The sequence below is a fragment of the Bactrocera latifrons genome, unplaced genomic scaffold, assembly GCF_001853355.1.
Source record: "Bactrocera latifrons isolate USDA-ARS-PBARC rearing strain unplaced genomic scaffold, ASM185335v1 scaffold_31, whole genome shotgun sequence".
Lineage (NCBI taxonomy): Eukaryota > Metazoa > Arthropoda > Insecta > Diptera > Tephritidae > Bactrocera > Bactrocera latifrons.
Window position 1 is genome coordinate 1,012,501 of NW_017536741.1, and position 72,089 is coordinate 1,084,589.

General features: G+C 37.5%; 4 protein-coding genes across 6 annotated transcripts in view; 2 read left to right on the forward strand and 2 right to left on the reverse strand.

Moving 5' to 3' along the window:
• Positions 1-11,242, reverse strand: part of LOC108970832 (UNC93-like protein) — a 29,465-nt gene extending 18,223 nt beyond the window's left edge. For both annotated transcript variants that reach the window (XM_018936482.1, XM_018936481.1), the window contains exon 1: positions 10,666-11,242. The gene's annotated coding sequence lies outside the window, so the exon portion shown is untranslated. The remainder of the gene's footprint in view (positions 1-10,665) is intronic.
• Positions 11,243-39,385: 28,143 nt separating this feature from the next.
• On the forward strand, positions 39,386-59,876 carry LOC108970833 (COP9 signalosome complex subunit 7). Of its 2 annotated transcripts, XM_018936484.1 has the most exons (5): positions 39,397-39,729; positions 39,796-40,048; positions 58,183-58,403; positions 58,562-58,706; positions 59,535-59,876. In XM_018936484.1, the coding sequence occupies exons 1-5, from the start codon at positions 39,535-39,537 to the stop codon at positions 59,618-59,620; spliced, it is 900 nt and encodes a 299-aa protein (XP_018792029.1). In that variant the 5' UTR covers positions 39,397-39,534; the 3' UTR covers positions 59,621-59,876. The 2 variants fall into 2 exon arrangements, with proteins under 2 accessions (XP_018792028.1, XP_018792029.1); XM_018936483.1 differs by lacking the exon at positions 59,535-59,876 and having other exon boundaries at positions 39,386-39,729; positions 58,562-59,528.
• Positions 59,877-60,958: 1,082 nt separating this feature from the next.
• LOC108970740 lies at positions 60,959-61,879 on the reverse strand. Its single transcript, XM_018936278.1, has 3 exons — positions 61,775-61,879; positions 61,379-61,700; positions 60,959-61,188 (listed from the first exon to the last, which is right to left on the reverse strand). The coding sequence occupies exons 1-3, from the start codon at positions 61,793-61,795 to the stop codon at positions 61,091-61,093; spliced, it is 441 nt and encodes a 146-aa protein (XP_018791823.1). The 5' UTR covers positions 61,796-61,879; the 3' UTR covers positions 60,959-61,090.
• A 6,683-nt stretch (positions 61,880-68,562) lies between these two features.
• LOC108970797 (probable cytochrome P450 4e1) overlaps positions 68,563-72,089 on the forward strand; it is a 14,580-nt gene continuing 11,053 nt past the window's right edge. Inside the window, exon 1 of the mRNA XM_018936403.1 lies at positions 68,563-68,886. Within this exon, the coding sequence (XP_018791948.1) occupies positions 68,727-68,886 (160 nt within the window). The 5' untranslated portion in view covers positions 68,563-68,726. The remainder of the gene's footprint in view (positions 68,887-72,089) is intronic.

Genomic DNA, 72,089 nt, shown 5'->3' on the forward strand with positions numbered 1-72,089 from the left:
CTATATGCTGTAGTGGTTTGATATAGGCAGTATAGTCGGTTTCGACAAATAAGTACCTTCTTGAGGAGGAAAGCACCTCTGTAAAATTTCCGATCGATATCTCAAAAACTGAGATTCTAGTTCGTTTATATACGGATAGACGGACAGAAGTACCAATGGGTTCGGAAAGGTAGTGCTTAAAGTACTCCTGACGGATGCCAGAGCTGATGGTATCCAAGTTGCAGTTGCTGTGGATAAGGCAGACGGCGATGGTGATGATGAAACCACCATGGATAACGATCCGAGTCTCTCTGATGTAGTGAGTTCTGAGGGCGATTCGTCAATAGGTGATTCCGTCTTCAGTCTCGAACAATTGTTTGAGCAGGTGCGGGTCGAGCACGACATGGGCGCTGAACCAGCTCTTCTGAAGGAGAGTCTGAAGGATGAAATTCCTCCAGATTGGACTCCGTCATTTTATTGCATCGTCTGGAGCACGACGGAGCCGATGTCGTCCTGATCTAGGAACCGTGGCTGACTAGTAACGAGATCTCTGGATTGAGAACGAAGAGCCATAAACTGCTGGCGACCAAAGATGCAGGTACAAACAGAGCCTGTACAAAGATGTGACATGTATGAACGGTGTCTCATTTACCTAATTTCAGCAACGCTGACATAGGGACAGCAAAACTAAAGTGTGACGCCGGAGATGTCTGCCTTCCTTCCCGTTGAGAAAGACCTTGACTGAAGCGTTTCGAAAAGGTACCGGCGTCCACATCGGTTCCGACGCCAACTTGCGACAGCCAATCTTGGGTAGCCCGGACACCAATAATAATTTTGATTTTATTTTTAGCGAAATTTAGACAGACGGGGGACAGAAAAATGGAAAACTCTTTATTACCTATAACATGCGGCTTTTATAGCCAATTAGTTTTAAAGAAAATGACGATATCTCAACTAATATTGACCTACAATAACCCTCATCGGTGCTCAGAAACACTTGAGAGTACAAAGTCAACACGATTTCAGCTTCAATGACATTATTAAGCTCTTAAGCTTATAAGGGAATCAACTGATAAATTACCCACACTCGGCTTAAAGCGGAGCCAAACGCTCATACATACATACACACTCACACTTACACCTGCCTCCTCGCTCGCACAACAAATATAATCGCGTCGCACAACGATTGCAGAAATCAAAAGTCTTCATTACTTTAACGACACCACATCGCAATCAATCGCAGTTTTTCACATCATTCCGCTATTGAAGCAACTATAAAAAAGTAGCGAAAATCATGGAAATTGATGCAAACAAATGGAGACACGCTTTTATGATATTTTTTATGATGCCCTCGGCGTGGGTTTGCGTAGCAAAGCAAATAAAGCAAGAAGCGAGCGAATGCATGAGAAGAATGAAAGCGAGGTAAACAAGTGAGAACAACGTGATTGAAAACTTCAATTGAAATAATATGGATATATTTTCATGAAAAGCCAACAAAGCGCTTGCAGAGAAGAAAATGCTTTCGCCTTCTCATGTTAACGATTTAAAATAGTTTAAGTAAAAGTTGTCGATTTTAAACAAATATTTATTGAGACATTATTTATTGTGACATACACTTTTGGCTATAAGCATTGGCTGCTTTTATCGTACATTGTATTTTTTTTTTTTTAATAAATATGTCTAGCATTTGTAGCACACTTACAGGCGATGTGCCATTGTATTGTAGTAAAAAGCTTTGCTAAAAATAATTTATAAAAAAGCTTCCAAACAGTTTTGTCCATTAAAACGCTTAAGCTGAACAAAATACAAACATCTACACCTTTTCTACAAAATTAAAGTATTCTTAGTAACAGCAGCAACTCGTATTTGCATTGTTTAGCTAAACTAACAAAACTTCTGCTTATTTTGGTCATACAAATTTAATGTTTCGGGGGAGAAAGAGCGCGAGCGCATACGTATATTTTGCGAGCACTGTAAAAATATCCCTGATTTACTCGCGACCAATACGCGCTGTCCAAAAATGTTATTTAAAGAGAGTTTAAAGTTTAAAGAGAATGAACAGTTAGGAGCATTCTGCTCAAACGCAACAGAATTTACTGTAAAATAATGTTAACATGATTGTATAGTATACTATAAACTAGCCCGCGGTGCAATAGTAAAACAGATTTTTTTACAAAATTTGCTTTTTTATTCTTCCTAGAGACTTTTTAGTCAACTTGAGGGAATCAAGGATGATATACTGATTATAGCGACCCTGCAACTTTTCGATACCAGTTTTGTAGTGCGATTTGTTCATTATTTCTAAGTTGCCTCTGATCTGAGAACTCGAAATAGTAGTTGGGGCCACGGTCTAGAGAATAAGGTAGATACGGAAGAAATGCGAAGTCTATTCCATGGATTTTTGCCGTCGTTTTATCTGACTTGTGGTACAGTGCATTGTTTTGGTGAAACAGTACTTAATTTTCTTCATATGCAGCCATTGTAATAGTCGTTGTTGATGTTCATATCTTTTTCAAGGTAGTCAATAAAAAGTAATCCACGCGCATCCCAAAATACCGACGGCAATACCTTACCACCAAACACTGCGTCGTTGTTTTTGGACAAAAGTGGACAGGCACTGCGCCTACCTTTCACAAAGCTATGATGGAAACGTTCAGTTGATAATTTTGCAGGTACTCTAAGGTGGGCGTTTAGTAGAAATCAAATGGAATTAATTCTAGTAGTGCCATCTATGTCAGGCCAGAGAATTTTTATTGGAACAGGAGTTAACCGTCAGAATTTAACTGAATTATTTTTTTTTTTTTTTTACCAAAGACGAAATGTTTACTTACATTATATATTTTTTCATATTTTTTAATAATAATATATTCTTTAAATAATATATTTAGATACTTTCTAAATCCAAGTTAATATTATTACGTCTCATGCTCAGAATACTTAAGTAGATGAGTAGTTAAATGAGTAATCGTTCATGACTTAAAAGTGCGAAAGACTTGAATTCCTCGACACTTTGCTGTTATTGTTGTGGACAAACTTCAGTAGCTCTTTTAGTAAAGATAAATTGCTAAGAAATTTAAGTTAATGTATGTATATAAATTATGCATGAAGCTCGCAAGTAAGTTATTTGATTAATTGTCAGACTTGCAACGCCAAATAAAGCAGAAAAATGTGGAAAGTTTTGTGTAAAATCCCATCTCTTTACAATTAGCTTCGGCTAGTGACCCACTCCATAAACTTAAAATGTGTTTTTCCTGTTTTTAAGTTAAGCAAGTCATCAACGCCCATACATTTTCAGCCTTCTTTCACTATTTCATGTGCACTGGAAACAGTGAAGCTTTTGTCAACCAACAATCCAAGCGAGAAGCATCAAACCCTTGGTCAACCAACAACTCGACCAAGTAGCATAGAACCCTGGATAAACCAACAAGACAACCGAGTGCGTGCGGTTTCTACGCTCATTCGGCTTGGATGGCATATTGGTGGATGTAAAATATTTGAATCCGTCCACCATATGACATACAAAATAGTAACACAGACAGCCAAGTGTTGAGTATACATTTGCATCTTCCTGTATACAATATAAGGAGAGCTATGCCAAAGAGGGCTTGAGGAAAAGTGACAAATCACAAAATAATAAACTGTAGCAGATGCACACCTCTTGCACCCATCACTGAAATCGATACGACCAAAGTTCATGAATGAGAGACGAAGCGCATCATTCATAATATAACGGCACATGACAAAAAGGAGGTATATAAGTAAGTGAGCACTCGAAGAAATATGCAGACGCATTTTCTTGTCATAAGCAAAAGCTGGTGCGTATGAACTTGGCGTGCATCACGGAGGTGTGGAGGAGTAGCATATATTGATAACGGCTGCATGGATGCAGAGGAAATCAGCGAATAACATTTATATTTTTAAAAGGCTGAGGGGTTTCTACTTAGGTAACTGTGTTCTCTAACAGAAGTTGGAAGTGTTAATAAGAGATGTATTGTTGAAAGAGTAGAAAAATCTGTTGATTGAGTTAATAGCGAGCTAAAGGAACGCCAAATACCAAATAGAATCAGCGTTGTCTTTCTTCGATGCATAAAAGTTAAAATGCATAAAAAAGAGGAAATGAATTAAGAAGGTCTAAAAAACTCACACTGCACCTAAAATGTCAAATTTTCCTTCCGCTGGCACTTCCATTGGAGCATATGTGCTGAGTGCAACCTTATCTGCATCTCAATACATGACGCTATCTATGCAACACCACCTGCTGCTCCCCTTGTGGTATGTAAATGCCAGCTCAGTTGGGTTCCTTTGCGCCGCAAGACTGCAGCACGTACTGCATGAGTGGAGTGTAGGTGTGTGCGGGCATAAAAGCATATTAATTTAGTAAAATTTATATATATTTACTTTGTGGCATGCAAATATAGCGCGCAACCAAATAACTGTGTATTTTTAGCTTAAACGGTTTTTCCTCTATATCTACTAGTAATAATTTTTTTAGTTTTTTAGCATTTAAGCCACACTTTGATAATTTTTTCAGCATTTATATTTGCTATTTCCGCATTTTGCTGCATTGCTGTAAATTTTTAATGCGGCAAATATTCAAATAATTTTTTTTCGAAAGGTAAATTCATTCGCGTAAATAGATTTACAGTTTCCAGTTGCATTACGGTATTAAATCCCCACTCAATGCCAGGAAATTATTTTTATTTGATTGACTTCGACGGCGCATATGCATTATTTGCGTTTAGAATTTCATTGGCTGCGCGGCAGAAAAAGAGAAATGCTTCAAATGGCAAGCGTTGGATGGATCAAACGCTGAATTAAAAACAAAAAGCTGCAAGCGTAAATGCTTAAAACATTTAATTGAATATATTCATATGAAGCATGTTGGAAAGCCAAAATAAATTTTCCTGTTAATTCGCGTGAAAGTTGTAAATTCTATACACATTGGCATATCCTTAAACGCACATAAAATATGGCGACATACGAGATGCTATGCCAAATTGAATTCATAGCGGTGCGAAAAAGCAGACAAAATTGTTGTTTGTTGAGAGTGTGTGTGGCAGAGAGATTTAACAAACAAATACACAGGCGTTATGTAAATAAGCAATTTACAGGGTGCGACAAAGGTTGTGCCGGAAGAAATGCAATCACTGCTTGAAAGTTACTAACGGTTTGAGTTGGTTAGACATGACGTTTCATATGAAGCAGACAACACAGCCCACCAGATTTGACTATAAAATTTTCGGAGCATCGGCCAGCTGCAAGTAATCTTCAAAAACAAAAAAAGCTTACTGAACAAAAGTCTACATAAATTGTACACATAACACCAAATTTAACGAAAAAAAAAGTATTTTCGTATTTTGTCAGTAGATATTAGACTTTTTTTTCAAAAACGATGACGCACCCTGTATATGCAAAATCGTCGATCAACCAGAAAAATTGGCAAAAATAAATCAATAGTTGCGCCACAATATTCTATTCTATGCGCTTGTTAACACACTTTTCCATTTTACGGTTCGCAGCGCCGAGCAAATCGAAAACATGCAATATTCATGTGCAATAAATATGTTTCTAATATGTGTGTGAGCAGTTGTGAGTGTAAGCAAGTGTGTTGTTGAAGTGTGCATGTATTGTGTCATTGATGAGGCTTAAAAATACACCCATGCGCACACACACTATTATGTAGTTTGTGTATGTGTATGTTTGTATGTGTGTATGAGTGGTATGTGCGCTGGTGTCGGTCATATTCATAAGTCGTATGCAAATGCAAGGCAAATATGTGTGTATATGTGTAGCAGTCACACCAGCTAACCTGAATGGGAATCAAATCCGCAAATAAATGTTTTTCCCACACACGTATGATTGTAAGTGTATATGTGTGCTTAAGCAACCAAAAATGTTTTCAACGAACCAATCAACGCCAGTGAGTCGAAAAATTGTTGAAATCAATGTTTTATGCACTCACTTATGTGTGAGTGTGTGTGTTTGTGAGAATATGTGCGGAGCTTAGTTGCATGAAAATGCTTAGAATTTGTGGCATTGTTGACAGAGCATTTAAGCGCCGTGCAACAAGTCACTTTTGGCGTTGCTACAATTATGCTCAGCTGTGAAAAAAAACCAAAATTGTTATACTTCGTATTTAGTGGAGGTGCACGTAGGGCCTAGTCTTGATGCTAGTTGTAGTCCGTAATCAAATAGAAGTTTTTTTAAATGAACTAAACCGCCGTTGACCTACTAGTACACTTCTGTTTTCAAAATATGAGCTGAGTGGATTTAGCTTTCCCGTGTCTTCAAAGGTCTGCCTGCCAGTACATTCATGAACTGATCCCTTAGTGTTAAAGATATCGACTTGGAAGTTTGCACACGTCCTTTTCTCTTCCACAAATTGATTATTTGTCGGGATCGCCGATATCGGATAACTATAGCATAATGCTACCGTACAAACTGAACAATGGGAATCAAGTGTTTGTATGGAAAGCGCTTTTATTTTACGAGATATCTTCTTCAAATTCGGCTTGTATTATTTGCTGAAGCAATTTTATAATATATAAGAAAATCGTTAAGATCTGACCACTATGGCATATAGCTGCTATACAAACTGAACAATTGGAATCAAGGTTTGATGAGGTATCTTCAAGAAATTTAGAATAGAATATTTTCTAAAATAATTTTACAATCTTCCAAGATTTTGTTCGGATTGAGTTACTATAGCATGTATCTGCCATAGAAACTGAACGATTGGAATCAAGTACTTGTAGTAAAAACTGTATCTGATTGACTGTATTTGACAAGGTATTGTTTTGAAATTTCTCATGGTTTAATACCGTATTCAGTAGTATAATCTCCGAAAAAGTATTTTATATCGGACCACCCCAGCATATAGCTGCCATACAAACTGAGGGATCGAAATCGAGTTCTTGTATGGAAATTTTGTGTATTTAATATTTTCAAGGAACCTGGCTTGAGTTATTACTTAGAGCAAAAGTTATAATCTCTGAGAAAATCGTACCGATCGGACCACTATAGCATATAGCTACCATACAAGCAGACTGGTCGAAATCGTGTTCTTGTATAAAATCTAATGTATTTGTGAAGGGTATTACAGCTTTTCTTGTTTTAAATTCTTCCGACATGAGCCACAAATTGCTTCGATTGGAAACTTGCATAAATATCTAGCACAATTCTAATTGTTTATGTATATAATTATATAATTTCGAATATGTTCCGGTTCGTAACCCCCTTTAATTTGACTTACAATAGCGAAATTAATCATTTCGATTTGATTTAGCAAATTTTGCAAATTTTATGGCGTCAAACAGTTAATAAATCACTGTGCAACATTTAAATGTGAAAGGCAGCTATGCAAAGCCTCCGCTGATATCTATCACGCCAGCTGTCAGTTAGTCACGAACTATGCGCAAACCTATCATTGCCCACACTCAAATGCAGCAAATGCAAATTTTTAGTGTTCCATTCAAATTATTTCACATTCACACAATGTAAGTGAGACATGCATTTAGGGTTCAGTGCTATTTGTTCAGCGCTAGCACGGATTGCTAACAATGTATGTAAGTAAAACGCACAAAATGTTATGCTTTGGCGGGCTAAGCGGCTAGGCGCTGCATACACAGCATCCGATTAGCATGCATTTGCATCAATTAGCAGCTCATTAGACAAGACAACAAGCAAACGCAATGCTGCGCGTTTAACACCAGCATTCCTCACAAACTTTCAATTGAAAAGTTGAAAAAATTTTAATTGCAATAACTCGCAGTTACATAACAACAACATAAACACAGTCAGCGCAACGCAATTACATAAGCGCCGCCATTAAATCATGTAATCAAATTATATAATTAAGTGATAAATACATCATCATAAGTGTCGCAACTGATTAGTAGTTATAACTTTAATAGTCATTGCGCCTGCCGAATCGTAGAAAAATCAAAAAAAAAAAAAAAATTACGAGTAATCTCATTAGCATATTTTCAAGCATTTTGTCAATTCAATATTTGCCTGCCTGCACTTAATTAAGCTACTATGAATATCAAGCAAACACAACTAATGATATAATGCCTATGCCACACACGCACACACATCGCCCCGCTGTCGTGTTATGCTAATGAGCGCGAAGCGAACACCTGTTAGCCACACGCGGCACTGGGCACTGGGTGCGCGTAGGCGTATGAGTAATACGGGCGCTCAAATTTAATGAATGCACTTTTCAGCACCACACACACACACTCACATGCATATAAGAGCTCATGTTTAAACTAGGTATTTTATTGAATTATAACAGCCAACTTAAGCACCGTAATAAATTCAAATCGCCAACAACGCTGAAGAGCTGTGATTAGTGCAAAGCTAGTGTTGGCAATAAAAAAGCGAATTAAATAGTGTAAACAGCAACAATTTAACAGAACTGGCTCAGTTGCCGCTGATTTATATGCGCGCCGCGTGCTAACGTGACAAGGAGTACAGTTCCGCCTGTCGGCCCGCCGACAATTACCAATGAATTGCTGAATGACAGCGTGAAAAAGCTAAAGTTTAACTCGGCCGCATATGTTATGAGCTGGCATTTGTTTTTTGTCTTGCTGGGAATGCAGCACAGCTGTTGGCCGCTTGGGTGTTGGGTGTGCTAAAGGTGCGCGGCATTTGCTCGCTGTTAGTTTAAATGCATTAATGATGTTGCGTCGATTGAGATAGTATTTTACTTCTAGCTGGGCGGTTGAATTTTGATTTAAGCTGCTGCTTCCGCTTTGTATGGCGCATTGTTAGAGAGTTGTGATTAACAAAAAAGTTAGCTTTTTGCGTATAGAATTTATCACATTTTTATACATAACTGAGTTTTTTAAATGGTAACATGATTCTTCTGAGAGCAATTCGGAGAAAATTTCAATGTGAGCTGTCTTAAGAGGCACACCTAGCGATTTTGAAGCCATATATATTTTTTCATATTTTGATAGTTTGAACATTTTAAAATTGGATTATAAAATATAAAATCGATATTTCAAAAAGTTTTTGAGTTACGACCATTTGAAATATAGCCACTCTGCCAGCTCCCTCAGCATTTTTCTTATTTGCTGCTGTGATTACTCGAAGACAAATGATGCCATCATGAGAACTTTTTTATGCCATAATTCCACCTACCATGATTTAACGATTTTTTATCCGATTAAAACATTAATTTTAGCAGGCAAAAAACGAAAAAAAATAAAATATAACTTCGTCATCTTCTGCTTTAATGAGAATGTTTAATCTTTATGTTTCATCTGCGGAGAAGGCCGAAATCACCGCAGCAGTGGATGTTAATTTTTTAGAGCTGACAAAAAATTCGAATTTTTTTAATTCCTCTATTCATTCCTGAAGCATGTAGAAATAAATTCAAAAAAATTTTCAAATTTAATTTTTTTTTTTCAAAAATTTCACTGTTTCGCTAGAAACATGTAAAAATATATTCCAAAAAAATCTCAAATTTATTTATTTTTTTTTTTTAAATATCACATTTTCACGTATTACGCTGAAAATTTCAAAACAATCAATAGGGCAGTTTTTTTTTTAATCCGAAAAATCGATGAAATGTGTAAAAATTTATTCAAAAAAATTTTCAAATTAATTTAATTTTTTTTTTTCAATTTTGACTATGTATTTTGGAAACGTGATAACCATTTTTCGAAAGTTCCAGAAGCATCACTACAGAATCAAGAGAATCCAAAATTTTTCTAGATGAATCACCAATTACTAAAGTTTATTAAATTCTGCCAAAATGCATTATTTTTACTTATTTATTGAATGTTTTTATTAAATAAAAATCCTTACGAAAAATGCTTGTTTTCTGACTTGGAGTGAAAATAAGCTCCAAAAACAAAAAATAAAATTACAACTTTTTTTATTAACCTTTTGCATTTGGTAGCTCAAAATTTCAGATATTCTACCGAGCTGATGGAAATAGAAATTAAACGGCTGAGCAATTTTTATCGTCAAAGTGAGATCTCTGGATCAGCCTTCAAACTTAACCTAACTTTGCAACGTTTTTCTAAATTATTCTTCCTTCTGCATATAACTTCCCCGAATATTTCAAATAAGGAGAAACTTTTTATAAATTTCATATTTATAAGCGCCTGTAAAGCCCACTTTCCTATGAACACTTAGTGTATTGAGAGTAAAAAAACTATAATTTTCTGCCTTTTATGTATATTTTACAATTTCTTGAAACTTCAAAACACATTCGTTTTCGCCCCTATTTCATATCAGCAACAACAATTAATCAAAAGATCGCTCTTAACTTGGCGCGAAGCTTGACAAACTTGTTCTCCTTAGTGTTTATTGTATATATTTATAACATTTGTATTTGAATTGTTGTAATATTCCCGTTAAGTTTTACAAGTATTTACGGCTATATTTATTTATATGGAATTTTATGAATCTTTTTTTCGGCATTTTGTGCTTAAATAGCTTCATATATAATCACATACATAATAGAAAATTAGTTCTATTGCAATTTGTTCAAGTATTAACTGCAATCATTGCTCGATAAAGAGGGAATCTGTATTCACTTAAGTTTCTATGCTTGACACAATTTCTTTTGATAGAAATGCTTGTGATCGCAACACTTCTTATCTAATTCCATTTGCACGTTACTTCCGTCACTATCTCCAACTCAAGTGATAACTGTTTTCACACACCCACCTGACAGACGCTTGATGAATGCAGCAATTTTACACAACAAAAGCACTTGAGCGGCAATCAAACTCACTGAGCACTGCGGGCGGCGTCGCACACTCGGAATACTCGTGTGATTATTCGTAATGCAATTCGAGGCAATAAATCACATATAATATTATGTCGTTAATTTAACGCCGCATGTAATTTAATCGCAGTGTCTTACACTCAGTTGCGTTTATTTAATAAAAATGCGCGATGTCCGATCTCGCGCTGTTTTCCCCGTAGATCAACGATTCAAAGGCAGTTGCGTTCAATCGAACCGAACTGCTCCACTGACGATCACAACTGAATTTGATGTGTTCTCGGCGACGCCGTCGAAGCATAAACAAATCTTGCGCAAATCTTGTATTGTAACTAAAGTGAATCTGAAGTGTATTAAATAACACCGAAAGAGCCGCTCTTAGTCAGCGGAGAACAATGATCGTGAAATTATGGTGAAGGTCGCCCAAACGACTCTTTGCGGCGTTACGTTGTTGTTATTATTATGTTATTTATTGATTAATTGCGGTTTTGTGTTGTGCCAACATCGGTTATTTTATCTTGATTGTGTGTTGTGTGTAAGCTGCATTGTAATTTTCGATTTAACATGTAATTACAATTATATATGATAAAATATTAAATGAGACATTAAATAGTGATTTTGCACCGTTAAGCTGCCACAACTAAAGATACTGAAGTTAAGGGCATATTCAACAAATTTTTTAGAGATTTTAAAATTTATAAATTTTCTAGAAGTGTTAAAACTTATACACCTTTTTTTTAGATGTTTTCTTGGTTGTATTCAAAAACAGCTCTCTAAGAATATTTTTCAAAATTCAAATTCTATAAATAATTTTCAAAATAATTATTCAAAAAATTTTCTACAAATTGTAAAATTTTTAAAATTTTTTTTGTAGATACTTTCTTGGTTGTATTCAAAAACAGCTTTCTAAAAGGATTTTACAAAAGTCAAATTTTATAAATAATTTTCAAAATAAGTATGCAAAAAAATTTCTAGAAATCGTAAAATTTTTAAATTTTTTTTGGAGATATTTTGTTAGTTGTATTCAAAAACAGCTTTCTAAAAGGATTTTACAAAAGTCAAATTTTATAAATAATTGTCAAATTCAAATTTTAAATTTCTAAAATTTCCAAAAAATTTTCTAAAATATTTTGTCAGCTTAAATATTCAAAAAGAACACCCTAAAAGGATTTTTCAAAAATCAAGTTTTATAAATAATTTTCAAAATTAAAACTTTATAAATTTTTAAAAATTTTGACTGAAAGATTTTAACAGTTACATATAACTCAAAACTCAACTCAAAATCTTTCAAGAAAAAATTTAGGAAATTGTAAAATTTTCGTCACAGCCGGGAACCTGGAGGGTTTAGTTTAAGGAAGTAAGTAAAATTCCAATTATAAATATAGGTCTGTTGCTGAACTGGTTCCAAACTGATTCGGCCAAAGAAAAAATATTAAAGCGTTTTTTTCGAAACTATGTTTTTCAAAAAGATATCTATGATTTCTTAGGTTCTACTCAATCGATTTACCTAAAATTTTGAGAGCGTCTTATTAATGCACTTGTCTATGTCTAACACTAGCCCCATTCCCTAATTCTTACTATTCTAAAAAAAATCGAAGCGTACATACATAAGGTAAAAAATTATATCCAACTTTTCCACAGTTCCAGATATTGGGACATTGTTCTAGGGTTTTTTGGTTTTTTTGTGTCAGATTACTAAAAGGATTGGAATTGTGGATAGGTCCCGTGTCAATTTTTTAGGCCGCCTACATCCTCAGCTGCCAGTTTTTGAAATTTAAAATTTTTTTTATATTAATTAATATTGTCTTGTAAGGAACTAATAGGTAACTGATAGAAAATGTTCAGTAAAAATACGAATTGCCTTCTTTTTAAGATACCTCAAAAATTTTCTGAAATTCATGCCGCTAGACTAAAATACGCCCTGAATGTAAGAGCTGTAAAAACAAGAAGAAAATGATACTGAAATCCAATTCATGGTAGATCTTCTTTGGTCTTCCAAAATAAACACACACGCATATATACAACTGATCATATCGTCAGCTTTCAGTAATCAAACACCTACACTTTTTTAACTTTAGTGTGTTCTCGCATAGTTTACTTGTTTACTTTGTCGCCGTCTTTCAAGTGCTGGCTGCGTATTTTTGTTATTTTTTACTACTCAAGCTTTTATCTTCTTCAAATAGATAACTTTATTGACTATGCTCGGCAAGCAAATGACATTTCTTGCTGTTGACGAAAGTCGCTTTTAATATTTGAGTGTTTGAGTATCTGTTTAGGAAGGAATTTCTCTGTTTCTAAATAGGTTTGTTAGAAAAATTGGCATTTTAATGATTTGACGTCATTTTTATAGACTTTGTTTAGTGAACGTGTCACATTAGGGGCCTCGGTAGTTGAATAACCAAACCACAAATTAGTGAACGACTTTAATTTGTTTGTCTGTGTGTATGTAAAATATTATGCAAAATATACTGCCTGTGATTCCGGTGAATTCGCCTGAAAATATCAAATAATATCATTTCAATTCTAATGAGAAATATAAATTCAATATTTAATGCGAAATGTTATAATTATAAGAAAGCGCTTAAAAAGATTACACAAGTTTAATTTGCACTTTACTACTCAATAATGATAAAAGTATCATAACAACTATTTTACGATAAATCGATGTCAGATTAGTTTACAGGTGTGGGTACACTCGGCAAAGGGCGAGGGATAGGGCAACACTTTACTTAACACCCACTGCCTTTAATAAGAATAAGCAAATACCTAAGTGTAAACTGGACAAAACACGCCTATTCAATCTGTATCTAAACTACTTTTACTAACTTAGTCAAGTGGCCTTAATGAAGGGAGTGCGAACTTACAAGTATAAATTAGATATTTTATGAATAACATGATAAAAACACAGGCGGCTAATTGGCATAACGGCTTTCCATTTTAATAAAAATCTGTTTATGAATATGCAACATGGTGAAGGCAGAAACAGTACCTTAGGAAAATACTTAGGTTGTCATTTATATTTCGGGATTGGAGAGCTTAAAAAATTTGGTTATCGAAAATTTTTTTTCCAAATATTTTCCATTAAGATCTCTACACTCTTGCATGTATTTGAAGCATTCGTTGACGCATTTTTGTCACTCTTATTGAAGTATGTCAAAAATAAGCGTTCTGAGCAAACAACCGCCAATTTAGGAGTGGAAAAGACATTGACATCTTAATATATTTTCTACTTACGGGATTGGAAAGAAGTCATTCGTCGCCAAGTCAGGACTTTACGTGGGATGACTCATCAAATCGATCTTTTAAGTACTCAAAAATCCAATTCTTTTAGTCGATGTGTGGGAGCATTGTCGTGGTGAAGAGTGAATCGTCTTTGTCGGTTTATCTTCCTAATTTCTTGAAAAAAAAAAGATTGGTCCCATAAGTCTCATCATGAGCTCGTAATATCAGTTTGCTCATAGCATCAATAGTTTCCGGAAGAACAACTAATTTTACGGGTCCTTTTCGAAATTCATCATGGAGTGACCTCCAACATCGATTAAATTCATCATATAAACGATAAAAACTGGTGTTTTATGAAGCTTTATCATCAAAAATTTAATTTACTTCAGCGATGCACTATTGCTGAGTTAATCGAGCGAAAATGTTCGCGATTTAATTCCATGTTTTGGCCGAGTTGAATATTTTAAGTTACTGTAAACCACACAAATAGCGCTCGTATGTATGAACGGGCTGAGTATGTTAAACAACAAAATGTCAAACCTTTCGATAAAGTTCAGTTCCATTTTACGACACTAAGGTCGCCAAATTCCGCAATATTAAAGTCTACCTACGTTTAGTAACAATATACGCTTGATTTGCCCTCGTGTAACGCTTTCTCATAGACTAAGTATGTACTAAGTAGCTTGAGCCAGTAAGCAAAATTTTTGCATTATAATAAAGGTATTAGCCAAATTCAAAACTATTAATTGCGCATTTTGAAAATTTAAAAATGTTAAAAAGCCAACAATCGCGCTTTGAAAGGAAACACACTTGATTATTTATTAAAAGCTATACTTAAAAGTAAACTTAGCAAGAAAAGCAACACTCAACTGTTTTTTCTGCGTTTTTTGGGTGCAGCAGTGTTTTTTCCCAACATTTACTGCAAGCAAATATTTTATTGCATGTCGTTGATTGACAATTTGTGTTAAATTTTTTTGTTTTTGCAGGTGATTGTCTTAAAGTCATATAGAAGCACATGATTTGCCACCCGAGCGTGCGGTCAAAACACTTGGCGACTGTTTGGTGTATTCAATTACCAATATTTAACCTCTCCCAGCGACAAAAGCGGCTGCAAGAAAACCTTGAGAAAGCGCATGCGCACCACAACTCGTTCGACCGCTTACAAGTTGAGCGCAGCACAGCTGCTTACCGGTTGTGCAGCCGCAAAAAACAATAGTATTTAAATAAAATAAGCGAATATGTGACCGATCGCCACATTTAACCGCAAAAATTTGTAATTGCAAACATATGAAACGCTCGCTACAAGATTATAACTCACTATTGACGCGTTCGTAATCGACAGAGACGCTCAGGTACGTGCAATTTTCGTTCAACCACATGCTAATTAACACATTTCACGAACACTTATGCTTTTGAGATGCTGGAACAAACGCAACGCAGAATGTATTTTGCGTATTCCGGGTTTTCCAACAACAAAGTCGCATGTGAAAGGGACTTTTCAAGCGTCAACATGCGATCGTCAATTATTTTCTAGTCAATGGGATGTATATGTATGTATGCGTGTGTATGTGTAAATATATAAGTCAGGCAAGGAGCAAGAAATGAAATGTTGATTGGTGACGCTCCAAAGCGGTTCCTCATCATCTCGCCGCGTGAGTCACTTTGCTGCGAAAAATCCCCTGGACATTGAACGCTTTTGCGTTGCGTATGTATGCATATTTCATTTATATTTATTTTTACGAGTAAACAAATGATTTAATTTCTCTTTAATTAATGAAAAAGAAATGAATTCAGCATATTTTAATGAACGAAAACATCAATTATAATAATAATTAATTGTTATAGTGACAGTTTATAGGGAAAATAAAGCAAACATTGAAAATGCAAATCAATTCTTGCTGTGCACTTATCGTTAAACTAGTTCCATGTAAATTGTTTAATAAATAAAATTTTAAGCGAAACAAAATGCCAAAGCTTGTAATGTGCTATATATAATCGATTTGTTGGCACTTAAGTGAAATGATTTTTAGTTAGAAAAATATGAAAGTCAAAATTTATTTGCTGTTTCTAGTTGAGTATGCGTGATCACGCTTCAACCTTCTGGGTTCGACTACAGTTCGATTCGATCGAAAATATAATATATTAAAAATATAAAGTAATAGTTCGCACAAAAAAGTCAACGGTCATTGAGAGCAGTAATAAAAAAATGCTGCCATAACGAATGTAATTGTAACGCACCCCTGTTTGGGCTCGTGTTTTCAAATGCACTTGTTCCGTATTTGATAAACAAAAAGAAACAATACCCAAAAAAAACAAAAAAAAAAAACAATTCAAAACGAAAACAAAAACAAAAAAATAACACCAAAAAAACCTTTACTTCGCTTGCTGTAATAGCCTACACAATTACAAAAGGTGCCTTATAAGAACTTTGATCGTTAAGTTTGTATGACAGCTATACGCTATAGTCAGCCGATCTGAACGATTTTCTCGGAAACTATACCGCTACCTTAAGTAATAATCCATGCCAAATATCGTGAAGATATCTTGTCAAATGAAAAAGTTTTCCAAACAAGCACTTCATACCGATTGATCGGTTTGTATGACAGCTATAGCTATGGCAGCTTTCAATTTAGGAAATTTCTTCATATATTGTAGCAAAGCTTTAGAAAATAGTCTGTATTAATTTTCAGTCATATACAAACGATTTTTATACAAGGACTTGACTCCGGTGGTTCAATTTGCATAGCGGCTATATAATAGAAATCTGATCTGGAAAATTTTTTCCGAGACAGTGGCAAAATTTTGCGATGATATCTCGTCAAATAAAATAGATTTCCATACAAGCACTTCATACCGATTGTTCAATTTGTATCGCAGCTACATATATGCTATAGTGCTTCGATATCGGTCGTTCCCACAAATGAGCAACTTCTAGGTGAAAAAAGGCGTTTTCAAAATTCCAGATAGAAATCCCTAAACCTGGGGTTTAGTTGGCTCATTCAACTCATACATATACTTCATATGGTCTCTGACATTAAATTTTGAATGTTGCAAACATCTTTGCAAACTTAATATACCCTGTTGAGGGTATAAAAATTGCTCGACAGTATTGTGAAAATGCATATATGAATGTACATATGTATGTATATCATTTTTTATTTGTACATATGAATCTTTAGCTAAAATTAAAAAGCGCACTTGCTCTTTTTGTTGCCATTTATCGAGGCGACGCTTATTAAACATTTTGTTTTGCTTAATTTGTTTGCCTTTTACGCTGCTTTTTAGTTTTATTACTGTTGTTTTTTGTTTTTATTACTGTTGGCGTTGTGGTTTTCCAGCCAGATATTGTCGTGGCAACGCTGGTGCACGCCGCAAAGTGCCGTTAAGCGTAAGCAGAGAAATTCCTGCGACAAACGTGCAAAGCAATAAAACACTCACGCACACACACACTCGCATGCATTCATTGCCACTTGGCGATTGCCGGCAAGCCTAGCTCAGCAACGGCGATTCAACAGGTTTCTTTAGCTGGCAGCTCTATTGTGGAGGGGCCCCCTACGTCACTCGGATTTCGTCAGCTTTTTTTGCTTGCTTTCTGTTTTTGCGTGGTTTTTGTTTGGCGTCGCTTCATTGTTTGTTGTGATTTTATTTTTATTCGCAGCTATTTGTGCTTTTATGCTTTTATCTCCACGCTCGTCGCACAAATCGGATCAAAGAAGTTATGCTAATTATATTCGATTTTTATTGTTGTTTTATGCTTTGCCTAATTATTCCAACGTGCGATTACTTGGCCACACATCAGCCGTATTAGCCGCAAAGTTGACGTGTGGCTTTGAGTAGCTGCCTATTCTTTGAACCTTTTGTAGCAGTTATGAAAATTGAAAGTTGAAGATTTTATTGTTGTTAGATTGTGCATGTAGATATGTATGTACGTGTGTATTAATAGGCGTTGAATTTAAAGGTCATTCTATACTTTTAATAAAAAAATTTTGTAGACTGTTATTATTATATAAAAGGCCTTCATATAACAGGTCAATTGAAAAGTTCCCGGCCTGACAAATTGATGGCGCTAGAAGACTTGAAGTCATATGATTTTAACTTAGTCCTAATCTTCAAAGGCGCGTGTATGAATTTAACAACATTCAGATGATAAAGAGGAATTTGAAGAAAAAGAAAGTGATGTTTCACCATGACAATGCACCGTGCCACAAATCTGTGAAAATGATGACAAAAATCCATGAACTAAAGTTCGAATTGTTGTATCTGTGTTCTCAAATCACAGAGAAATGCTCGATGAGAAGAAATCTTCGTCGAGTTAAGAGGTGATCGCCAAAACTGAGGCCAATTTGAAAGCAAAGGACAATTTGTACTCCAAAAATGGTATTGAAAAGTTGGATGGTCACTACAATTAGTATATTATATCACTCTTGATTGGATTAAGTTGTATAGATAAAACAATTTTCCCCAAAAATATGTTTGATATGATAGCCCGGAGACTTTTCAATTGACCTGTTATGCCTGCCGGTGAGAGTCTAACTTTTTATGCACTGAACTTTAAATTATAATATCAGTACACAATTTATAGAAAGATAGAGGTATGAGAAATATTTAGTTGCTAGTTGTTATAATTTCTTGAGAAAAAATATATATGAGTAATAAATATTCCAATAACTTATTTATGTTATATATTGTTTATATTGTATAATATATTTATATATTATTACACAACGGAGTCACATAATCTGACACACCCAAATGGATAGAAATGTAATGCAAGCAATTCACAGTTACCCAGCCATACATATGTATGTATATATGTGCATATGTACACTACCTAAAAGAGAGGCATGCAAACACGATTAGGCAGAAGTTCGGCAATGCAACACTACGGTGATTGATTGCTCAAATACGCGCAATCGGTGCGAACAGCTGTCGCTGCCTTTCCCACTTGTCAGCGCCTGTCCAGCTTTATGTTTGCGCGATACTACTACTGAAACTATTTAGGTTCACTTGTAGTGGCGATGGCAAGTTAAGTGATAACGTCGGTTGTTCTCTAACAAAAATTTAAAAACATGAACATAATTGCTTATAATAAATAGTTAACTATTTCATATGCCGGAAGTCTACAAACGGGATAATAAACATTATTTTTCTTTACTACATGAATTTCAAATAAAATTTTAATCAAGAAAACACATTTCAAGCTTTAATTTTATGCTTTAACGGTACTATTCTGTAGTATTAAGCTTGCGAAAGATTTTGAGATAAAACTAGGCTTGCACACTAGTTACAGAATAATTTTATGTAACAGCATTGGCTGAGAACAGTGACTGTATACAGAGAGTGTTAACATAGAATGTTAAAAGAGGATGTTAACAGAGAATAAAACAGAGAATATTAACAGCTAATGCTAACAGAGAATGTAAACAGAAAAGTTCACAGAAAATGTTCACAGAGAATGATGTCAGTGAATGTTAATTAACATTCGCTGCTGTAAATTGTTTTTAGCTGTAATCATTTTCTGAGAAAGCTTTGAAATCACAATCCACTTTTGGGGTAATTTTATAACTTTTATTCGTTTTTTGGCCGTTTTCGCTTTGGATAAAAAGCTTTTGAATATTAAATTTGTTAGAAAATAAAAAAGGTTGAGACAAAGTTAATAGCAAAAGTTTAATAAATTCTTACCAAAATTATAGCGATAATACTATAATAATTATAGCATTGTGAATAAGCGAAAACTTGTACAATTGTGCGTTTGCTAGAGAAGAATGAAGCTCATAGAAAAGATAAGACCAAGTGGAGTATTTTTTATAAAAGCATACTCGGTAAAATACGCTGCAATCTTCAATGTCTGTTTTGCTTCTATTATACCTTCGTAGAAAACTATAGAAGTGTGAATATTTTAAAGAAATTAATATAAATCTAACTTGATTCAAGTTTCAGTATTTCCTAATTGAGGAAGCCTAAAAAGTATCCACTTAATTCCTCATTGCATGCAAATAGTTAGTTTGTAGCATCAGTGTTGAGTCAAGTGCATTATAATTAGAATTCGCGCGCAAAATCGAAATTATGAAAATTTCATTTAAATTGCGTAAAAGGATAATAGAAATAGCTTGACGCCACAGAATCCCCTTGTACTTATGGTAAGCCTAATGAAATTGTGGTTTAATGCCTAAAGCTATGCAAATAATAAGAGTGTATTAACGCACACAGCCACTTGTTTGTTTTGTATGTGTGTGTGTATAGTATGTGCGGGCGGCATGTGAACAGCTGCACATTACATAAGTAGGCGCGAGTGGCATCTACTCGGAGATACAACTAAAAATAAACTCAGCAAGCGGAAGCATTGTGCAAATTAGTAAACCACAAAATTTGTTAACAAAACCGAAGCGAAAATGCGGCAGTGAGTGTGCAAGTGCAAAGCGAAAATGTTAGTTTGTCGCGAATGCAGCGAAAGAGTTTGTTTTAATTTTAAATTTATTTGGTAAACTATGCGTGTGCGAAAATTAAAGCCACAGAATTGTGTTTAACAAAAAAAATTGGAATAAAAATATATAATATATTGAGTTGAAGTTTGATTAGAAATACGAAAAGACTTTTTCGACTACCCAATATTTTACTATAATGTGCATTTTTACTTCACTAATATCGTCTTTGTTGGTGTGTATACTGACAGTTATTCGCTACTCTACTTAATTAGAATATTAGTAAACATTTGCCGTTACTACGCTTCGTTTTACCGATGACTTCGTTACTATGCATGGCGCTGCGCTCCCATTACAAATAATCGGCTTAGGGCCTGCGTCGTAAATCGCATTGCTCGAACCACGTGAGCGCAGCTAATGCAATTGAACATTCGATCGAGCACCGAGAAGCGAGAAGCCAGCAAAATAACGGCGTACGTGTATGTGTTTGTTTATTCAGCGAATTTAACCCATTTTGGCAGATTGCGCCCAAAAATTGCCAATATTGTAGTCTAGATTAATAAACTTGATTTGATTGCAACCAAATATTTATATTTGAGGCACATCAGCAAACGAGAAGACACATAAAGAATATCAGCATTAGTTTATTAAATGTTTTTATATATTTCATGCCGAAAAATGCGTGCTAAATGCATATTTTTGTGTTTCCGGAAACGCCAGGGTGTTCTTCGAACTTATATTTACTCAATTTCAAACCCAAAATTTCACAAATTATTTGTGCCTTTTTTTGGATATACATATGTATATGTACATATGTATTTTTGATTTTATATTATTTCTATATAACAGAATTTATGTGAAATTTTGAACATTCTGCAAATAAATATGGAATTAATAAAACAAATTTGAAAAAGTAAGGCAGCGCTAGGCTCAGGCGTAACCGAACATTTTATACTCTTGCTACTGGCAAGGCTAGAAGTCGCGATTTTATGTACCTTCAGGTGTTTCCAAAAATTCATATTAAAAAAATTCAATATTCATTATTTGACAAAACCAGGAATGAATTACGCCAAATTAACCGATATATTGGTTAGTTGAAAAAGTCTTGTCGTATTATCAAACTTCAGCATATTTTTTAATGTTTATGATAATAAAGAAATACATATGTACCATTTTGATCGACCACTTTTTGCCATTTTTCCGCTAGAGACATTATTCCATCAGCGTAAAACTTTTCTGGTTGCTCGGCGAAAAACTGGCTTCTCTTGAAGCCAACTTTACTCCATTCAGCGAATTCTGCATTGAACGAAACTGATAGTTCGATGGTGCAAGATCTATATGGTGGATGCATTAAAGCTTCCCAGTCAAGCTCTCCCAGTTCTTTCCGAGTAATCAAAAATGTGTGTGTTCTAGCGTTGTCCTGATGATCGGTTCTGGTCGTTTTTTTTTCGACTGCTTGCTTCAATCTCATCAACAGCTGACAGTAAAATGTAAAATCAATCGACTAGGCTGAAGCAGCTCATAGTGGATAATTCATTTCCAATTACACCAAATATTCAGCATAACTGTTCGAGGCGTCGATCCTGGCTTTGCGACCATTTGTTGAGCTTCACTACGCTGGGGCTATGGTATTTTTTGCACATTATGGTCCTATTTGATCCACATTTCGTCTCTTGTTGCCTTTCGCTTCAGAAATGGTTCAATTTCATTTCGTTTCAGCAAAGAATCTCAGGTCCATTAAATTTTTCATAGATAATTCATGTGGTACGTAAACATCGAGCTTCTTTTTGTATCCTGCCTCTTTTAAATAGTTCAAAATTGTTTGATCATAAATATTAAGTTCCTTAGATATGTGATAGCTGCTTATGTAACGGCCCTGGTCAGTCTTTTTCATAATTTTTTTTGCTAAATGAAGTCGACAATCCGCCTTAAAATCTCACACTATATGTTTTGACACAATGTGATTGGTAGCACTGGAGATATACTACTGCAACGACATCCATTCAGAAAATACGAAAAGCCTTTTTCGACTACCCAATATGTATGTATATAACCCTATATATATTTCGAGTATTTTTAGGGTCGTTAGATGAGCAAAACTACTCTACTTTGCAGCAACATGTTGCAACTGTATACAAATTCTAAGTATTCCATAAATATCATAGTAAAAGGTTTTAGCAATTTCACAATTACATTTTTCATGTTTGAACACAAAATGAAATGTTTTTCTACCAACTATCTTGCAGCTATACCAATTAATAATATAAGTTTTTCTGGTATATTTATATAATAAATATATATATGTAGAAGGAGCATATATTTATGTCTGCAACATATTTGCATATTCAAATAGTACGCACTCAACAGGTGAGCATGTGTTGGTAGTTAACTGCAAGTTTTAACAGCAAATGTAAAAATAAATTTTAACAGCCCCCAAACCGCAAAACGCCCATTCGGCGACGATAACAAATGCAGTGACAACCACAGCCGCAGGCGCCCAGCACAGCATTGTGACGCTACGTACATCTGTATAAAACATATAGTATAAAAATACAGCAGTGCACACACACTCATATATGACCGCCTCATATATGACCACAGTGGCAAAGTAGGTCTACAACGAACTCACTCGTAGTATTTTAAGGTTCGCAAATGCTCACCACCAAAAAGGCCGAGAAAATTGGGGCCACTCGAGCAGCTTGTTTATGAAATAGCAAATTTGTGCAACGGCAAAGTAAAAGCGTTGCAAACAGCAATTTCAAATTTCAAATATGTAACTGTGCAGCTGTTCTAAAATTCGTTACAGCTTCCATGATGTGTGTGTGCCTAGTATTGGACCTGTGCAAACTGCAGACTGCATTTTCAAACTTTTTCATCACATTGTTATTGCTGTTGCTTTGCATTTGCTCACCTGCCACAATGCGGCACGGCAATGCAGCAATAAAATTTGCATTATGTGCGATTAGCTTGTTCGATTAGTAGAGACAACGTGTAAGTGCCGCATAGACTACAAAGCCCGCCGCATAGTGTCATCGAAAAAACGATATCTGCTGTTATTGCTAAAACTATGCATAATATCGGTATGGTATATAGTAAATCATGTGTGCAGGTACAATTTCAACACTTCATGCATGTTACTAACTCTTTAAGAGCAGTTCGCAGTAGATTCTTCTAAAGGTAACAAAGTGTGGAGTGTGCGTATGCTTTGTATATTCAGGCAATTGGCTTTCAGAATAATTAATACTTAAAGATTGATATTGAGGTGAAACTGCTTTGTCTTCCTTGATTATTCATTTGCTTGGTATTTACCATTCAGTTGTATCCTTCCGTTGTATTGTAATTTGGAGTCTGCTTTACTATTCAACTCGTTCATTCGACTATCGAAATCGACAGCTGTTCCTTTTATGACTGAATGACGACACTTAATGTATGTGGCCTAGTAGGGATTTCTCTGAGATCACGCAAAATTATCAGTAAAGGTAGTGGAGCTCTACATTTGATAAGATCAAAAGACCCTACTAAGGGCAATGCGCAGCTCAATAGACTCATAGAATACCCAACTTTCCCAACACTGAAACGTCCGATAAAATTGTACCACAATCAGGTTAAACACATTCATCATTTCAGCAATAAAGTGCTTAAAAAACAACAAATCTTCAGGATATGCTAGGATCTAGACTGAAACTCTAAAAGTGTGTTGTTCTTCCAATGCGCCGGTGGACAAAGCGAAGGTGTTTGGGAAGACCCTCGAACTAGAGGAATTCCTGAGAAACATATAAATTTAATTAAAGCATAATATGCAGACTTCAGATGTATGTGCATGCTGCTTGGATCCCCTCTGTCGCTTCAAAATGGTTGGCTTTCATCGGCCTTTTCAGGCAAGGAAACAAAAAAAACTCCGGTGTGAGTCGTTGTGTTATCATGGTAACTTCCAATCGGCTGCCCGATTGACCCTTGCAAAAACCGGCAGCAGATCGAAATGTTTTATTTCAGTGGTAGATCAGGAAGTGATGATGACTACCATAAACAAGATGCTAGATTTTTTTTACAAAAACATTTGATTAACCTTATTTAAATGAGCATTCTACACTTCTCAAAATCTGAGGCTTCTAGAAGGCAAGTGCTCAAAAAGATTACCAAAAATTCCTCACTGGTGATGTTCGTATATGAGCGCACACAGACAGGATTAAACACACACTTGCTCAAATGAGACACATACATACACACAGATATATACACATGCACGATAAACTAATGAAATGATTGCTTACTTGAGCGTGCAGCGTTTGTTGTTATTATTTCTGCTAATTTCCCGAAAATATCCAATGTTTACTTCATTACTTTTTATGGCGCATTGTTGTCAGGATCGAATTTGTTTGTTTGCTTGATTGCTTTCGTGTGATAAAAGTGCGCCGATAATATAATTTTCTCACACTCAAGCCCAACCAAAACACACAAACAAAGGCAAGAAAGTAAAGTGAAGCAGACAACAAACAGCAGACAGCAGACAAATGATATTTCGAGACACTGTCAATTGCTCAAATGCCTAGAGTACAACAGCAGTGGGGCGCTGAAGTGCTTTTTTCCATGACACACGTTTGCATTGTAATTTTCTTAAGTCTTTGCCCGCGCTCCACTTCTTTGTTGTTGGCGCAATTTATTTGAGGCTGTTCAAACAATTCAAACTAAGCCATCTGCATGTGCCGTCTGATGACGGAGCTGTGGCAGGTGATCAGCTCAACTCCGATTATGTTGCTTTCAAGGTATTTCCGTCGGTTTGCACACGTGTTTGTCAAAATTTACGCTCGGCTTCTTATTGTCCGCACGAATGCACAAATTGTGTTCAGTAAATGTGGTGGGGCAACATGTCGAAAAGTAATTAAAATTTGTTGTCCCTTATGATATTAGTTTGAGAGCTCAGTATTGTTGGCGAGAGACATAATGGCAATTAAGTGAGCGCAGATAAAAGACAAGAAAAAATGTTAACTTCGGTTGCAACGAAGTAATAATATCGGTGCATTTGTATGCCATAAAATATTACCTTTATTAAGTTTATATGACAGCTATATGCTAAAGTGGTCCGATCTGAAGAATTTCTTCGGAGGTTGTAAATATGCTATAAATAATAATATTTGCCAAATTTCGTGAAGATATCTCAACAAATGGAAAAGTATTCCATACAAAGACTTCATTCCGATCGATAACTTTGAATGACAGCTATATGCTAAAATGATTCGATCTGGAGAATTTCTTCGGTCGCTTCTCGTCCATTGAAAAAAGTTATTATAGTATTATAGTTTTCCGAGCTGGATAATATTTTCGTAAATTGCATTATTGCCTATGTAAAATTTCGAGAAGAAATCTGATCAAATGAATAAGCTTTCCATATAAGCACTTTATTGCTATCGTTCAGTTTATATGGCAGCTATGTATATGCTGCAGTGGTCCGATTTCGGCAGTCAATATTTCAAAAACTGTGGAACCAGTGTGTATATATGTATATGGACGGAGAGATAGATGTACTAAATTGATTCAGCTCGTCGAAATGGGTGCTCCCTTGCCAACCGCTTACAGAAATTTATCCTCAACCAGTGGTAGTTTTCTTTTATGCGATGAATTTTTAACTTTAAATTACTAATTGATTTGATCTGTGTTTATATAAGCCTTAATTCCCCCGCATGTCTTACTTGCCGCTTCTTTTTACACTTTTGCCTTGTATGTTACTTTAAACGAGATTTTTTATGTTTTTGCCTAGTAAAATAATCCGCTCGTGTATTTATTACATTTTGTTCTCATTACTCAGGACCGCCACTCTAAACAAAATATTTCTCATTTTTCATTTATGAGCTTTATATTCCCTATTCATTACAAATTTTTTTTCTCTGAGTATGTGTGTTCGCGTCTGCTTTTGTCCGATTACCACAGTAACCAGTTGCTTCGCCAGGCATTGACACTTGATTGCCGTGGCGAACCACACAGTGACGCCTTCGCTGACAGTCGAGCATAAGCTTTGACAATTTTTTAACACCAATTGTCAACAGTTATATCTGTCAGAGCGACAACATTGACAAGTGTGGAGTGTTTGTGGAATCTTTGCTGCCTTCGTGGTTGGATTTCGGTGGCGAATATCAAAAAAAGGGTGCTAGTTGCCAACACGTGGGGCACTATAAATGGGAAATAAAAACCTACAATTTATTACAACAACAATTTGTAAAGGAAATTATGCAAAAAAGAGCAGAAAAAGGAAATAAAAATTGGTGGAAATTCTCTAAAATTGAGCTCTAAAATTAGCGAGAGCGGCCCAAATAAACAAAAATATCGATTCGGCACTCTTCTGTTATTGTTGTTGTCGGTTGCTTTCACGTGCACGCCCACATTGTGTGCAATGAGAGGAGATGCCGGCAATAAATGGTGATAAACTTCTCTCAAATTGGCCAATTGCCAAAAGATAATTTCGCACTTCCCTCCCTTCTGCTTGCGTAACTTATTGTGCAGTTTTACTGTTTGAATTAATTTTATGAAACGTGAGCACCACACTTCCACAATAAAAGGCTTTTAGATTTTGCCTTTTTTGCAGCGCTTCTATTTATAACACAAAAGCGCTTGCGAACTTTTGAGTAAACTGGATTGAGCTTTTGCCAATTTGTTAACGAAATTTGGAACATACTTTTTGGTAATAAAGGCACGTGCACTGAAGCCTTAACGCCTTTAAACCGGTATTAAGCAGCTAACAATATTTATAAAAACTGTAAACACAATACCGTTATCTATTTAAACTTAATCGAACCATAAAAAGCTCAAAATCCAATTTTTATGAAGGATTCGATCATTCGACATCGATCGCTAAACCAATTCTAAATTATAAAGATGTTAAAAGTAAAAGTGAAGCATACGCGTAGGCGCTTCGGAGCCAAGGCCAACAAGTGATACCAGGCTATCGCTCGCAGCTGTTATACTCATTATTGCCACGAACATACACACACAACTTAAAGGCAAAGCTTCTACCTTCGCTGTGACTGTTCTATTTTTAGCAGAATGACGGTTAGCGCCTAAAAATATACCACGAAATGTTATATTCTTCGAGGCAGTAGCGCGTACATGCCAACTCAATATATATGTACACGTATACGTTTATGTATTAGTGGATGTATATAAGTATATATATAGCAATAGGTAGAGCATTCCTGTGTTTGGCTTTCAGCAGGTTTTTGGCTTTTGCCTTCGGTGATTTGTAATAGAAATTCTCCCACAAGTATGGCTGCAGACAAAGATATCGAAGCCGAAATGCTGTTAAGTGCTTCAATGTGGGCTTTCTTATCGCGAATTTATTAATAATATCTGAAAGAGCCTATTGGAACCAAAAAAGCTGCTCATAAATGCAAAATGTGTGTATGCTTTAAGATTTTAGCAGCCTTATCACTCCACAATATTGCCAATATTGCTCCAAAAGCCTCACAAACGGCTCCCAAAATGGGTGCCACAAAACATGTGCCCCTTGTACTCTACATCGGGCAACCAAATTTGCACTTTAAAGCTTAAAGCTGAAAATGTTATATACTCACCATGCCTTTACCTTCAGCCATGCGTGCTAATATGTTTGTATATATATATATATGTGTGTGTGTGTGTCAGTGCACGCATGTATGGGCAAATTCATCATTTTTAGGCTTGTTTGCTTCTAAGGCTCCTGTTTATATTGGTGAAACCGCAATATTTTAAACTGGCCTTGCTTTGGAGTGCTCATTTTTCAACGCTGACCAGGCTGCGGTCTCGACGTCTCGCCTTGATTTTATTTTCCATATTTCACTCAAACGCCATTTTGTATGCTGTGTGTCTTTATTTAATAATTTTCGGCGCGCAAGCTTTGCGTGGCGGTCAATGGCGTTGGGGATAACTTTGGCGCAAACTTCATTAAAGCGCCCGTAAAATTAATTTGAAAACTTTACATACAACAACAAAAATGCATGTTGCGTTAGCAGATGAAAAAAAGCGTTAAACGTAACACCACAACCAGCAACAATGGCGGGAGGTTGGAAAAGTGGCAGATTTGTGCTGGTGTGCACACATTTTGAACTCACCAATACATGCTTGCTTAGGTATTTGTGTTCGCTTAACTTCATTATGTACAGTGGTTTTTCAAAACGGCGCAGAACATGTTACTTAAAACAGTTTAATAGTCAAGTGTTTGCAAAACAATAAATAAGGCGCAACAATCGCCAACGCACTGGCAGCATTAAGGCAATAAAGCTATGTGAGAGCAACAAAGTCGAAGTTTACCTAGGTAAACCAATAATACCGCAAAGTGATTTATAAAAGCGCCTAACAACGCAGCGCCGTGCAAAACAATGCTATGTGCATGCACCAACGCCAAGCAGCGGTCAACTACCCTTGTACACAGCGCAGTCCACGTGTCCGCATGGCGTATACGCAACATCCGCTGAGCAACGATAGACCAAACGCGCCCATAGCAACAGCAAGTGTATTAAACTGCCGAACGCCACTAATGGAAAGAAAAATAACAAAATACAATAATTGCTTAAACTAAAGCAACACAAACAATGGCAAGTGAACGCTGCCAAGAATGGCAGGAACAATCACTCTCCCACGGAAACACACAGTGAATAGCAGGAAAAAACCCTGAACCGTATGCAAATAACTACATGGATATCAGAAAGCCTCAAAGCGCAAGGGCCAAAGCTCCATCGCCCATAGTCTATAGTGATTTACACATCAGCCAACAGCAATGCCAATGGGGTGACGTGAGAGCGGCAGGCATTGAGCAGCCTAACACAAGTTAAAGTTGTTGGCGGTGGGGAAACCGTAAAAACGCTTCATGTGCCAATAATGATTAATCAGCATGGCTGCGCACTTCACTGATCACCGTTTGTTTTGCACTTAAGCCCAGTTTGCTGCCAAGGCGCCTGCTATCAGCGATGAGCCTTCCGAAAATATTTCCTTGCGCTGGGCATTTTGTTGAGATTACAAAGAATAGCTTGAGTTTGGGAGGAAAATCGAATTTGTTTATATTAAATGGCGTCGCACACACACACCACTGCATATAAATATGCTATGCACAAGTGTATGTGTGTGTATTATTTACACTTGTGCGTTCAATGACGAACGCTCAAGCACATTAATTCGTTATTAAAGCTGGAAAAGTAGCAGCGTAATATAAAAGAAAATGCTACTCCGAAATTGGATAATAAGTGTGGTTTCTAAGAAGAAAAAATAGGAATATAATGGAAATATGAAATTTTAATCACGCAATGACCGTAAAGCTACCGCTGCCACGAGTATTTATGTATGAAAATATAATGCTCTTGAAGAAATATTATTAATGCAACTTATATTTCAAGAACGCAGAGTGATGATTGTGCTCGTCATTGGAGTGGTCATTAATGACGTATTCATATTTCACTAATTTTCATATAATACTAAACGAAAATGTAGATAAAACTGAGATGGTTTTATTTAATAGAAATTACAAGATCCCAAGCACTTCACTGCCGCGTTTAGAAGGCAGTCGGCTACAGGATACGGATTTAGGACTCGTTCTAGGTAGGAAGCTTTCATGGAAGCGTAATATCGAAGAGCGAGAAAAGAAGGTATTACCTTGTACTGCTGCAGAGGAGCTTTGAGTAAAATATAAGATCTCTCACCGAAGGTAAGCATCTCTACGACATTCTAGTCAAACCTCTCGAGGGCTCTTGAGGGCTCAAGAGAAGAACACATTTGCAAGGAAGATCGAGAGTGTTCAACGAGAGGGGTTCACCAGCATGTACAATCATGCTACTTAATGCACATAAATATCGCCGGAAGGTACATGACCACGAAACTTGCAATCAGAATACGTGTCTGAACATTCGGAAATGCTCTCACGCTGAAACTTTATACCATTTCTTGGATAACGTGGACTCACATACCTACGAGGGAGGCGTCGGAAGACTTTACGGATGGTTCAAAGCTTGGAAGCAGGTTGATAAAGGGATTTATTGTCAGAAACTCTCTATCAAATGTAGTTTCAAGCTTTCTGATTATTGCAGCATTTTTCAAGCCGAGGTGCCATTAGCGATTGATTTATCTGGTTAAGGATTGCCTAAGAGTCACTTTGTGATAAGACTAGGCAACTGTAAAGCTGATGAGCTGATAAGAAAGCGTACCCTAGCTCCGCTACTTTTAGAATGTGAACGATCGATGCTTCCCTCTCCTCGTATGTTCTACTACTGGTTAACCGGGCTCCACAGGAATTTGGCCGACACTGTCTAAGTATTTTCATTTTATTATTTTATTATATTAAATTGCATCACAGGTTGAAATGCAAAAGCTTTACCAAACTCGAGTGACTTTTTTGTTCCACGATTTTTAGAAGAAAACTCAATTTCAGAGTCTTCCTGAACTGATTGCTGATTAACAATAATGACAATCATAACAAATAAAAATATTCTCTCTTTCAGCAATAATCAATTCAACATTTTCCTATATTTTTCTGGTGGCCCTCAAAGCGTTTTCATTGCCAGGTTCACACGTACAGCAAGAACAATTTCTTTAATGGCATAACCTGCCACAAGCGTTCCTCCTGCTTTCACAGCCTTTGCCAAAAGCCGTCACTCATCACTTTCCACCCTTTCTTTACCCTCGGCCTCAATATCTTTTACGCATTTCAAGCAACTTACTGACACTGTTTGCACTTTCAATCATTAGTAACCATTTTCCCTGCACTTCCCGCACTCATTTTCCATTACGCAAATGTCAGTTTTTGCTTAAATGGTTTGTTGGTATTTTGGGGGGAATATGTCTGTAGTTCCATCCAATGACTGCTAAGTGAAAGAAATAATGCTCGCAATAGTAGGAAAAAAGTGCGGCGAAACTTTTGCACAAACAAACAGCAGCTTGTGGCAGCTGGGCGCGCTGACACCGCACGTCTGACACGGTCGAGCCGGCAGCCGAACCACTGATAACGATGGACAGTGTCAATCAAAGCGTGCGTGCCCGAAATTTACGTGCTCTCGCAAAGCTTTCACTACGGTGAATAGACGTCTACACTCATAGAAAGTCAGCTGAAGAAATGGCTGAGTGATATAAACCCTGTTGATTGGATTTCAGTTGCGCTGTCGAAATTCGATTGATGACAGTGTTTGCTTAAGGTTTTTATTATCCAAAATGTGCCATAAATTTAAGCATGTTAATAAAGTGGAATCGAACTGAAGTAAATAGTGAATTGCAGCTAGTTGAAATAAATCGCAAAAGCGCTGAGTTTGCAACAAGTCGACGAGTGCCACAAATCACAAAGCTTTAAGCCACATTTAATCGCCAGTCAAGAAATTGAGCGAAAAATTAAATCGGATTTGTCTCTAATACACACTAATAGACCAAGCAAATAAGCGATTAGTTGTTGTTGCTATTTTGCTTGTTTAAAACTAAGCACAGTTGCACAAACAATTTTGTTGCCAAGGATCCCCATTAACTAATAAGCAAGTGTCAAACTTTCTAATTTTCAATCTATTAATATCAGTTTACGAGTTGCTTACCCATACACACAAACACATACGTGTAAATTTTAACTCATGTTTTCATTTCCTGTTCGGAAGAGAGTAAATTTAAACCACATTGCAGATTAGTTGTCTCAACTTTTAACGCCCCTCTGCGGCACAGCCCTCTAGCAACAGCTAAACGGTATGCTCCCTCGATTTGTTGCTCACACATTGTACATATGTCGGTGTTGTGGAAACATAAGTACAAATTACTTTTTGTTAGAGTTGTTAGGTCAAGCAGCCTGTTCGAACACAGGAAAGGCATTCGGACGGGCGTTTGACAAGAGAAAAAGTAAAAAGCGAAAATAAAACTTTTTTCCTTTATTTGCTCAGTTAGAGTTGCTCGCAACAAAGTGGAGGAAGGACTCGACTTTAAGTGCGACCATAATTCCATTTGGCTTCCTTCCTTTGGCCACTTCTCACATCGGATTCCTTAGTCAGTTTGATGTCAATCTTTATGCACTTGAATTTATGTACATATTATATAAAGAATGTATGATTTTTCAAGAATTTTCACATGTGTAGTTGTGCGCATATTTCTGCCGAAGTACAGTGGTGTGCTTGAAGTGAGGGATACATTTCTTCAAATTATATTTAACATTTTGGAGAATGGTAATAAAGTTTTATAAATATTAAACCATTATTCTAAATTAAATTCCAATAAATTTAATAATCTAATCTAACACCATATTCCCACCAAAAATGTTAAGTGATTAGATAGACTCCTTCTTTCGGACTTCGGTCTTACTAATTTAAACTATCCTTACTGCCGTTGGAGAGATATAAAAACAGCTGTTTTTGACTATCCAATCGAAGCTGTGGCATTTTTGCTCACTGCAACTCCATGAGATCGACCTCGACAGTCCTCTTTTTCTATTTGTCCCCATTTTCACTTGTTTACTTAATAAATTTATTTTTCATGGTAGTGTACTTAATAATGTATTCACCACTGTACGACTATTATTTGAACCCATATAAGTTAGTTGATTCCAATTCAGTTTTGTAGTGTGTGTGTGGGTTATAACTTTTGGTTTGAAACTTTTACTGCAACCTGACCTTTTGACCATCTTTTTTGTAATCTGTTTGCTTTTTAAAGTGCCGTTATATTAGATAAAGCCGCTTGATTTATTTACCGCGTACGTTAAAGTTTTCGCAATGAGTGGTGGAACAAGTTTAAGTTATGTGGATTGAAGAGATTAAAGTATTAAAAGTAAATATATCATAACGAGTAAGTAAAGGCTAAGCGCGGGCGCAGCCAACATTATCCATAATTTATGGCTATGTTCAGCATAGGGCGGCACTTGTCATTTCCGGAAACTTCCTTGTTTGGTCGTTAGCAATAATATCAAACCAAAATGTCGCAGTTTTTCCAATAACAGCAGTGAAACTGAATTTTCTAACTACTAATTGTCGGATTTATCTCTGCTGGTATCAGTCATTAACTTGTTTATGTGTTTTGTTTTTGAAATATTTGAAAGGAAATTAATTCTGGTTGCGACTTGACAAGGATGCTGAACACACCGGGTTTGTTTGTTCACATAGTAAAGCGCTTAAGCACTTGGTGTGTGAGTTTTAACCCAGTAAATCAAAGAGCAGGCACGAATTAAGTCCGAAAGCTGTCTCCGAAATACGCTTTGATGTTTTACTTATACCAGTCCTGCCAAAAATTTGAAGTGGTTGGATTACAGTTAATATATTCACTAATTTAGACTGTGCTCGCACCTTGTTTAATATTTACTACTAAAAAAAACATTTTAATGTCGTATTTTGTTATAAAAATCATCTAATTTTAAATATTTTACTTTTAATGAAAGTAAAGAACGCATTTTTTGATTTAAGAAGCGGATTGTCGATTGAATTTACACGCATTGCTTTCAATTTATTTGTTTGTTTACATTTTTTTCTCTTCGTACTGTCTAAATCAGCTGTGATAACGAATTTATTGACAAACAGATGGCACTAAATCAGTGTCGGTCAGAGTGATTTCAAATAAATTAGCTTCAAAGTGCTTCAAGTGTCAATTTTGTATGGCGAAACCTTGCAAAATCCAGTAGATTGGTGAGACAGCCTAAAGAGCCTTGTGAGAAGAGTCGGTCGGCAGAATGCTTTGGATCTCTTATATGTGACCTGGTCTACGGAAAAGGGGCTAACGTGCGAAAATAAAAAAATTTAAAAATTAATATTAAAAATCTCATCTTCCATCCGAATCAACTAAAAAGTGAAAATTAATTTTTTGGATTTTTTGACACCTAAGCACTCTTTCCTTAGACCAGGTCACATATAATTAAAGTAAAAACTATAATAACGTGTTATAGGAAATTTCATATTTGCTCACTTTTCGGAACTTTAGCTTGTTGTGTTTCCGGCATCCTGCAGTTTCAGCATTACAATATATGAACTGTCAGCATTTGGATGCAGTTAGCACTTGCCTTTCATGCATATTGTTTCGAAAGTTCTGAAAGGTGTAGCATGGCATGTGATTTGCATTATAATTAATACTGAAATGTTTGTGGTGTATTTTGTATGTGCATGTGTAGGAGTTGTGTTACAATTACGGCTGTGACATTTTATAATTTGCTAATGTCTCGTCTGCTGTGAATGATTGATGTGCGGCTGGCAACGCCAAAACATAGATATTTATCAAATAAGGCAAAGCGAAATATATGAAAGTGGGAAGGCAACATGCCGGCCACGCTCTTCGCGTAATATTATGCAAACGTATATATGACCGAAAGGGCTAGAGGGCTTTAAATTACTGAAAACTAACCATTTTTATGAAATATGACTAGCCAGGAAAGCCTTAGACAAATACATCTAATAATTACACATGTTACTCGGTCAATAGCAGCAACACGTAACGTGTACAACACGGCGTCCTTCTCAGAAAACAGGTCAATGAAACCAGCCGAGCACAAATCCATGCGCTTAAGCCATCATAAGCCGTTATTTGCTTAAAATGTCATTAAATAAAAATTCAAATTCATTCAAATTCAGGTCATTCCACACAAAACAACCAACGGCACATAATGAGAGATTGAAGCCAAACAAGTTTTCGCTGAAAACTCCAGCATAAAACGAAGATTAAAGCGCTAAAGTGATGCCGTATTCCTGCTGAGGCGATAAGTCTGTGAAAATACGAAAATATGGGAGACTCAAAGGTCAAGGTGTGCGCTGCAGATAAGTCGATAACGCGCAGCACAAGATGCTACTACAATTCTCAAGCGCATAAACATCAAGGAAAAGCAACAATACATCATAAAGCACAGTAGTTTGGGATGCTGCAGACAGGCTGGTGATAATAAAAAATGCTAAAAGGCCAATAACCAAGCTAAGCCAATTTCTACAGCAGTCAACGAAAGCAGCTGAATAACCGTTATCCCTGTGCCTGTCCACAGCTGTACACACCCACACGCGTAACTACATATATTCGGCACAAAGCTAAAAAGCAACAGCGGTGCAAAAGTAAGAGCCACATAACGGAAGATCGCTCACCGATTGATAAGAATGATAAGCGCACATCGCAAACGAAAGCAAGCAGAACAAAGCAGCGAAAGCCATTGAAAGGAACGCGAAACAGTGAGTGCCGCTAACAGTGGCAACGCAAGTATTGGCCGAACTGAGCAACTGGTCGAAACGCATGCGCAGTGAGGCGTTAGTACTAAAGCGGGGAAGCTCGTCATACTGTCATACAGGCACTTGCCACAAGATGTCGTTGTGCGTGTTTGAGTGTGTGTGTGTAGTTTTGTAAAAGGTTATAAATAGTTCGGGATTTAAAATACTGTTAATAACTCTAACTGATGCATGTGTGTGGCACGCAAATTACTTGTGTGTCATCAAATGTCATAATAGTGGAATGTGTGTGTGTGCGTGTGTGTGTCAGTTGTTTAGATTATTTGTTTGGTGGCATAACTTTGCATGCTTGTACCAATGGTGTTGCCAAAATGCAGCTAACGCAAGCTACATACATATTTTGCATAAATAATTTGATATTTATGTGTGAGTTATTCGCAGTCATATGTGCTATATATTGCACTTACATACATATTGTTACACATAAAATTGTCAACCTTTCAGTAGAAATATTCCCAAAAAAAAAAAGAAAATTTCAATATTATTTAAAATATATTTAAATAAATACATTAGAGGAAAGTCTAGCATCTGTCTCTTATACACATATCCATCAGTGTGAATGGAATTTTTTAAATTTCCAGAACGGTGGCGAGCGAACCATTGTTGTGCTACACGAACTGACATCGTCTTCACAAATCTCTTTGGTGGCGTGCGTGGCATTTTTCCCTCTTTTTTATACAAAAACTCCAAAAAATAGCGAATTTCTTTATTTTCATTCATTTTTGAACAGTTGTAACTTTTTTTCAACTTCCCTGAATTTAACCTTTTCAAATGAAGCCTAAAATCTTACCACTTCAAGATTATATATATGTATATATTATATATTAAATGACTGCAGCGACATTTATTGATAAAATACGAAGATACTTTTTCGACTACCCAATATTATTCATGAATTTTTGTTGTCATATTTCACTTCGTCATTGTTGTATTGTGCTTACACAGGTTTAATCAAGGTTTTCCATTCTAACTCTAAATGTTCTGTTTATTTACAAGACTTTTTGCTAGACCATTCCATATGGAAAATAAAAAATACCCAGTAAGAAAGCATTCCTTCACACGCAGTACACTAATCTCATTTATCATATCAGTTTCACTCAACCCTGCAGTGTGAAGAAACAGTTCAAGCACATAAAACAGTCCACTAAGCTTTCGGGTCAGGCCAGTCTTCTAAACTTACGGACGATAGTTCCAAGTTTAACGTACTTTGCCATATTTTAGTATATTTCTTTTTTCATTTGTTTTCGATCCAACGGAATCGGGTAACTACTCGACATATAATTATAAAAGCGATTCTTTCTAGCCTGTAGTGCATGATTTTGCTGATATACACGTAGGCTTAAACATAGAGCTTCAGGTCTGCAAATAAAAAAATTGTTTTGTTGTAATTTACTAGGCCTAAGTACTTTACTACTTAAAATGTAAAATTACTTAACAATACTTTTTCTAAGCTTACATGCGAAGAAAAACGATATAATAGCAGCCATTGATATTGGAACAAATTTTGAGTTTTGGTTATAAAATGGTTACATGTTGGTTATATAGTGGTTATTCATTGGTTATATGTTAGGTTATATATTGGTTACATATTAGTTATATGTTGGTTATATATTGGTTATATATTCGTTATACATTGGTTATATATTAGTTATATGTTGGTTATATATTGGTTATACATTGGTTATATATTGGTTTTATCTGACAGTGGAAGCTGAAAATTGTATGCTACATATATGTATGTAATTTGATGTAGTGAATCTTAAGCAATAAAAACTCAAATTCGATTGTTTTGATGATATGTTCTTTTGTATTTTAGGTGACGATATATTTCATGTTTTCCTTTCCCAACTCAAAACTGTGAACTTGTATGATATTGTTATATCTCTTTCGGTTCATACACTTTTGTAAAGTAGTTACTAACTAGTTTATCTCACTCGAGGTTATATACTGCTTTTAAGCATCCGGGTACGATATCGTCAAACTCGCACATTTAGTGTTGTTGCGCCAAGCCAGTCATGACATTTGTGCCATTATCATTTCCAACAATCACGGTGACAAATAGAATTTTGTTGCTGCCTAGTTACATGTAAAGGGTGATTAAAAATGTTGTTCCCCACAAATTTTTAAACGGAATTTTTCCTTGGACTTTCAAGAGTAAACAATAAAAGCAATGCTGTAATGCGTACTGCTGGTAGACTGTGAACAGCTGACAAACTGATTGATATACAAACGAGTGTTATGATCACAATTGAATCTTATTGCTTAAAAGCAGATGATTCAAAGCTGCTGACATACTTCTGGCTGACGCACCCTGTATGTTGACAAATTCCACTTTTCTTACCTAAAAAAGGGAACGCTCTAAAATCAGACGAAGGGCCAATCAAACATTCGCACCTGTATCACATACTGTGTAATACACACATACACACATGCTTTCTTGCTTGCTTATGTGTGTGTGCGTTGACAATTTGAACCATAAAAGTAAAATTAATGGCCTGCTCAGCCATTTTGCGAATGGTCGTGTCAAAAATTGGTTCTTTCCAATTGTTTATTTACTTGTTGTTGCTGTGTGCATGTGAACAGTTTGCAAATGCCTTCGAATGTCAAATAAATAGCTGTGTGCACTGTCCTGTCCGCATTATTTTCGCTTGCATTTGTGTCGATTGTCATTCATGACAGTGACAGCTGCTAACACGGGTTGACGTCGTCCACGCGGAGGTTAGTCTAGTCGACATTAATGGAATAATAAGCAATTTGTCTGCTGCTTAGGGCTAACCCTATCATATGCCATATGCGGCATCGCAACTCACCTGTTGCCTGGTGTTGGTTCCGACTGCAGTTTCTTTTAGTTCTAATGCAATGATGCTGGCGGTTGGCCGTCTCCGCTTTTTTTCTGTCAACAATTATTGAGCCGTGTGCCTGCTCAGATGACATTTGTATGTACGCATACCATCAATCAAATGAAATTGTCCGGCGGCCACTGTTGCATCCCCAAAGGCAATCTGATTTGTTTTGGCCTCCATTTTCGAGCATCATTTGTCACGCCTCGTGTGGTTATTTAGTGTTGCTTTTTTTTTTTTTAACAATAACTGCACTTTTGCATTCATATGTATATATAATATGTATGAACAGAAGCAACAATTTTGCTGGCGAGCACGCATGCAGACTTTGGACAGCTTTCATAGTTTGCTTTGCCGGGTCATCATAGGTCAATTGATTCACATGTATTGAAGTGTGAGAGGATTGTAAGTTAGGGCAATGTATCTACTGATTCCTTATTAATGGGAACTTTGACACTTCTCAACATTCCGTTTGTGACTCCAATCATACATGAAGACGCCCACTGAAGAGTGCGCTAAAATATCTGTCAGAAGCACATTCCAGATTTCTCGAAAGTGCAGTGCACAGAAAAAAAAAATATTTTTTCCTTTTCTATAACGCTAACCGATTTGAGAAAATTCGAGAATTCCTATCCTTTAAACAAAAATAATTAGCATCGAAAATGTAGTATAAATTGAAGTACAACTGCGAGCGCCATCTATTGGTTAGTTTTTGATGGTTCGCAGCTTTGCTATGTACAGTTAAGCCAGAGAACTTAAAGATAAGAGACTTTCACATCGTGAATTCTGTGGTTGTGAGGTGAATTCTGTACTACAATTTTATAAAATGTTCGATATCGAGCCTGCACCTTCTCTATGTTTCTATATTCTCTGGTTAAGCACCGTTTCAAAACAACATCTAGAGACTTCAAATTAAAAAGTTTACTTAAGAATCTCATGAGTTCAATTTGTATTTGGGCAACTTACCACCCTGTGTTTGCTATTACCACTCGTACAGTACAGCAGCATATTTGACATTTGTCAATCAACAACAGAGAACGTACATTTCTAAATGAAATCAGCTGTTTAGACGCTTTGCCAATTTTCATTGTTTGCCGGAGTAAATTTGTGAAGTTTAAGAAAATTGTAAACTGTGAAAGAAGTAAAAGAAAAGCAAGAACGTTAAAATGACACAAGATATACTAATGAAGAATGACGAACCCACGACTACAAACGATGCCTCGCGTAATCAGCTGAAGCAGTATTGTGCCACTGCAAAATCCTCCACTGGCAGCCAACTATTGGATGTGGTGCGCCAAGTGCTGGAGGCTCCGTCTATTTACGTATTTGGCGAATTGCTCGCATTGCCCAATATACAGGAGGTAACTATGAATATCCATAAAAGAAATATGTGTACTTTGCTAACATAACATCATAAATTTTTACAGCTTAAAGATGGTATTCACTCCAAGTACTTGAACACACTGAATCTATTTGCTTACGGTACTTACAAGCAATACCGTCAACAGCCGGGCGAATATCTAGAATTAACCGCTACAATGCAAAAAAAGTTACAGCATTTGACTATTGTTTCTTTGGCTATTAAAAACAAATGCATCCCATATGAAGTGTTGTTGGAGGAGTTAGAAATCAATAATGTACGCCATTTGGAGGATGTTATAATTGAAGCAATTTATGCCGGTAAGTATAAAACCGCTTAAGGAGAATATGCATAATTATAAGTTGTTTGGCAACATCTGAAAGCTACAGAAGTACGCAAAGTTCATAAGGAATGTAGTTTAAAGTGAACAAAAACTACAAAACATCGTTTAAGGGGGAATGGGGTTAATTGATATAAAAATGTCATATTTAATGATAATTTTGACATTTGAAGAACATGCTGCTAAATTTTCATTGAGAAGAATAAAAAAAAAAGATGGCCATGACGCCCCAAACTAAGCGCTAGGTCATCTGAAATCAAAAAATCAGTATTTTTAATGCTAGAGAAATGCATTACTCGGGTAACGCTGAAATTGTTTTACGAAATTTCAATTTACAACATTTTTGTAATAGCAATGCTCCCTATTTGGCAGCCCTTGGCCGGATAAAAAATAGGCGTCCGTTCGGGATACGTAGACATCAGAGAACGGCCTCGAGAACGGCAGTAACTTCGTTTATTTTGCAAAAATCGACTTAAAATTTAGAGACAACGTTCTTGAGGTATTATGCCTTCATTTAAGAGAAAAATCGAAATTTTAAAGTCCTACTACCCTTAACTTCGTCTGCACCGATACCATAAAACCCTTAGGTGCATTTTCTGTCAATTATTGTATGAATGTAGCTATAAGCTATATTGGTCCGATCTGGACAATATGTTCGAAGACTTTAGCAGAATTCTGCTGCTACAGCAACAACAACAAGGTATTAGCATTGTCTTGTGAAAAGTTCCACGACAGATTTCGTAAATAATACCTTCAAATAAAAAAAATTCTAAAAAAAAACACGATTTTGATCGACAACTATATGCAATGTGGTCAGATATCGGCGCTTCCGACTAATGGACACCTTCTAGTGGACGAAAAAGTATCATTGAGTGTGTAATCGCCGCTTGAAAAGCATTCAATATCAAAACTCCTTTATTTCCGGCTACATAGTGACATATGTGCTAGGATTTAGTTATATGTACATATGTATGTACAATGTTTATAATTTCAGGGTAGGAAATGCATTTTCAACACTTGTATCGTCATTATTTACTGTTCCTTTTCTCAGCCGCTAAAGAACTTTCAATATTGTCTGCTACAAAAGAGTCGCTTGCTCGGCCTGCCATCAGGCTGCTTGTGTCCCTAAGTGCGCACGACCCAATGCAATATACTTCAAGCCGCTTCCTTTCTCAAATTTATTGCTTTTGTGCACTCTGCGCCCCACCCACTTCTAATGCCACCATGCGAACTTTTACAACTGTCTTGTTTGATGTGGCTTCCTGCAAATTTACATAGCAGTGCTGCTGTGTGTGGCACATATAAGATTCGGTTGTTAAAGTTTCTCAGCAAGTTTTGCAGTTTTGTGCAAATTTATTGCTGCAACTGTGGTGCCATGTGTATTGGTGGCGGTTGCTCATCAGACACTTTGCAGGGAATTCGAATTATCTGGCGACAATTTCTGACATTTTACAGTGTTGTTTTCGATCAAAGTATGTTTGCTTGTTTGGGTCTTTCGAATTGAAAGAAGAGATATTACTCTGGTGTATTATAAATAAATCTTAAACCGTGCTATTGTCCGCCCCTTCTGATGTAGTGAAAATAATTGAACGATTTAAAAAAAAAAATAAAAAAAAATAAAAACGGTTTATCTCTTTGTTTTTGCGCTAAAACGCTTGCACTTAATTTAGCATGCAACACACATTTTTCTCATTAAAATTTTACACTTTGGTTGCGCCCAACAATTCCTGGGAATTATGCGCTTTTCCTTGTTCTCGCTTAGTACAACACTGAAGCGTTGCGCTTATGTGGCATGCAACTCACGTACAATTTTAATTTTGACCGGCGCGCATTATTGCAGTTGTTACACTTCGTGCAGCATCACTTTTGTAATCCGAGTTTATTGTGAAAGTTGCGTCTGCATTGTGGAAATTCGTTTGCACTAAACAAAACTAGCTTTGGCAATGCTCGTATATTCGACAATAACTCATCTCGCTGAGCTTGCAAAGTGCCAACGCGAATGTGTGGTTCGTCCATCCGGAAAAAGCATTACACGCCGGTTATTGCTACCGTTCGCTATCCGAAGGGTTTACTATTGCTTTGCATCCAGAACTCCGCCAATTTGATTGCTTTTTAAATGCATTCTGAAAAAAAAAAAAAACGAGAGCAAACACGTGCGACAAAGTGCGCGTTGCAATAAAAACGGTTACTACATGACTTGGCCAAAGCAGCAAAGATGAGTCCACAGCTGTAAATTTGAAATGTACTTACTTGTAGTTGTAGTTGTTGTACTTTTGTAACGTCGTATACAGGTACAGTTGTCTTTTCGTTCGAAATATGAACTTTGTATATTTTTTTTTTACCAATACCAACCTGCTAATCAAGCTAAATCACGGGTAAAATGATCCGCTACCACAAAAGTCAGGCTTAAGCAATAACATACAAAGTATTCCTTTTCTTAGGAGTCTACGTTACCAAAAAAAAAAAAATCTCGAATTTCGATCCGATGTGGTATCCTATCAAAAAAAAGACTGTTTATAACTTTTCATTGCGGGCGTTTTTTTACGAGGCGGGTCCCAAACTCCGGATATTCTTTGGTTAGGCAGAGAATACTTGGTCTAGGACCGAAAGTCGTGGGCTGCTTGATCCATATGTAAAAGAATCATTTTTGACCACTCCCAAGGGAATGGCAATCAGAAAACTTTCCTTCTCGACACCAACAACAATATCAGCCCCGAAGTCCCCCGCAGAATAACTCTTGCCAACAGGTGCTAGTTCATGTTCAAGCATACTTCGTGGACTCACTTAAGTGGTAGAGCTTAACACTCTCCCCCCTCTAAATCTACAGCAAACTTATTTCCGAGCTGGACGAAGGAGTACAGACTGGTTTTCAACATTAATGCTGTTAAAATTCCGACTGTTAAGAATCCTAAAATTAAAAAAAAAATGTTGTTGACTATAACTGGAAGGCACTTGACGTCTTCGGTCGAAAAAAACGAGGCGCGTACACTTCCGATGAAGGAATATAAGGAATTTCTTTTCAACATCTCTAAGCAGTTATGCTGGTGCAATCATACGTGCTATCGTCTGCTTGAACCGAAACTGTGTTCTAGGAGCATTAAGAGGTCTTTCCTTGACTAACTCAACGACATCGTACAGTGTGCCTCTTTTAGGCGCGCCATTCACAATGGATCGATTAAAACCTTCACCGACTCCCTCTCTGTGAATGATGTACTTGGAGTCCGACCACCACCAATTACAGACAACGAGCTCGATTTGGCGCGAGCATCTAGAGTCTGGAAACTGTAGCGAGTTAAACCATCACTTAGCCAGAATCGACTTTGACATATCAAATATGTACATATATGTTCAGCATGCAACGAGTGCGCGTATGACTCTAACACCCTCTTTGCATGCCCAATGCAACTCCACTCATCTAAAAGGCTCCCTGGACTTACCGTTAGATGACTTCGTTAACAACGAACCAGAGTCTTCGTGCGCCTACCTTACTTCACCTCGATCACTTCGATGACAACAAACTTGGAACTTGCCACCCAGACGGGGTTTAGATAACCGTTACAGCAACAACAACAACATATTGCTGACTCCTCATAGAATAACAAGGATTAGCATTCGCTTTTCATACTTTCCCACCATTCCACGCATTTCAATTAAGTTAGCTTCCGCAAATACTTTAATTTTGTTGTAATATTTGATGTCTGACTTCATTGTGGTTGGCTGTTCAACCAGCTCGCGGCACTGCGTGCGCTTCTTCTAAGAACTTGTATATTTCGTTTTGGTTTATTGCTTTACGCATGTTCGCCTCTTAGTGACGTGTGTATGTGTGTGTGTGTGTGCGATATGCATTTTGGATTGTTTACATATACAGTTAAGCCAATGCTAGCCCATAAGCATACATACACGCATACATCCACGCATACACGTAAGCATGCGTATACTATATGGCGGAGGCAGCTATACAAACATAGAAACTCCCAAAGCCGAATAATCATTTGAGCTGCTGACTTAGCTACTTGGCTTATTGCACGCTTGCTGTAACTAAAATGAAAGTGTGTGTGTGTGTGTGTTTACATATTTACGCTACATTTGCTTTGATGTTGCAATGAAGTGCGTGCGTTCGCCTTTATTTATTGTGGCAACACAAACAGTTACTAGTGCTTTGCTTTGCCTAATTTGTGTTTTTGTTGGTTATTTGCGCTGCGCGTTCAAAGTAATTGAAGAGCGGTTTGTTGACTTTGGCGCTTGACGTGGCTTAGTTTGTGACTGCCAATAAAAAAAGATAGCAATTGCATAAGATTATTATTGCTTTGTGTAAATAAATAATGCTGCCACAAATTATTAATGCTTTCTAAGCAAATACTAAAAGCTTTTGCATTTCCCCTCCCCTACGGCGCCTTCTAAAGCCAAAAAGCAAGAGTTCCGTTTAAATTTAATTAATTACCCACCCAAGCAATGAAATCGTCCGTGAACGCCCTCAAACGTGTCATTGACTACAATTATGCCCAGGACACAATTTTTTACTTTTATTTATTTTTATTACTTGGCTTTATGCAATTAATCAACTGTCATCAAAAGTTCCCGTTTATTCGGCCTGAAATGTGCGCGGGCCGAGCGTGTGTGCCTATTGACTGCCTAACGGTTCCAAATCAATCTTCATCACAACTCGCTGCCGCGGCGTACTCCTTCTGTGCTCCATTTTGCATTTATCGGGCTGATCGCCATTGATAGGTATGAGTTTTCAATAAATAAATAAGCCAGCAAGCAAAGCAGCGTCAAAAAACAGAAATAAGCTTTGCAATTAAATTTAATACGCATTTCATTAGCACGCTGACAGTTGAACGCTTAATGCGCCGCCACCGTCTGTCTGCAGTCCTGCTAACACATTTACATTTGTTTGGCTGCGAGTCATGCAAAGCTCATCTTTTATTTACTGTCAACACCAATGCGACCTGTCGACTGCCGACTGCCGACAGCCACCAGCCGACACCGCTCCCCTCGCACAGCCTCAATTGGCGTCCACACGCACCCACTTTCGCTGTAGCATTCCTTGCGTAGCATACTTTCGCGCGCCTACCTGGAATCTAATTTTGCTGGCTTTTTCACCTTCAGGTGTATCCTTAATTTCACTTTTATTTGCTCATTTGCCCTACTCCGTAAATATTTTCCATTTGATTTATTTGCCTACTGCGGCCTACTGCGGCTGCAGACGCTGCCTTACACCACCGTCATTCACCGATTCGCATAAATATTTCCGCCGTTGACACCGCTCAACGCGACTTTGACTCTGGCTTCAAGTGTGCCTAACATTGCGCCGTGATTGGAGTTGAGGGCGTGCGTGCGTGCGCTCGCTGAATAGTCGTATTAGCCTGTACAGGCCTGTCGCTGACACAGAAATTAGCTGAACTCTCACTCGCAGCTGCCGCAATTGCCGTCTGGCCTCTCGTACATTTCCCAAACGTACATTCGTTTTGCTTGCACCATTCTTTGTTTACCTTTCGCCTCCTTACTCTGCTACGCTCTTCTGCTTGTTCATATTCATATACTGAGCTTTGGCTCGTTGCTGCGGACCCTTATTCGTTCCCCTGCCGCCACCGTTGTCCGCAAATATTTTATTATCCACCGTTGAGGCGTAATCCAGCTACTCCACCTCGTTCCCAATCTTCTCGGCGCGATTTTACCTAGTCTCTGCGCAGCGTTCGATCCTTTGTTGTGCGTTTGATGAGTTGGCTGTGCGCTTCCGGCTAATTTATATAGCCGCCGTACAATCATCAATACGGTATTTGCTACTCGCATGTTTGTGGTGTGAGTATTTTGCATGGAGCGCGCGTACAGAAGCTGCTGTTTGTATTCAACGCTTTGTTGTCAACCATAACAAACTTCAGTCGTCTATCTGTCTATCCATCTTCTCCTTTCTTTTTTTCGTATTTGTCTTTATTACAATAAATTAAGGAGTTTTGGTCTACCGAGCTCAAGCTCTTCAAAACAATCTTCTAATTTCAGCACATTTACATAAGTAGCACTTATATTCCTTGCTTTGGGTGCYTCGGGTGCTTCGGGCCCCCCTGTAAAACAATTAAAAAGATAATTACATTTCACTGATCTCATTCTGTCTTCTCAATATATACATTTTGGAGGCGGATCCCGAGYTTGACGCGCACTTATTTGTTTTTAATTCACTTGGAATTCCCATTTTGTTTTTGTTKCTCCATTTTAAGGATTACGCAAATGAAATATGCCGTTGTAAAGATTTGTTGTTTTAATGAATATTTCCGTTTGATGTGGAGCAAATTCGTTCATTAATTTTCAAGAACATCTCAATGAGCCCAGCATCAGCAGGCCGCCCGTCCGCCCGTCCGCCTCCACYGCGTTGTRGACAGACGATAAACARAAATATGTCGATTGTAATAAATCACTTTGATTTAGGCTTCTGGCAGAGAGAGAATCGCAACAAAAAAAGATAACTTGGCGAAAATTTAACTCATTCATAGACTTATTATGAACTAACGGTCTACTGCACGCGGTAGACTTAAATTGGCTCTCGCACGCTTATCGAAAATCTTGCGTTACAGAGTGCCCAGAAAATTCCTAACTGAAAGTCAGCTCACACAGCTTCGAGGCGGGTAAGAGTGGATAGCCTTCATAGAATATTGGTGGATTATGTAATAAAACTGGCATTTCTATGTTTCAGTCGGACTATAACCACGCCTACTTCCCATATAACATAATTTTCAATTCCATCTGATTCTTTCACTTTCCAGTAAACAAATCAAGCAGCAATGACTGTATCGAGATAAATCTATGCACGAATAATGATGATGCTACCTTCTGACCAAAAACTGTGCAATTCGGACTAAAACTATATTGAAGTCCCCAGATATTGAATATGTGGACCACAGTACCAATTGCGAACTTTTTATGGAAAACGTCGGTAAATCTGAGAGATATGTTATACAAATTCGAGAAGAATGCTTTTCAATATAAAAAAATAAGTTGAAGTTAGATTAAAAATACGAAAAGACTTTTTCGACTACCCAATACATGAGTTACTTTAATAGAATTGATAGTATATTTGAGATAACGGGTGAAAACTTGCCTTAGACCACCCCATATAACTTACAAACCGAAGGTATTTCCCTGGATTTSATTCAGGCAAGTTGCAACAGTATGAAATAATCCGTTACGAGCCGAGCTTAGCGCTTCCTTACATGTTCTAAATTTTTCAAATTGATTTTATGTAAAATCGAGCTTTAAATATTTAACGTACGCTGCCATGGAAGGGACCTATAACATGCTCCAGTGAGAAATAATCAAACGATAAATGCTGTTTGACTAATCAAAGACGCCAACGCACCGGCAGAGTTGAAGAAAACTCCTTTGAGGACTCTACTGGATACCGCACATGCGTTGGAAATTTAATTGGTTTTTATTGGTCGCTCTCTTTTTTTAAAAGCGCGCCAATTAATTGCTGGTTTTGCGAAGAAAGCTTGCACTCACCTTCAACTTCGTCAGTTTCGATAGCACAGTTTATGCTTTTATGTATGTATATTTGCAATTTATGTATGTATGTGTCAGCATTCACCATAAGTGCTTGTTGGTTTGTTGCAGCATTGGAAATTTGTTTTTAATGTCACTGCAGCAGTGTGCAACAACAACAACAACAAGTGTGTTGATAAGCAGTTGGGGTTTCTGAGCGGGAAGTCTGCACTTTACAGCAAGCCGGTGCGTATGAGCAACACTGTTTTCCTACGCATATGTTTAGGTACATGTACAGCCAGGGACACATAAATAGCACACTTGGTCAACAAATAAGAATACATTTATTTAATCCTCAGGTTTAGCAGTTACGGGTTTAAAGAGGAATATTTTTTATTTTAAAAATTATTTACTTTTATATTACTAAAACACTAAAACAATAAATATTTTATTTTCGCCAAAAAAAGACGAAAGCATCAATATCCTATTTGTCTGCTGGGACACATAAATAGCACAAACTGAAATGAGGTTTAAAAAAACGTACAAACATATATAAAAATTATTAAAAAATCGCCAAAAATAGTTCATTTCGTTAGTATTGTGTACTATATCCGTTATTTTTAAACATCCCCCCACATCTTCGCTGCATGYTGTACACCAGTTYTTGACATCGTTCCTTTGGGTTTAAATACCAAGGCTCCTCAATTCCAGCCCATAAATCATCAAAATTTTTTTTAATTTATTGCTTGCTATTTTAACTTTATATCATGCCATAAATTTTCTATTGGYTTCAGATCTGGGTTTTGCACAGGCCACTCACACATTCTAATTTTTGTACTGCCGAGACCATGCTTTACTACCTTTGCGGTGTGCTTCCGATCATTGTCCTACATAAATGTCCAGTTTATGAGCATGGATTGAAATACAAATGGCTCCATTTTATTTTTCAGTATCTCCAAAWACTAAAACTGGTCCATTTTACCATTTATTCGAACAATTGGCACGATGCCATACCATTAAAAAACACGACCCAGACTTCCTCCGCCGTGCTTAATGTTTTTTTTTTCGAATACCTAGGTTTAAGGGATTGACCTTGAGGATGACGCACACATGTTTTTCYAACTAGAACCTTCCTATCTATCTTAGTTTTGTCACTCAAAAACACGTTCTTCCAAACTTGTGCTGGTTTGTCTCCGTGGGCCTTTCCAAATGCCAGTCAAATTTTGATATGGCGTTTTGACAGGAGTGGTTTCTTACTGGTAATTCGTTCAAAAAGTTGAGATGCGTTGAGTCGTCTTCCTACAAGCTTTCTGGACACGTCCACATCATATTCGTCATTAACTTCGATCATAATTTCTCTGGCTGACTTAAAAGGAGCCGCATTGCTCCTCCGCTCTATGTTTTTGTTAACAGTAATATCGGTTTTACGTGGCCCTGGTTTTCTTGGTATCTTTTTATTGACACGAGGTGGGTCTGTTTTGTTGCATAAAGAGCATTTTATAACATTTTTGGAGAGCAATGTATTTTTTCAGCAATTTTTGCAGGATCTTTTCCTGCGTGGAATGTTTTCTCCTTCTTATTTTAATGAAATATCGATGGAATTATTATATATTCGCAGAGTTAAATTAAAAACAGGCGAAAATCTCGGACAAAATTAAAAAGAAAACTACGAACTTAAAAATGCGCTAGTTATGTGTCCAATTCAAATCAACACTACGCAATAAAATTGTTGCGTACAAAATTTAATAGAAAATAAACAGTATTTTTGTGCAGGGAATGAGACAAATTGTTTATTGTTCAGCTACTTTAGTTTTAAAAAAATTTTAATTAATACGGTATTCAGATGCGTGCTATTTATATGTCCATGGCTGTATATATCTACATATATACATATACAAATACGTATGTATATATATATTCTTGCGAATAGTTGAATTCAGTGAGCTCTTCCACACAGGAGACGAACATTTTAATAGTAACAACTGGCTAAAGCTTTATTTTATACCACCTGTGTATGTGTGCGTGTTTCTATGTGTGTGTTTGAGTATGTTTTTCTAAGAATATGTATTCTAGCAATTTCTTTATGTTATGACTTGGCACACGTGCGCTGTAGCACTGGCAGATTTGTAATAAACTTGTAGCCATGTGGCAGCATCCTTGAATCTGTGAGTCTCGCTTTGGCATCCGAGAGTTCGTAAAGTTTTCTAATATGATTTTAAACAAATCATTGAGATTTCGCATACACATACATACAAACACAAGCAAAACGTACTTTAGGAGGGAAAGAAAGCGCCTTTGCAGGGAGGAGCAAGTATTAGAATAAGAAAGTGAAGGGACAGTGCTTGAAGCGGCAGGTAATTGCAATGCTGTTGACATTTTCGTAAAAACTTATTTCACAGGTGTGTGTGAGTGTGTATGTGTGTGTTAACACGAGTATTCATACACTTCGTTGAACATAAAGCACACAAGCTTACTGGATACATATACCTGATTTTCTTCCACCGCGCCTGTACTTCGGAGCGTGCGCGCATCGACTGGATTCGGCAAAAGGCGTTCTTAGCTAACGAACGAGCGGCTGAAGAGTTAGGACAAACATTTTCGTGCCACGTGTTTCTGTGAGTGGTCAAGTCGAAAATGCAGCGTTCGTTAAAGCAGAGGTACACGATTAAATGCTGTGTGAAACTCGCTAAGTCTGCAACAGAGACGTTTGATATGATCAAACAGGCCTGCCCAGATGTTGCTTTAGCAAGAATTGGTGTGTTTTGGTGGCACCAGGCCGTTTTGGAGGGCCGGAAAGCAGTCGCTAATGAAGACCGGAGTAATGAGCAGATCCAAAGTAAAAACTGCGCTCATTGTCTTTTTTTACCATCAAAGGCATCATCCACCATGAATTTTTTCCTCCTGGACAAACCGTCAACGCCATGTTTTACGTGGAAGTTCTCAAGAGACGCAAACGAAAGGTCAATTCGGTCCGACAAGACATTGCAGCCGATCGGAAGTTGCACCACGACAAGGCCCCGGCTCACAACGCCTTTCTTGTGAACAGCTACGTAACCAAGGGCGTGCACTCCAACGCTTCCGTAGCCGCCCTGCAGCCCAGATGTGGCTCTTCTTGACTTTTTTGCCTGAAAAGGCCGATAAAAGACAAGCAATTTGAGAGTTCAGAGGGGATTCAAGCAACATGCACCTCGGCTTTCAAGACTATTCCGGAGAATGCCTGCCGTGGCGTCTTCAACGCTTGGAAATTGCGCTGACAGCGTTGCATCGACGCAAGAGAAGCCTTATGCAAGTAAGTTAAGGCAAAAGTATCTAGCATCCCCCTGGGCACATGTATTGCCGCATGTTGACGCCAAAATCACGAACTTCATTGTATTTTGCTGCACTTGCACCACTCTCTGCCTCCTTACACTGCACTTCCTGCAGCATTCGGCAACTTATTCTGCGTTGCATGTCTTGCAGATTGTTGCAATTTTTGTTGCTCGTGTTTTCGTGAAAAATATTTTAATGTTTTCTGCGGTTGCGCTTGAGTGCCACGTCGCGTGTGCAACACAAAAAACATGCACACACGTGAAAGTGATTTTTCGCGTTCATGCCAGGGAAGGTAGCGACGTGGCATGAGCGGCAGAGCACTGCACCGACATTCGGTTTCTTTAGATACACCGATTAATATACGTGTCCATATGTATGTGTGAATATATGTATGTATGTAGGACCGTGCTAAACAGAGAAATAATGAGGCAGAGCGCTGAAATTGCGCCGTGGCATGCACCACAGCGGCGGCATATCGCTGCAACCAACAACAAAGCGCAAAGGCATCAGCGATATAAAATACTGTCACTCTTAAGGGAAATTAAAAAGCAAAAATCGATGCTGCCATGGCAACATACATACGCGTAACTGTTTATTTGACAGCACTGCGTCTGCCTTTAAATGAAAGTCAACGTGTCTTAAGCAGCGGATTGACAGAACTCGAGTGCAGATATTTTATATTTTTTGTTTTTTTTTTTTTAAGTGTTGAAAAGAGAAACACTTTACATTTAAAGTTTGCACATCGAGCAAAGCTTATTATTGACTCGCCACCTAGTTGGTAGCACTGGCAAGATTTTCACAAAGTCTCCACCGACAACGGCAATACTAAAAGCAAAGCGCGTGGAAATGCAAATAACAAGTGCATTTCATAATGCTAATAGTAAAAATATTTAAGTGCGTATTTCTGTGAAGCCATTCACTCGCCCGAAATGTCGGCACTTCGCTTAAGCTCTACTCGCCACTTTGCGGTTTCCTTACTTGCTGTGGCCCGAACCGCAATTGCCTTTTGGTCCGACTGTTGGCGCTGTCAGTAGCTTGCGCTTCCTTTCACATCCTTTTCCATGTGGCATTTTGAACTTAGTCGATTTGTTGCCCCACAACGACCACTTTTTAGGCGGACTGCAGAGCTTGCCATTTGCATAAATACTTGTGCATTCATTTGATCATAAAACTAACCACAACTACATTCTTACTTGGAGTTTGCAGCGCTCCACTCAACTTTTCTTTTTGTTACCTTAACAGATATTTCTTTGGTGCGCGAAAAGGATTATATACCCCTTGTAGCGCAGCTAGAAAGTTATTCTGGTTAGCACAACTAAAAATACTGAAATAGAAAGAGCGATTCATGAGATATCTTGAGCCGGGTGTACTTATTAAGTTTGCGACGAAGTTTGTAATATTCGAAAGGAAACGTCAAAGAAATTATAACATAAAGGTACTTCGAAGATATCGATCTGAAATTTCACTGACGTTCTTCTCTCATTTGTCAGAACCGCCAATATCGCACCACGATAGCATATAGCTGCCATGCAAACTGAAGGATCCGAGTGAAGTGCTTGTATGGAAAGCTTGTTGATTGGTCGAGATATCTTCGAGGAATTTGATGCAAACTCCAGAAAACGCAACGGATTATTAAGGCATATAGCTGTCGTACAAACTGAACAATCGAAAACCAGTTCGTGTTTAGCAAGTTGTATTTATGAAACGTGCTATAGCTTCGGTGCAACCGAGGTTATGTGTTATGTGTTATGTGTTTTTCTTGCTTTTTCTTTTAAAATGTCAATTTTTTTTTAATTAAATGTTATAATTTTCGGAGCGAAGCTTTTTTGCATATGTTTATTATACGATCTCATGAACCAGCGAGAAAAAGCTTTCACAAAAAATGAAAGCTCATATCTTCGTTACATTTTTGAGTTCTGCCTCTCGAATTGTATATCCTTCTCGTGCTCTCGCTGGCACCCTTTGCTTACAAACTGCTTCGCTTTCGGTAAGAATACTTTCATGAAAGTTTCAGAGTTTCAGCAAGCTCTTGTCTTCAAACCAGCCACGTGGTATCATTTTCAGCACACTATTTGTATCAAAAATCTTTCACTATTATCTTCCATTGAACATTGCTACTAAGTGCGACCAAGTCTAAAATTAAAGCCTACTTATACCCGTAAGCATGTTAATAGGCTCAATATCATGCACATATACATATATATTTCGAGTAATGCCACTTGTACATAACCGTTATTTGTGTATTAGTACAAGCCAACACATTACACAATACTGTTGATCACCTGCACCTGCGCTTACCCCCTCTCCATCCGCCGCTTTCTCTCCTCAACAATATCAACAAGTATTTGTCGTTGTCGTTTGTGCAGCTCAATTCGCTTGCAACCAACTAACGGAGCGTCATTGATATGCCCGTTTATGTTGTTGTTGTTTTTGCATAGTAATGCATGCGCATATGATTTTCACACGTGCGCATTAGGCATCCGTTAAAGTGGAAATACACGGACGCAACATAATAGAGTACGCGTGTGTGTGTGTGTGAATGAACGCATTTGCCCACACATTTGCTCGTGCTGATTACTTCGTACTTCGTGCTGTTTGTGTTGACAGGAAGCACATTAGCTGTCATTGCGCACTAGCTGCTTTTGCCCCTAAAGTTATGTAAAGAGTCTGAATTTTTAAATGCGTTAATATACAAAATATGTTTACATACACATATGTGTGTATATGCTATATGTATATGTGGGCGCAAATTATTGTGATGCATATTTTTTTGAAGATGTGTGTCTACTTCCGTCTACAACAAAGTTGTTGTGCGGTTTTATATAAAAGTACGTCAAGTTTGATTGATTATAAGTCATATGCATGCGCAATTGCGTATACATATGTACGCCTTTGTATCCTGCAGCGAGTTCCACTGGCGTTTGGCTTAAGTATCTGTAGGAATTGCTTAACAATGAATTATAAAAATTTCTGATCAAATTTAATAATGCCTACATAACAGATCAGTCGAAAAAGTCTTTCCGTATTCTGTCAATAAATGTCGTTGCAGTCGTATGTCCCCGTATGTCTCCAGTGCTATCAATCACCTTGTAAAGTTCCCGGCCTGAAACATAGATAGCTCTACTAGAATTCAATTCACATGATTTTCGCCGAATGGAGTGTTAATCGCCAACACTGAGGCCTATTTTAAAGCAGAGAACAGATTGTACTTTCGAAAAGGTCCTGCTGGGTATTATTGCACATTTATGTAGATTAAGCTTACCCACATTCACAAATGTATGCAAGAAATCCGTCTATTTCTATACAACAACAACAGTCAGCATTTTTTACAGCTTTTATGGCAAATTACCTCAGTGCAAAGCTGTCACTTTCACTTTTCTCGCAAACAGTTCGGTTAGCTCTGAGCATGCATCAAAAGATGACAGATAAATGCTGCGAGTAGAGCACTTTAATGAAGTGGCTATATGTGTAAAAAAGTATGCATACATATAGACCGCTTCTAAAACGATTTCCGATATATTCCATTTTCAAGTTGAAATTCCGACTTAAGTCCATGACGGCGTGCTCTCATCAAGCGCAAACACGCGTTCACAGAAAGCTGAAATTTTAACTTTAACCAAGTTGAGGCCTCTCGAAGCAACGTTAGTCCACAAAACTGCGAAATTTCCTACAAAAAACACACGAGTCTCACACAATCGCTCATAAATTTCCGTTTCTACTTGAACCCTTTCCACGAATTAGTCACATTTCCGCAAGCAAAACGCTAAATGAAATTTAACGCTGGGCAGCTGCATTATGCTTCGCAAACCTGGCAGCTGTGAAACAGTTCGCTCTTTCAAATGAATAGTTAATTGAGCGTTAAGTTGCTTGCATTCAGCGCGTTTTGCACACATTTTTCCGCGCTGCACTTTTAATTAAAAATCAGTCAATCATGTTGACAACAAAGTGCAGAAAAATCGCGTTTTCATTGCATCCGTTTTGATAATTTTTAAATGCGCATTTTTGAGTAATTTGCCATTTTACACAGTTTGCTTTACAGCTTTGCTCAATGAGGCATTCACGCGCTCTTAACATTAAGCAGTTTTTCTACGCTTTTCTTCGCCTGCTGCTTTCGTGCTGTCGCTTGGCACTTTTCCCTTCGGTCGGACACTTAAAACTTCCTTGCTGCAGTGCACGCAGAAAGTTTCGTGTATTAAGTGCAAATAACACTTTTGAACAAATTTTTTCTTCGCACAACCAAATATTTCGTTTACAGTTTTTCTCAATTACTTTTCAATCGCCTCATTTGGCTCGTCCTACCCGAAAATTAACGCTTGTGGTGTGTTGTTTAAGGAAATCTGCAAGTAATTTCGAAAATTGAAATTTCTTACTGCCTTCCCACGTCGATTTCCTGTGAAAGGTGGTTATGTTTGGTTTGAGTGTGTGTGTGTGTTTGTCATCCAGCCACAGTGACTTCAGTCGCTTCAGTTTCGTTTGCCGCATGTCGTTCTAGAAACGAATTCAGTCACAGCTGATTGTCAAATTTCTCGGTCATTGAAACCATGTGTTTTAGAGCGCAATTTACAATCATTTCCCATATAACGGTTATGATGAAAACTCCTTAAAGTGCGTTAATTCTATAAATAAAAGCGTCAAAGTGTCTGACGTTTGCTCCCGTGATGATACAAACAAGCTTTATAGACTTCATATCACAATTGCGAAATGGGTGTGGCAGTGCGCACATTTAGTTGAAAACCCATGTCTCGGGACCTGTCCGCCCAATTTCAATCAAATTCGGCACAAAACATTTTTTTGATATTTTATTAGTTCGAAAATGGATGAAATTTCGTCTACTTTCCATATAATAAACATTTAAATTCCATCTGATTTTCTATTTCCAGTTTTCAAATCAAGCACTAATGAGTGCATCGAAATAAAACTTAGCACGAATAGTGTATTGAAGATGTGCCACCTAATGACCAAAAATTGTCACGACAATTCAAGCTCCCAGATACCGAAATCCCCAATTCCTTTTGCGAAAAAAATCCTTTCTTCATAGAACCTGGCCTTAGAACAATAATTTTGTTTTTTAATTGTAATATTTGAAATTTCATTGCTTACCGGCTATTCATATACCGTATGAAGTACATATGTATGTATGTATGTTTGCATTTGGTGGCTATTAACTTTGTGACAATAACTCTATAAGCGTCGGAAGTTGGCTTACAGCTCAACGATGTCACGCAAATTGTGTCACACACACACACACATTCACTTTCGAGTTATTAAACTGCCTCTCGCCCCACTTGAAGCAGCGCGGCATTACTCCAACGTTTTACTCTATACACTACATATTTATTTCACTTTCGAAGGCCAGCGCTTGCACATATTTCAGATCTGAATTATTTGCTTTTTATGTAAATAACGAAGTAGTGCCGAAACGGCAAGAGCTTTAATAAACAATGCAAATTCGCAAAAACATGCAATTGTTATACATAATACCGTTATTCCGCTCATTCCGGCATAAATTCATTAGCAAATTTAGCAAATGAGTCATTGGGCCGGCGCTAAGGACCTGCAGCATCGTTTGACGGTCGGAATTCTCTAAGCCGTCGTTGCTAATACGGTAATACTTAAAGCCGCTTGACTTSTTCGTGCGCACAGCGAAGTCAGGAATCAAAGTTGGCAGGGGTGCAACTTGTCGCATGTTGATGCTCGAAGACCACGCCGCACAGTGTGCTGAAAGCTACAGCTAACGGTAAAAAAAAATATATTTATTTATGCTTTGAGGATTAAATCTTGCCCTATCTTCAGCTGCGCCTTTTCCTACCAATTGTTCTTTTTGTGCATTTATTTCGCAATGCCGTTGCACTGTACGTTTTATGACTTAACTCAATGTTGCTGACATTGTTGTTGTCGCTGAGTCATTTGTTGCTCGAAGCCGATATTAAGCGCTAAAATTGAGCTTAAGCTGGTCATTGTTCGCCAGCTGTTTGCCGCATTTCCCGCTTTCTGTTTTCCCAAACTTTACTTCGCTGGTGTTTGGGGGAACTTAAGTTGGTCTTAAAGTTGGAGCACTAAAGTGGTTAAAAGCTAAAGGAAAAATACTTAATGATTTTCTTACATTCCACACACCCAGTAAATAKTAGGCKTGGCAAAAATATGTGAAAATTAACTTTGTTTCCTTCTCGTAAAARAATTCTCTTTGCTTTGCTGTTACAAATTAAGTTCAAATTCCGTTTAATAAAACAGCAAAAAAGTATAGCTCTCCTGCACGAAATTCACGCTCTAAATAATCCTGAATTGCCTACTTTCGACTATTTGCTAAATAACATTTTCCATTTTTGTATTGCCTTTAGMAACTGTTAACGCAATAYGAAATCTGGTTTTGCCACGAAATKTCAATGTGAAAGRAAATTTGAATTTCTTCGCACTTAAGAAGCCAAGCAAGCAAACTGTCAAATTTCAGAATGTTTCCCACAAAACTTAATATTTCAATAATTTGCTACAACGTTTTCCAAAATCCGAGGCACGCCTTGCACCTACATAYAYATATATCAAAAAGCKTTTGGCTGCTTGCACTACTGCAACACCGCCATAATCGATATTACACAGCGCAGCATGCATTCAGCGATGAATCTCTTGAGCGACAGCGTGCAATGATCCTGTTTCAAATCGACTGCCTGCGGCGTGTGCTCAAATTCAAGCATTGCAGCCTTTGTTTTCACTCATCGCTTCGCTGCAAATGTAGGGAAAGCTTCTCCGTTGTGCGCGGCGACGGTTATTGCAACTTCGAAGTTATTCTTGGCGTATTGCATCATCRTTMATTTCAWCAACTGGGGTGGTGCTGACATTGTATCACATGAGTAGTCTAGGCATGGCCACAACTAAGAGGAAGAAGAAAAGGGATACGCTGGTGAATAAACTCAGGAAAGTTAGCGGCTTAATAGGTTAGGTAAAGAGTTCGAAGAAGCTTAGAAGAGTCAGCCGCTTAGTAGGTTAAGTTAAGAGGTCTGTCGTAACGGGGCTCTCACTAAGACAGCTTAGAACTCCGGTTGGTTTTTATGTATGTATCCTGGAGGTAAGACTGCAGTGATATTTCTTTAAGTTCTGAATAATAGCAGAGAAAGTGTCTGGATGTTTCCACCTCACCTCGACCTTATCTTCAGCCCTGTACCCTGAAACTTTTGCTTTTGAGAGACACCCAGGAGTTCGCTTTTCGCTTTTCAGGTTAAATAACATTCTCTGTATATACAGAAGATCTGTCCACCACAATCAAGTCACTTGATATATAAAATAACTATATAATTATAGTACAGATTATTAAAATTTTGTTTTTGCTATCCCTCACAGATATTATACACGGCAAACTTTTCCAAAACAATCGTTTTCTCGAAATCGATTATGCTCAGGGCCGTGACATACCACCTGGCTATACCTCCAAGATCGCCCAAACCCTATCGCAGTGGGTGGAGTCGTGTGATGCCATCTCCAATTGCATTGACATGCAGATAACACGCGCCAACTCGGAGAAGGCGCGCGGTCTGAAGAACAAGGACCACATCGAACAGGAGGTACATTCTTATTTCACGAAATTATTAATAAATATTTTTATTTGTCTTGGGTTTATGTAAATTATGCAAGCATTTATGCAAATACAAACACGCGAATCACACGAATTTAACTTGCAGCACTCACTGACTGTAGCCGCGTTTTGTTATTTTATTTGCAGATAATTAATTTGAAGAAAGTTTTGAAGACACAAATCAGCGACAACGATGATTCTATGCAAATCGATACGCGCGAATCATCCAGCTTGGATCTGCGTCGGAAGCCCTTCAAGACGAAAGGTTCACGTCTTCATCACGCACCCATGGGTAAGTTAACAGGCAAGGCCACAACGTCCACAGATGCAGTTGGCGGCGCTGCCGTCGTCGAAAGTAATGGTGGTGAGAGCGAGAGAGGAGTTGCCAATGTTACTAYGGCGGCTGCAAGCACGAGCTCCCTCACCAGCACGTGGTTGAAGGCATTCACTCAAAGTTTTGACAGAGAATAGGTTTGGCAGTCACTGCTGCTGCCGCGGAGGGGCAGCACAACAAGCTTTCATCAAAATCAACTTTTTGCCATACTAACAACTTGTTCGCCTAACGGTCAAGCGTTCGTCAATTGTGTGCACCAGCTTCATTTAATGGCTTGACAAGAGCCTTCGAGACGACTAGACAGGTTGTAGCGCGTGCATGGAGACAACCTGAGGGATRGCTTGACAGCAGCACGTCACACAGTTTCATTTAATTAAGCGGCTTCATTTTAATTTTGTTATGCTGATGGTAGAAAGTTTTTAATTGTTTACCTAGCCGTGCGGTGATTACGTTCATTTTCATTTCCTTTGCGCGCGCTCTTATCTCGCCTGTTTCTTACACACTCACCACTCACATTTGCGTGTGATTTTTCAAAAAGTCTTAGATGAACTTTATTTAAATGAATACAAACTTTGTGGTTTAAAAAACAGTTCCGTGTAATGCATTGGCAAATCCCTTAACGCTAAACTAGCAAAGCTAGTAAAGCTGAAATGCAAATTGTGTTGCCTCTTCTGTACTAACTKACGCTGTGCAATGTATTTAAGTCTAATTTAACTTTTTTTGCTTTTATTTATTTTTCGGTTTCGCACATCCTTCACGACTCACCAATACACSCTCACAATGCAGACGTGCTACAGTATGGCGCCAGTCATCGCACAAATCCGGCGAAAAAACCCGAGGCACCATCTGGCAGCATGAACTACTTGAATTGAAGTCATTTACCGTTAAACACTTGCACACACCACCCTAATGCAACACTTTCTATCTAACTCAGTTCATTGGCGAAGCAAACGCATGGAATATGTGCACAGAACAATCTCTCCAATGGCGCGCGCTAAACAATTTCCCATCCAAGTAAACTCCTGCTGCTCTCCTGTATTCACACATTGGTGCACATTTGCTTATTTAATTCAATATTAATATGTAATCAATAAAAGAAACCAATAAAAAATTACTGAATTTAAAAAATGTCTACTTATTCATGCCAAGCAAGGTTGCAGAAAGTACACCGTGGTTTTAGGGGGACTGTCCGGAAAGTGGAGAAGGACCTGTTTTCACTTGGAATATCTAATTGGTGCCACGTAGCGAAAAGAAGAAACGACRGGCGCGCGGTTGTTAACTCGGCTATAATCGCGTAAGCGGTGACTACGCCAATCAAGAAGAGTCCGGAAAGTAAGAGGACTGAGTCGTTTTAAAAGAATTTATTGAACCAATCGTTACAATTCTTTAAAACTTTCAAAATAAGCTCCTCCTTTCTAGTCGATGCAGCGCTGACAACGCGATTTCCAAACATTGAATACGCCACGGAAGGCCTTCTCCGGAAAGCCTTATGCTGCTTGGATCCCTTCTGTCGCTTGTCTTTCATCGGCTTTTTCAGGTAAGGAAACAAAAAAGTCCGGGGGCCACATCTGAGCAGTAGAGCGGCTGCAGAAGCGTTGGGATGCCGACCTTGGTTAGATAGCTGTTCACAGGAAATTCGGTATCAGCCGATGCGTCGTCGTGGTGCAACTTCCATGTGCAACTGCGATGTCCTGTCGGACCGATGGACCCGTTGTTTGAGTCTCTTCCCCGATTTCCACGTAAAACTTGGCGTTGACGGTTTTTCYAGGAGGAAAAAATTAATGTTGGACGATGTCTTTGATGTCAAAAAGGCAGTGAGCATCGTTTTCACTTCATTCATCTGCAACCGTCAGCTAAGAACGTCCTCTACCGAATCCAGTCGATGCGCGCACGCTCCGAAGTACAGTCGCGACGGAAGAAAATCAGTCCTATTACGTTCCGGATAAACCTTGTATTACTTACCGGTCCAAAMAGGTTTAGACCCTGGAAACAACGGYCCTTGGTGGGATAATACCCGAAACAATTTCGGTATCGTAGAACCGGCTGCTGTAACTGTTGTGGGAATTGTTGTTTTCAGGCGTGAAGTAACTTCACYCCAAACATGGCCTGGATAATCGTTACAACAAGAACAACAACAACACCTTGGTTTTGTTTAGAAATAAATAATTTGTCGTTTGTTTGAATTCGTGTAGGTGGATATGCACACATACTTATATGTATATACAAAATTTTATTAATGTTAGATTTTACATGCAACATTTGAATATTTTCTAAAGGCAGTTGTGGATCATCATTGGTGTTTGAAGACTTCCCCAAGAAAGGCAGACCAATTCGACTTATTTTTAATGGCCAGCGATTTTCTCATATTCCTTCGAATACGCCCCGCTATTATCTACCTTGTAAACGCCGGACCCGTCCGCATGATAGACCCCTTTCATCTCTAAAATAAATAAAGTAGAAGCTCACCACAAAGTTTCAGCAATTTACACTTCAGGACTCGACAAATACAAATTTACAGTTGCTATCAAGCAACCACACACACATATACATGTAKACACGCGATGCYAATATTACTGACACTACTACATAGCCACTTTAAACGGAAACTTTGGCCGTTTGCTATCACTCACCCAGCGCCGGATCATAACTGCCACTATTGTCGGGCGCCCAGGCACCGCTAGCATCCGGTACGTAGCGCCACATGAGGTCGTCATGATAAACACCCAGGCTATCGGGCACCCACTTCCCCTCCGCGCTGTTTGGATGATAAGCACCTGCATTGTCTTCCACATACTGTCCCGAACTGTCAGCCACATAACTTCCACTTAAATCCGCCACATAGGAACCGTCATTCTCGTCGCTGCCTTTGGCGACGTTCGCCGTCTKACTGGATTTAGGTCCAGCACACGTGACTGCACCCGCTAGCATCAACAGCGGCAGCGCCAAAGTTAACTGTAAATCGAAATTTTGCAACGGTGCTGCCTAACTGAAACCCATTAAATTAAAGTTCGTGCTGTAATAATCACCAATCTCGTATATCCCTGCATTGTGCGTTGCTGTGTGTTGCTGTGTGTTCGCTCGTTGGCTTTCTGATGTGTTTGATGTTGTTATTGCTCTCGGCGTTTGTTTGATGTATCTACTAAAGCCTTCAAACAATGCTGCATTTGCTTTTATACCGCGAATTAGAGACGACAGCACGGCTTCTAGTGCAAATGTGTGCACATGTATACGCATATATATGTGTGTGTGTGTGTGTGGATCCGACTTAATACACTATACAAGAGTATAGATTTTTCCACTTTCAGAAGCAAAAAAGTTACAATACGAACCAGTTATTGTTGTTGTCATAAAAATCGCAATTTTGAAGTGCAAGAAGAAGGTGTTTCAGGTAGGTAACGCGGAAAATATTAATTAAAATTGAAATAAATCTGGAAATGATTGGTTTATGAGTGCATTCGAGTGCACAAATTGGATCTCGTATTCGAGCGCCCTTACCAGTATTACAGAATATTTTTTATAAAACAAAAAATGTCATCTCGTTTCATTGATGACAGATAATGCAGTTTAGGCGCGGTTATTAATACTTAGAAGAGCAAGGTGGGTAGCATGTACCAACCGGTTTGATTGGTTAACGCGTATTAGATTAACGCACATTACGTTAGGTTAGGTAAATGGGCTGATTTCTGGTGCATCGAGTAAAAATTCTTTTTGGACTGCTAGAGACGCTTGTTTATTGTCCAGAGCTCCTGGTTACGGATCAAAAATACCGTCGCATATCAACAAAACGGCTAGAATCTAGCACCTGCAACAAATTTATTGAGCAAGCTAATATCAATTGCAGCCAATCCAGCGGATTCGTAAAAAGTATAACAACCGTAACCTGACTGGACAGTTCAGGAGAAAGTGTCTGAATGGTCCCAACCTATCTTTTAGCGCATATGGAACAGTGCCGATTGCTGCAATGTGAAACTTGCAAAGAGCTAGCAGTTCYATGGACCTCTTCCGTTCCACTCTGGCTCAGAAAACTTTCGCAACCACACAAGTACTGGTTGCTGACCAAAGTTGGATGAGCTTGTCTGAATCGCACAGATCCAGCGGCCGAGTTCCCGAAGACAGGTGAGCCGCTGCTCGTTCCCATCCTGGTGGAAGTTGGGTATGTCTACCTTTTCTTGCAAGCTCATCCTCTCTATTATTTCCGACGATACCGCTGTGACTAGGCACCCATACTAGTTTAAAAAGGAAGTAGCTTTATGAGCTAGTGAGGTCATGCACTCCTTGACTAGCTCTAAGCTCACTGTTAGCCGGCTCAAGACTTTTTTAGCAGCTCTATTATCTGAGTGCATACATACCCCCCTAAAAGAGACCGCACTTCGGAGTAGTACATCCGCTCCTACCTTTATGGTTGTCACTCCTGTTAGAAAGACACTAAAGTGGTCTACGAGTCTGATTGGGAGCACTCGACAAAATATTTTCTTACCAACCTTCACCTTCAATTTCGATCAATCCATGAAACAACTCATTGGGCCTCTCTTCCGTCACTGAAGCTGTCCTACATATAGCAATAGCATTAAGTGAATACATTCTAGCTGTTTAGCTAGTATGGCTAGCAGTGCAAATACGGCTTCGTGAAGCCAAAGCTCATTGCTTGGCCAGAGATCGTACTGTTTCCATTGGCTTCTTTACAACATTATAAGATAACCAGTGCTTTTTCCACCTTCTCTTTAACATAGGGTTTCTATGATAACTGTCTATCGAGTATGAGGATGTACTTCACCTTACCACCTTGACAACAGGKTGAGGTCGAGAACCCCGCAATGTCAGAAGTGGGACGAACGTAACGGTAGTCGAAATTTATTTGGCTCTAAAAARTATTTTTCTGACAGGAGTTGTTATAGTCTTTATGTGGACGCACCGACACCTTCACACATTTTCTGAGGGTTGATGCGCATATTTCGGGTCATACCTACATTGCAAACAAAACGTTTGTTGAATATAATCAGATTTGTGTATATTTTCATATTTCATTATACCTMTTCTTCATATCTCAATGCCTAAGTATGCATTAATAGACAAGGGTTAAGCACTTTTGGCAGAAAACCAATCGAAGCTGTCGTTCAAGTGCTAATTTTGTAGCAAAACTCAAAACACCTCAATTTCTCGTTTCGCTTGGAGTTCGGCGTATAATTAATTTCAATTCATTTGCAGTTAGTGAATCTTGTAATTTTTTGCCAGGCTGTTGTTGACTATTTCTTTAGCCGCTCCAGCTAGCCAGCAAGAAGCGCAGTCGAAAGAACATGAATGCTGCTCGTTGACAATCTTGCACGGTCTACCGAAAGTCGCATTAATTTTAAAACAAGTTGCATGCGAACTGCGTCAATTGCTGTATTAAAAATGAATTAATAATTCCAAAACAAAAATCGTATTTTTTCTTGAATTTGTTTCTCTTCAGTTTAGACATTGTTTCACATTTAGATGCCTTTGTGATTGGGTAAGCAGCTGTGTGTGCGCTCATTGCACTGCGAAATAGCGATTTATTGCTTTCGAATTTCACTTCGATTTCAGCGATTTTCGCCGCTGCACAGCTTTCGTGCGAAAGTGAAAGTGCGCGCGATTTTCGAAAGCCAAGCGCGACTTTTATGGAAAATTAATCGCTTTTACAACCAATTAAATGTAAAATTCTCATTAAAAATCAATTAACATACACGCTAATCAGTTCAGATGGTGCACATGCAGAGTCGTTTGTCATTTAGCACCCTGCTTCTTTGCTCGCTAATTTCAACGGTTTTTTGTTTTTGTCAACTCTAATTTTTGTAAATAAGCGAGTTTGATTTCGTTTTTAGCATGTGAATGCATTTAGAAAGCGTTCGCTCTTCATTCAAGCGAGGGCTGATGTGATCTATGCAWTTTTACTGGCAGTTGCTTGAACCTCTGCGGGACCAAGGACACATTACGCTACACACAAGCTACATCTACGCGTAACGGCTTGGTGTGAATAATGCTCTRCTCTACAAAAAATGTGCAAAGCAATTCATGGTAGCCTCAAAGTGTCGCCAAACCCGTAACGGCAGAAAATCTTCGCTGTCAAACTCAAAAAATGSCACGAAACAAGTTTTGTAAGGCAGATTTTGTGCGGAAAAAATATATTCGGTTATTTATACACATTTTAAAAACGAATTTACAATCTGAATTCAATTTTGGATAATCAATAATATTAAYTGCCTCTTAATGTTTATGCCGTCGAATTATATTTTAATAATTTCGTGTAAATTGGCATAATTTCCATAGCATTTGAGTAATTAACAAAAACTTGTTTTTTTATTTTAAGAATTTTTTTTAGAAGGAAATTTTTCGTTGAGCTCTACATAACTTAGCGGAGATTACATTTTTGGGGGTATTTGTGGGCCTTAGGTTTGAAGGTTAAGGTGGAGGAATAGCTTCCAATAGGCGATCGCTATCGAAGTTGCCTGAGTGTTGGCAATGTGGATAAGCAGGAAACCCTCGGGGATAAAAATGCACTGGAAGGTATGAGTGAATATGTTCTCTTATTCTGCGCTAGTGATGAACATTGATAGGGTCTGTGGAAAACTACTGAAAAGCAACGAATAAACATTAAAGCAACTCGAATAACATTAGTACTACATAATCCACGACTTTAGGTAAAGGTATTTGGAAATGTTAGTTTTTCAGGATCTTGAGAGAGTGACATAGCCAGTTGAAACAGTCCAAGTAGAGTTTGACGTTTGAAACATTCTATGGATTATGAATCATTTACTTTCTGCATGAGTTTTCTAATGYCATTGATTGGCTAAATTGCAATGACTTTCGGATCCATAGCAAATTGCGCTTCATTTGCCACAGCACCCTAATCAACCAAACAGCTAGTAGTTCAAAAATATAATTTGTTGATTTTACGTACAAATTATATCATAGTAAAAGAAATAGCTATACTACTGACGAAGAAGTTTCTAGACAAAGCCAGTAACGTGATGGACAACGGAGAGAGCTCTTGGATYATACAATGAGCCATATCAGCCAACATAGAGGTGAATGTCGAAAAGAAAGTAGGAGACACAGAAACTCAACTTGGAGGAGAGAGTGAAAAATGCCAGTATGCCTTACATATATATGCATATAAAACGATGCTGGCCTCGTGTATTGCTGTTACATTTCACTAGTCAAAATTTCATAGAGAAAATCATTGGAAGGATACAACGACTCGCTCTTATCTACATAACAAACGCGCTGAGGACCACGGCCGCGCCTGAAATGCTACTCAAACTACCATCAATCGACATTGCAGGGTAAAGCGCTGCAGCCAAATTAGCTGCAAGATTGGCGGCGTTAAGTGAACAACTACAAGGACCTTCGTACATAGCTCAATAAGCAGGGGCAGGTGGACAAAGTAGATACTCACGTGCTCTATTTGGGAGTGAAGGTTAGGTTCCATATCACACTATACGAAGATAGATGGGGAAGGAGTATATGGCTCACTTGTAAAACTTACAACATCTATATGAACAGGTCACAGCCTACTGACATCAGATGCGAGCTGGATGGGCATAAGTCACGACGTTACATGCAGAAAGTGTAGAGAAATACTATGCTTGGGAGAAAATCTAGAATAGCTGTTATGCGACTGTCCAGCACTATTTAGAACTCATTTAAACATCTAAGACCCTCGCAGTCTAAAGGACGAGACGAAGCATCAAACTTAGAAATCAAGCCGCTAATAAAGTACGCATCGTACAGGTCGAATACTTCGCTCCAAATTAAACAAAACCTCCATCTGTCAATACTAAAGATCTGTAGGTCTTTGTATGGCATGACAGGAGGCTGGTGAAACCTAACTTAAATTAGAAGAAATATTTTTCCTCTCACTATGTACGTGAAAGCGTATGCAATTGCAAATAATTTGACAAAGTAATTAATATTTGAAAGATTAATGTGCTTAATTACTTTATCACCACATGAGCCTGTACCGCCTGCATCAACAACTCACATTGCTGCGGTCTGCAATCATTAATAATGAAAGTACGCGCTCTCCAAAGCGCACGCACACAACTGAGTAGGCTTTACAGTAGGCCTAAAAGTATGCTTTGTTTGTTGAAAATGCATTTTTCTCATCCAAACACACACACATCGACATATTTAACCTTCCTAATTGCACTTGCTCAATTATTTAATGGTTAATATGAATAGCACGTTTGCATTTGTAGTTGTAGTTGTAGTGTARTTGTCAGTTGTAATGGAAATACTTTTTTCTGACGACGTGCATGCACTTCCGCTGCAAATTACCTCATTTTGGTGTTTATTTATGAGCATGTATTAGTGAGTATATAGCTCGTATACGTTTTATGTGCGGTCAATCGCTGCTGACACAGTTGTATGTCGGTGTCTGTGCCGTTACTTCGGCAGGCGTCAATTATTAATGGCCCGAAAAGAATGCTGCTAAATATTTAATCAAATCAATAACATGAATTTCATGAAAATAGTGCCATTTTGATGTACATACTACATACAAGTGCACATACATACATTTATGCCTATATAGTATATTGCATATGATTTACAATGCTATTTCGTTCTATACAAGCCAGCTTAGCTCCAATTACATCATCAATCAATCTATCAGCGCATAAATGTTTGAGTATCAATTTCGGTTCGCCATTCAAGGAATTTACATTGCAAATATTGCGTTGCTCCAGCGATTCCAAAGATGCTTGTGTGCAAGTGTGTGTGTTTGTATTGTATTGCATGTGTGTGTGAAGCGGAAGTTTAGATTTAATTTCGACTAAAATTGCTATTACCATCATTAAAATGGATTAGCAGCTGTATAGCCTTGTACCAATGATCAATGAGGAACTAAAATATATATACATAGCTATACCACAAACCGGGTGTATTAAGTTTGGCACGAAGTTTGTAAGAAGAAAGCATCGGAGACCCTAAACAAAATATATATAAATTATCAACATGACGAGCTGAGTCGATTAAGTCTTGTTCGGTGCACTATGACATATAGCGGTCATACAAACTGAACAATCGGAACTCAGTGCTTGTATGGAAAGCTTCTTCATTTGGCGAGATATTCTCACAAAATTTGGCACAGATTATTTACTAAGGAAATAGTGCAATCTATGAGGAAATTTTTCGGATCGGATAACTATAGCATATAGCTGCCATACAAACTGAACCAACAAAGTTCTTATTAGGAGTCTTTGTAGTTGAGAAGGGTGTTTTCTAGTTTGTTTTAAGTGCCAGCTTTTTAACCAGACACTGGTAATTCCTCCCTAACCATCTCTGACAATCGGGTTTTAACGAAATTGACGATATCATTTATAGAACGTATTGAAGTACCCGCCAACTTTAGGTCATCTTTTTTAACACTTTCACAGTGCTTATGGAGACCTCAGTAGCCATTTTAATCACTTCAAACACACAATTAATAGCGCTGCTTGATAAAAAAAATGTTGATTTGCGTGTTTATTTTTAATTGCTAACCACTTAGGTGTGTTAGTGTGCGTGCGTGATTATGTCCAACGGAGCAACACAGCTTCTAATCGGTGAGACCTACAAGTCTAATGAGATAATAGTGTATAATTATCAACATGGAGGAGCTTAGTACTTCAGTACTCAATAAAGCAGATTGAGAATTACTTACACACAATTACAACAACATGCATTTGACTTGTACTAGTAAGAAAGAGCGTTATTAAATAGCAGAAAATGGCAATTGAACAGGAAAAGTTCAATGGAAATCGAATGATATTTTTATTAATTTCAACTCGACTAGCGCAACAGTTTTGCGGTGCACGCAACATAAGTCGGTTCTGAGASGTTTTGTAACGGCGAAAACGGTGCTTAAAAGCTAAGCGCTGCGGCGACAGTACAGAATTTGTGTTTATTGGACTTTCTGAAAAAAGTGCTTCGGTACTAAAACAACTCATTTACGCCGATTTGCTGCAAAACGGCACGARTATGTTGACGTTGTTGCTGTTTCCCCTGATCATTGTTGGCGTTTACGCTTATTGGTCCTATGTGCAGTACAAGACTGGCTGGCATTTACTGAAAAGAATCCCGGGTCCTTTTGTATATTGGATATTCGGAAATGTGCCGCAGATCGGACTAAGACCTGAAGGTAGGTTGCTTGCAGCGAAGAAAATACCTTAACGAGCTTAAAGAGCTGATTCAGTTAGGCAATTAATAAATCATTTAAGGTGCGGTTGCTCAAGTACGCGATATTATTTAGACTACTAAATAATTTGAAGACAAGTATTGGCTTTGACAGCTTTATATAGTCAAAACTATTTTGGTTTTCGAAAATATCRCCAATTATTGAAAATTAAGAGTGAGAAAAATTTTTCGCATAAAATTAATTTTCTTTTTCTATTTCTTGATTTTTTCTAAATATTTTTGATTATAATCTGCCACAAGTATCTGCTTGATTCTTATATAAATTGTAGTTGCCATAAAAACAACAATGAACTCGCATACAATAGAAAAGCTGAAGAACGCTGGAACAATAAGAAAGCAAAATTAAAAAAAAAATAAAAAATAAAAAAAACGACAACAGCATAACCAAACCTGTGACAAACTGCTGTTAGCACGAATGTTGACAGAAATAAATGTCTAAATTTGTTTCTTATTAAGCAGTCAGCTGCATAAATTGTCTGCGAAGAGAGTATGCGGCCAAAAAGTGAGTTCGCTGCAATAATAACTATTTGGTAGTGAGCACAGCTACGCCGAAAAAGTATGTGATGTTCATGGGTAGTAAAAATAAAATCACAGCAGCTAAAGAACTTGAATTTTCGTGACACGATTTGATGATTCTTGGTTTCTAAACTTCAAATATTTTTTATCACATTTTTCTGGCTTTATGTGCTGATATGTTAGGTAGTCGAAAAAGTCTTTTCGTATTTTGGTGCTACCAATCACATTGTGTCATACCATATAGCGTTGGAAAGATGAGATTTTAAGCTTCATTTAACCAGAAAAAAAAAAATTCGGAGAAGTTGAAACAAGTTTACAGCTGTTGAAAAACGAGTGAAAATAATAAAGATATACGCTTAATTTTGAAATTTCGTATCAAAAGGGAAAAATGACAGGCTAGCCACCAAYGAAATTTGTGAAGTTTGCAGAGACGATGGCTGCTCTATCAGTTCGTKTAGCACAACAATGGTTCGCTCGCTTCCGTTCTGGAAATTTCGAAATTTCGTTTTATACTGATGAAAGTTTTGCACTGATGGAAGAATGTCTCTAGCAGAAAWATGCCAAAAAGTGGTCGACCAAAATGGTACATATTTGTTTATTTATTTAATATTATAAATATGAAAAAAAAGCTGAAGATTGATTAGAAACACGTAAAGACTTTTTCGACTACCGAATACATCGATTAGAGGCCAAATACCTCGAAAAAGTGCTTGTTCATTATATTCSTTCGTATTCATTTGTTTGAAGAGATTTTCTGGAAAAGAAAAATTTTCGAAAATAGTTTTCGAAGTTCCTTTTTAAGGAATAATTATATTTTCCAAACCCTAATTGCATGCAAAGTGTACAATGGTTTCGTTTGCATATACGCCACTGTCTGCCATTTTCAACACAAAACTCCAAAATCTGCGTGTGGGAGCGYGGCGGAAAATCATTAAAATTTTGCTGCAACAGATTAAAACGAACATATTTAGTTATTAGGAAAGTGGTTATACCACGAATCCCCTACGAACGTATAAAAAAGTACGTTTGTATGTACATATGTGTGTGTGGTACTGTTGCTATGTCAGCGGATTTTCGGCTGCTAATTGGCAAGCGCCACTTCATATATAATTATATAATAATATTTATAATTAAAAGCGTAAACAAAGATAACTTTTCTAATGCGTTATAAATATGTCGGAGCCGAATACTGATGAAATTATAACTAACTACTCTGATGGATGCTGAGCCGAACTGCGACAAATGCAGAGATATATTAAGAATRAAATATAAAAAATGTCGAAAACCTTTGCGTTTGTCAGTTTAGGGGCCATAAATAAAAAAAATTTGATAACGCTTGAAAACTCAGATTTTCTAAACATGCTGCAATTAAAATTATGACTATGAAACTAAAATAATTTTCCACCAACGATTATAAACTAATTTTTTTTTTTTGATTTTCTTAATATCTTACAACATTGTTTAGCTAAAATAAATTATATTCGGTTTTATAGAAAAAAAATGTTATAAAAACTGTCAAACTACTAAAATCATGCTATTAATCCGCTGCCATTTAGCTTCACCTAAATCGAGAGGCATAACTGAATGAAATGCAAAGGCTATAATTTAGTTTAAAGTGAACAACAACAAATTGGTAYGCTGTGCCACATACATATATATACATATGTATATGAGTATATAATAATATCGCGGCTAACCAGCTCGACTCACTTTCGTTAATTAATTTGATGCGATTCAAGATCATTGCCAGATAAATTATCTGCAAAAACAACAAATTTGATTTTCGCGACAGAAAGTGAATTAAGCGAAGTGATGAAAAACGGTAGTTATRTAGCTTTCGTATATACAACTACCTGCGAACACATGCGCACAAACACAGATACAACGTATAAAGTTTGCGGTTTCATGCAGCGACAAATATGGCAAACGATCTACTACATGATATGTATACATGTATGTTATTATGGCTTGATGCTGGAATTTTTTCGTACAAGTTTGTAAAAAATATAAACAAATAGTCGTTGTAGCTGATTAATGCTGATATGTTCAAAGTATGAGCACATACTTTCTCACTTACATGCTTACCTACAAGCTTTACACACACACACACTGTAATGCTAGCGCTGCGATTGCAAAGCTTTTTAGAATATACCGAGTTATTAAATTACTAAAATTACAACAAAACTTTAACTACGCCGAAGCTGCAATACGCTATACATGTGCATTTCTTATAKCATWAAAGCGTGTAAACAGATTTTTGTTTTGAATTTGATGGTTCAGTTTGTATGGCYGCTATATGCTATGGTGRTACAATCTGAACAATATGTTCGAAGATTATAGTATATTATTAGACAATAACCCGTGCTAAATTTTGTAAAGATATCTTTAGGAATAAAAGAGTTTTCCATTCGAAAAAAAAATTGATCGTCAGTTTGTATGGCAGCTAYATGCTATAGTGATCCGATCTGAAAAAAATTTACAGAGATGTATYGTTGGCTTGGGCAATAAGCCATACCGAATTTCCTGGAGATATGTCGTCAATTGAAAAAGTTTTCCATGCAAGATCTTTAATCCCCTCGTTCAGTTTGTAGGGCAACTATATGCTATAGTAGTCCGATCTAAGCAATTTCT